The sequence below is a fragment of the Nicotiana tomentosiformis genome, chromosome 4 (assembly GCF_000390325.3).
Source record: "Nicotiana tomentosiformis chromosome 4, ASM39032v3, whole genome shotgun sequence".
Lineage (NCBI taxonomy): Eukaryota > Viridiplantae > Streptophyta > Magnoliopsida > Solanales > Solanaceae > Nicotiana > Nicotiana tomentosiformis.
Window position 1 is genome coordinate 122121751 of NC_090815.1, and position 72089 is coordinate 122193839.

Sequence of the window (72089 nt, forward strand, 5' to 3'; positions counted from 1 at the left end):
TCACAAAGTCTCGACCCCCTATCATCCTCAAGAAAGCAGGCAAGTGAAAGTCTCGACCCCCGTTTGTTTCGTTATTTTTTGTTACTATTGTTATGTGCTATTATAGAATTTATATATATAATATAACATAACATAAAAAATTGATTTCAAAATTTTTTTAGCTATTATAATGAAATATTATTATAAAGGATGTCTGTTAGTCTTTCACTATATCACATTTATTTCAAAACTTTGACCGCAAAGGTATTAGGGGAAAAGAAAAGGTCTTAAGTCAATAACGAGAATACAATGCCTAATATTAAATTTAAACGGTTATTAAGTGGGCGTTGGACATAAGAATTGAAATTTTGGGGAAAAAAAAACATTCAAGTGGAAATGGTAATTAAAAATTAGAGTTGTGTTTGGACATGAATATGATTTTGGATTGTTTTTGAATTTTTGTGAGTAATTTGAAGTGAAAATTTTGAAAAATAGTTTTTTTTTTAAAGTTTTTCAATTTTTTGAAAATTTCTAAAATTCACCTTCAAGTGAAAATCAAAAACTTAATGGCCAAACACTGATTTCGAAAAAATAAAAAGAAAAAAGGAATTTTATTTTTGGGCAAACGGACCCTAAGTAACATCGTTTTCTTTGAATATATAAGCAGTTACAGTTTTCCTAGGTGTCCATCATTCAAGTTAATGGATACACGAAATATTGCACTATCAAAGAAGGAAAATATTGAAGTAGTCACTTAATTAATTATCTAAATTTCGAAAACTCTAGATTCTTGACCCACGATTTTTCATTCAACAAGAAAACATTCGTCTTTTTCTTCTTTGCTATAACTACCATTAAAATAATCACTTCAAATAGCTCTAGGATCAGCTTTATTGACATTTTTTAAAGTAACTAAACCTCCAAGCGTGCAATTTTGCATCTGCGTCATCTTCTAATAAACAATAAGTGGTATTAATAATATTTTAAAATATTCTTTGCTTGCTTTGGTTATTACTATCTTTCTATACAAATAATCAGGGTACTACTTTTTTTATTTCTCTCTATTTACACTCAACTTTTCTTGGTCATCCTACTGAATTATAAAATTAAGAAAATACAAGTGATCTTGGTTGATTCCCTCTGAAGTATATTCAGATCCATCTCTTTCTTTTCCCCCTTATTTCACAAGTTTGAGCCATATTATATAGGCGTGTCAATATTTTTCTTTCTCCACAAATATAAAAAAGAAGAATTAACTTAAATATTCATTCATTCAATCGCTTACGCCATAAAAAGCTAGCAGATATATAATATTTATGTATAATATGCGTATAACCGTGTATAGTTAGCATATAATCTATATATACTAATTAGGAAAGGTAAATAATAAACTTAAATGTATTTTTTCAACATTAGTTGTGGACTATATCGCGCGCTATGGAGAGAGTTCTTTTTCAGTTTAATATCTTACAAACCAAAAATGAGAATAGACATTTGTTTTAGGTTTAATTATAGAGCTTTTAATTTTTGATAAGAAGATACATATAATTCAAATCTACTACTACTAGGATTATGAAAGCTACATCTGTTGAAAAAAACTTAAACGCGTACTAGACAGTGAACGGATTATATGGATACTTTTCTTCCTTTAAAAACTGAAGCCAAAGTTAAGCAAAGTTTCTCTTCAATTCAATGATTTTTGAAAATTAAAATGATAATGGGGGCACATTACAATCTACTTCCAATATTTTTGGCATTTGCTTGTTAATTCATAGAGAGATTGCTGTCATCTAATTTCCATGTAACGAACAAAATTAGAATGTACTTATTTTTTCAAGGTGAATTTAAATTATATATACGCCCCAACGACGTAAAGAACTTTAATTTTAAATTAACAATGTAATTTAACTTGACATTGTAACAAGTCACTTGTTTTATTCTTTGTTACTACTTACACTTATTATAAGCAATTATCTAAAGTTACCTATCATGCGAAATGATAATGTGAAAAAAAGTTGTCCTTACTTATAGAAGTTCAAATCTTGTATTATTTACATCATATCTTTATATCAGTGGTTGGTGATTATACCTCATTGGCTGTTCAAGTTCAAGTATCCATTGCCCTTTGACTTATCCACGGCTGCCCAAACAATTATAGGTACGGTAAAACCTCTATATAACAATCTCATTTGTTTTGATATTTTTTGGTTGATATAGTGAAATGTTGTTATAGAGAACATATTATAACATAATATGAAGAATAGTATATGTTCCAAAGAAAACTTAGCTACTATAGGTACAGCAAAACCTCTCTATAATAGTCTCATTTGTTCTGATATTTTTTTGTTGCTATAGTGAAATGGTATTATAGAGAAAATATTATAATATAATATGAAGAATAGTACTTGGCTACTATAGCGAATTATTATTATAGAGGATGGTTGTTAGGGCATCTCCAACTTTCACTCCAAATCTTTACTCCAAAATAGAGTAACTCCAAAATGGAATAAACTAACTCCAACCATTACTCCATTTTCTACTCCAAAAAAGAAGATTCCTTTTTTATATTTCTCTCCCTCTTCTATATTATATTATTATCTTTTATTTAAATGTTATTTCTTATTTCCATTAAACAAATCCCTTTTTTTCTTTTTTACATATTCATCCCATATAATTCATATTTCTTTCTTATATAACCATTTAAAATAAAATTATTTTATACCATAAATTTTTAAATAATATAATTTGTACGCAAATGTTATAGATTATACATATTAATGGATAATTTAAATAAAAGTAAAATTATTGAGATACAAGATAATTTAATACATATTACATATAGTTTAAAATTTGGTTTCAATACTACTTAGCAACATCTTGTATTTTATATTTGCACCTTTCATTTTTTGTAATAGTTATTTATTTTTTTATATAATTATAACTTATAATAAATTAATTTACAACTTTACATAAAAATAATATATGCATGAAAATTAATTTATCAAAATTACACGCGAAAATTAAGATGTAAAATTAATATTATGAAGATATTTCATAAACATAATTAGGTATATATAATATGATAAATTAAAAGGTCTAAATAATAATTAAAAAAATAGGGAATAGTGATGGAGTAGATGACTAATAGTGTCACTCCAAATATGTATATATAATATGGTATATATAATATGAGTAATTAAAGTTGCAGCCTCCAACTTATGGTAAACTCATAACCATTCTCAGCATCGATGGAGGTGGCATTAGGGGAATAATTCCTGCCACTATTCTTGAGTATCTTGAATCTCAACTCCAGGTGAATTAAGCTTCCATTGTAACCTTCTAGATTCTTAAAATGAAGAGGATTTTAATTGAATGTCCTCTATATATAATGCTTTTTGTTTGCAGAAATTAAGAGGTTACACTATTACACGCCCATTTTGTCGTATGTATAAGGATTTAACTTATGTATACGGACACAAAATGCGGTAGAACTTTACATTATTAGTATATTTTAACGTAGGATAGTAGGTTGTCTTCCTTATTTTTAAAGTTACTAATTTTACTTATTCCCTTCGTTTTAAAAATATTATCTTAGTTTGACTTTGCACAAACTATAATAAAAAAAGAAATATTTTTGAAATATTTGGTATAAATAAGTCATTGTATTTATATGGCTGTAAAACTTTCCTTCTGGTCTAAAATCTGCCATAATATGTGAGTGGCTATAAATACTTCTTATTAAGAAAAATATTAAAATGTTTCAATCATTTTTAAACACACCAATTAGAAAATAATATCAATCTTTTTGAAACACAGATAATATTATGGATGGCTAACTAAAAGTGGAGCCTGATATTTTTAAGAAAGGGATTTTAAAAAGTGCTAGAGTATCAGACTTAGGATTTGTACATGAAATCTAAAGCAAATTTTGAATCCCCTTTGATACTACAATAGAATCTTCTCTTCTACCAAGACTCAAAGGAATCCAAAATTCATTTATCAAAAAATTGTTTTTGTCCAATTTGTATAGTACAGTTTTTTGGCGAAGCAAATTTTATTGAACCCCATTACCTCCCTTTTGTTCCATTGTAGTTATGTTTTAAGTGACTAAAGAGTTCCAAATTTGGATGAATAGGAATTCGATGGTGAAGATGCAAGGCTTGCGGATTACTTCGATATAATTGCAGGAACAAGCACTGGTGGTCTAGTCACAGCCATGCTAACAGCTCCAGACAAAGACAAACGTCCTTTGTTTGCTGCTAAAGACATTAAACCCTTCTATCTTGAACATGGCCCTAAGATATTCCCACAGAAAAAGTAACTTTTTCTATTTCTACTACTACTTTATTTAAATTCTTGTTTCAAGTACAACATTATCTTAAATACTTGCTCTTCGTTACAGATCGATGGTATTGTTGTTTAGGTTTTTGTTATTTAAGATGAAATAATCTTAAAATGAGGGTGAATGAGAAATGAAGGGAAAATAAAAATTTTGAGTAAAATTTTAAGTTTCCTCCTCTTGACAATGAGACATTGTCCCATATTGGAAGAGGAAAAGATTTTTGGTGGGTATATATATAAATGCTCTTCTTGTAGCTCTTAAAGAGTTAAGAAGAAAGCAAGCCTCGCATCGTCGTTGTCGTCGCTCGGCTTTGGATTTAATTTTTTGGACCAAATTTATTTGTTAATAGTAAATATTAACGTAAGATTATCCGCATTTGTAACATATATGTTCCAATCCGTGTATTGACCACCAGTTGCAATAGCAGCCGCCTAATGCTCTTCCCACCATAGCCAAGTGCTTGCTCCACAAACAAGCTAGTGCATGCTCTGCCATGGAGGGTGGAGGGTCGTTCATCTTCAAAGCTGACTGCTATAAATATGTGCAGCAGCTGTTGAAGAAAGATATACAAACCAAACTGAAAACGCTCAACTTTGGCTATATATTGCACTCCTTCCTCTCAGCATTTCCATACGATTTTCTGAGTTTCTACTCCTTTGTTCTGCATTGTTTTAACTTCAAACAAAGTAACTATAAGTGTGATTTGCTACCGAACTTTGTGTTCGCTGAAACACTGGGGTTTGAAGTACCGCTACACCGGTGTGTGATTCGTTCTATCCTGTGAGGAAATAATCCATAACATTGGGTACTAGGAGGGGATTAAATTCTTAAAGAAATACTGTGAATTCAATGGGCTCGAATTAATTACTGTTTCATTATGATAACTTATATTTTTCAGAATTATTATTTACAAATACAGCAATATAGGCGGGATTAACAATTGTTTAGATCAGTATTGAAGACCTTGAAATCTCTAATGGGACCAAAGTATAATGGAAAGTATCTTCACCAAGTCATAGAGGAGAAACTAGGGGAGACTCTTTTGCATGAGACATTGACTAATGTGGTCATTCCTACTTTTGATATCAAGAATCTACAGCCAACCATTTTCTCCACTTTTGAGGTCCTTTTCTCTCCCTTTACCTCTGAATTTATGTGAAAATGTTTTTGTCTAGGTTTTGATTCAACTGATAGATATCTATATATAGGAAAAGACTAACATAATTTCGAAATGCCAACAGGCCAGAGTAAAACCATTAATGGATGCTCGGCTTTCAAATATATGTATCAGCACATCAGCTGCCCCAACGTATCTTCCTGCACATTATTTCCAGACCCAAGATAAAGATGGCAACTTTCATGAGTTCAATCTTGTCGATGGTGGAGTAGCAGCTAACAATCCAGTACGTACAATACTTTTTTATTTTATTTTTTAACTATAGTTTATGGCCAAAATGTTTACAAGAAAATAAGTGAAGTTTGGTTACTATGGAAAATTTTATGGAGAGAATATTCTCCATCAAATTAAAGAGGAAAAATGACTTTCCTCACTTTTGTGCGGAAGCCATTTCCCTTCCCAATTATCTCAATTCTTGATTTTTATCCCGCTCTTGAACATACTATTAATTTTTATAATTCAAAATTTCATCGAAACATCTCAGATTTGCTAATATTACTATCAACTTTAATACTCCTAAATATTTTTTTGAAAAATTAATTCACTCTCCAATCGAACACACCGTAAATTCTTTCTAAGAAACAGTTCATATCATTTTTGTTTTCTTCAGAAAATGACTTCTGCCGTACCAAACGCATTATGTATATCCTTCCTTCTCTTTTTTCTTTCCCCCCTTACATGTGAGGTTTGTATAGTTGGAAATCTATATAGGAGTATATGATTTGGCAATTGCTATTTCAGGCCCTTGTTGCTACAAGCCAAGTGACCCATCAAATAATGACTGGAAACCCAGATTTCTTCCCAATCAAACCCATTGATTATGGGAGGTTTTTGGTTGATATCTATAGGCACTGGATCAGCAAAAGTGGAACAGAAATATAATGCTAAAATTGCATCCAAATGGGGTATCTTGGGTTAGCTTCTTAATGGAGGTTCAACTCCAATTGTGGATGTTTTTACTCAAGCCAGTGGTGATATGGTTGATCTTCATATTTCTGTATATAAGCCTAAAAAAAAAAATTCTAAGAAGTACTGATTGGTATTAATAGATGGATCGCCCTTTTCGTCCTTAAGACCAAATGGTGGGAACTCCTTTCGGGAACTCCGATTAACTTATCTTATTGAGGTTCTCTTCGGATTGATTTTCTCTTTTGATCTTAAATCATTCGACAACTTGAGTGTCTTAACTATCTTATTCTTGGCAAGGGCAGATTTAGGGTACGGAAGGGGTACACTATACATATCAGGCAAATTTCGTTTTATGCTTCTATATATTATATTTTGTATCCCCTTAACGCAGTCCAAAAGCATAGCTCAGTGTTCAAGGGGGTTCAAAACCTTTGTAAGATTGCTCGTTTAATTCCCATTGGCCACGGGCTCTTTAAATTATTTAATTTTTTTAAACCTCTTTAGTGAAAATCCTGCCGCCACTGAATTTCTTTGCTGAGAAGTTGGGTAGAGAGATAATAAAATCTCCCCGGGGATGGTAGCTTCTATTCCTTGATTGCGGGTTGTCTTGGTTTGCTACATAAAAACAATTGATTGAATAAGCTTTTAATACATTTTAATATATTGTCTCTTTTCATCTTCTTAAGCCGAGGGTCTATCGGAAACAAGCTCTCTATCCTTTCGGGGTAGGGGGTAAGGTCTGCGTACACTCTACCCTCCCCAAACCTCACTAGTAAAATTTCACTGGGTCGTTGTTGCTGTTGATGTTGTTTAGTCGACATACAGTTGAAGCTGCTTTGTTTGGAGATCCACCTATTTTCAAATAGAATTTAATTATACTTTAATAGCGTAAAAGGTTGTTATACTATGTGTTGTATCATGTTACTCATCATGTTTTGCAAGTTATACCATTTCATGCTTGCAATAAAAAAATTAGTTGTAATTAGCATTTGAGCGACCTGATAATATAAAGTTTTTGTATACTAGTGTCGTATATATTAGTCAAACTCTTTCAAATATAATATTGGAAAAAAGAGAGGAAAGTTTTAGATCTTATGACTTTATCTTGACTAAGATAAGTTTTTGTGTTTGATGTAAAGTTTAATTCAATTTGTGTGTTATAAAAAGATGTAACTTAATGAAGTATAAAATTCTAGTTACCATGCATGCATTTTCGGAAGGTAGGTCCAAGGCTCCCTATCCAAAAACAATTCATTTTCAGAGCTCAAAGCCTAGACCTCTTTGGTTAAAGGATGGAAGGAGTCTCAAGTCTCAACCTTTCTACCACACTCCTAAGTGATAATCTTATTTATTGTCGTAACAAGTTGATGGCTGCTAGGAGTTTTTGCATATGTGAAGTTTAGGGAATGAATTGGATAAGTCTCAAAGGTGGAAGATAACAACCTAAGTCGTGATATTGTTTGTTGTGTCTGCTAAAAATCTGTTTTTGAAAAACGTTTATAAGGTTAAGAATTACATTGTTGGAAAATTAAGAAATCAAAATCATGTCATTATTTAAATATGGAACACGTTTATAAGGTTAAGAACTACGTTTCGCAAAATTCAGCAGCCAAAATCATCTCACTTAGGGTGTGTTTGGTATGACGGAAAATGTTTTCTCATATTTCATTGTGTGGTTGCACAAAATAATTTGGAAAATATTTTCAGAGATATCATATTTTTCTGAAATTAGAGTAAAATAACTTCCCTAGAAAACGTTAGGAAAATATTTTCCAAAAACTCCACCTACCCTCACATCTCACCCCAACCCCCTCCAACTTCAATTTTCTGTTTATTTTTTTCGTTTTTCTACGCCACCCACCCACAGCACCCCCAGACCCCCTCCCCCTCCCCGCGTCAAAAAAAATAACTTTTTTTTTTGTATTTTTAATTTTCTATTTTTTCGTTTTTCACTTTTTCTGCACCACCTCCCCCCAAATGTTTTTATTTATTTTTTATATTTTTAATTCTGGCTTTTTTATTTTTCAGTTTACAGGTTCGAAATTTTACGTGTTCCAAAGTTATGAGTTCGAAGGTTTATGTGTTTGGAAGTTTACGGGTTTAACAATTATAGAGTTTACGGGTTTGAAAGTTTAGCGGTTAAGAAGTTTATGAAATTTGTGGGTTCGAAAGTTTATGGCTTCATGTTTATCGTATCTAAATTGTAATTTATGAATACTCTTGAGAAGTTTCTTTTCGTGAATTTGAGTACCAAACACCGAAAAATAAGTAAGATTACTACTTATTTTCCAAGAAAATATCTTCCGTTATACCAAACACACCCTTAATGGCGAACTTTTGGCTCAAATGTGCTTTCTTTATTTTTTTTGTCAATTTTCGGAACTCGACATATATTTTTCAAAAATAACATAAAATAATTGGTGTTAGGATTGCTTCCTTAGATAAATTTGAAATATTGTTGTAACGACCCAACCGGTCGTTTTGACTGTTAGAACCCCGCTCCCCTAAATAAGTGTCACGACCCAAAACCCATTAAAGGTTGTGATGGCACCCAACACCATTGTCAGGGAAGCCAACCTTGACTAATTAATTTAATTACCCATTTTAGTATTTTTGAAATCAAAATTTCCTCAATTAAATAGTAAATATAGAATTCATAGAGTAAGTGATAAATAACTTAGCAACTAAATTACTAAACAACCCATAATCACTCCCAAAACTCGGTGTCACAAGTGCATGAGCATTTACTAGGAATATAAAATAAAATACAGCAATTTTCCGGAATACAAATTAGACAGAAAAAATATAAATAACTCTGAAGGAGACTCTACTACCTATGGATCGTAATATAGAATGCAACTCACCTAAGTCTCCGCATTAACCATACCTCTGCGCCCACAAGCCCGCTAGACATATACGTACCTACACAAAAAATGTGCAGCAAGTGTAGCATGAATACTCAAACAACATGTACCCAGTAAGTATCAATACTAATCTTGAAGAAGTAGTGACGGGAGGTCGACTTTAACACTCACTAAGGGTCAATAATATGAAAAATAGAAATATTAACTCCTTGTAGAAATATCCAAATGACTAACGGTTTAAAGCGTTAGAAACTAGACTCAAAAATATTTCATTTGATAGGTTGTCCACCATATAACTCCTTATATATATATAGGCATGCTCGTCCAAAGTTAGGTTTTGTGTGTACTCATTTGGAACTTTAGTCTATCATGTAATTTCCAACTTGACTTAGGGCTCTCCTTAGACCCCACATAACTTATAATATGACTCGTACACTTATTAACATATGAACCTGTTGGAACCTTCAAATCCCGATTCCGAGGTCATTTACTCAAAAATTCCAACCTTAGTCAATTCTTCCAACTTAAAGCTTTCGAAATGAGAATTTTCTTTCCATATCAACTCCGAACTTTACGAAATTAAATTCCGACCACGTGTACATGTCATAATACCTGAAGTGAAGCTGCTCAGGGTCTCAAACCACCGAACGGCGTGCTAGAGCTCAAAACGACTGGTCGGGTCATTACATTCTCTCCCACTTAAACATACGTTCGTCCTCGAACGAGCTAAGAACTGATGTGGAGTTGTTTGAAATCATTGTCTAACACATCGTGCACCTACCCGTGCTACCAAAAATAGTTGAGCTCACTAGCTCGAGCCAGTCTAAAGATTCCTTTTTTTGTCAAATAAGCCTTAGAGCCCAATTACAACATCCGAAATTCTCCGCCAGGCCTGTTTCCACCATTCGAATACCGTATCACTCACTACATGATGCACTAATACATGGTTGCATACCTTTGCTAAATCCACACCATGCACCGCATAATTCACATAACCATAATAACATCCTCTGATAGCAATAGCCGAAATTCCATAAATCTGATGCCCACAACTTACCTCATGACACATATAAGTCATGCTCCAACTCTTGAAATGCTGCCACGACGGAAGAGATGTGTAGAAATTCATAACCAACTACCGAATTAACAAATCATGAAGTCTCTCCTCCAGATAAAGACCATCACCTCATTCTGAACTGAATAGCGATATTTGTTCTTTAATATACCTTATATAAATTTGACTGCACTTATTTCAGGTCCAGTAGTCTCGTCTCACCCAGTATAAGCTACACATGCAATAAGCCACTTCAAACACTGACCAAGATCTCGTATGACACCAACAATGCGCCAACTGGCTACAAACTCGAATATGATACTTAAGGAAAAATGAACTCTGGAAAGAATAGGAGCAATCTCCAGTTTTTCAATTCAAATCAGAAGTAGCGCGAGTCGCCTGAAGAACAAGGTTGCAAGCTCAAGTCTACCACAAGTTCAAGTTTATTTCAATTTTCAAGTCATTGGCAGGCGACCACCTGAAGAACGAGGGAATTCATTTCAAATTTCAAGTCAGTTGCAGGCACCCACCTGAAGAACGAGGGAAGTCATTTCAGAATTCAATTCAAGTTAGAAGTACAGAGGCTCGCTTCAAGAATACAAGTCGACAGTCTGAGATGACCAAAAGAAGAAGTCTCAATCCAGAATAAAAGAAAAAAAGTGAATTCAAAATGTAGAAGCAGATGAAAAGATATGGGTTGCTCAAGACATGACCGAAGTCGCAAGCTTTGCATGTCCTATCTTGATCCGATGAAGCTGAAGAAATGAATCTGCACCTGCATCTAGCAAGCATCAAGGTTCAAATGAGAAGTCTACATGAAGAACCATTCAAGACTCAAGATCAAGCTGCAGAAGACTTATAGATAGAAATCTTGTAACTCATAGCTGACAGGCTTAGTTAGTCTTTTTCATTTTTGATTTTGATGTAATAACAGGATCGCGGACCGGAACCTCGACGGAACGGTATCTCACTCGACTCTCTCATTCTCTCCACACACTCCATCACTTCTGAACTGCACGTGGCCTGATTCCTTTATAGCCAAGGATATGTAGGCAGCTCAGATATCAGGGCTCGGTCACAATCTTTTATCCGTCTTTGTTTCGTTTTGAATAAGCGTCGGGTCATAAATAAATTACTGTTCTTTTCTCCGAAAATACTTCGTGTTTCCAAGTAAAGAGGGACAGCTGTAAGCACGTAATTTTTGACCCGCGCAACTTTTAGAAGTAGTATTTTAAAAAAAATAGTTATTTATTTTTTATTTTAATAGGATTTCAGTCAACTTTTAGTTTTAATTTTAAAACATAAGTTTAAAAACACAAAAATAGTTTTATGAAATTTTTTTTCTTATTATATATTTTTGTTAGCTTATTAGTATTTTATGATATTTATAATACTTAAAAAATACCAAAAATATATTCATTTTTAATCTATAGTTCACTTTAATAGTTTATTCTTATTAACTAAGATTAATTAGTATATTTTGGTAGTATTAGTATTTTTATTTTTATTTTTGTTCAATGGGAAAGAATTGAATTTGGGCCAATTGGGAGCCCATTTTCGGATTAAGGTCGCCCAGCAAGACAGGCTCATTATTCCTAATTAATTTTATCCCAAACCCTTTTCTCACCCTGTAAAACCCCCTTAATCATAGCAATTGATCTACTTTCATCCAATAGCTAGGATTAATTTCCCTACACCATATAAAATCCTAATAGAACCCCAATCTAAAAGAACCTAATTCCTACCCCCACCAAAAAAGGAACGCCCATGCTTCCTTCAAAAGAAAAATGACCCCATTAGGTTATCATCAGCTCTCATATACACATTCGAGAGAATCAGCGGCAGACAATCTCCTAAGCTAAAGGAAAAAGACACACACACTCAAAAAGAAAGAAAGAACAAGAACGATACAGTGAGAAAACGGACGAAATTGGACAGAATCTTTGAATAAGAACTAAGGTTTTGGTTCTGGGATTTCATTGTTCCTTCTCCTAAATTTTTGTTTTGATTTACTGCACCAAACAAGTTCCGGTTTGAGTTCGAGGTTCTGGTCTAAAGTCGATTTTCTTGTCTAGGATCTGTCATGAGTAGTCGTTGTATGAATTTTGTTGGAAGCTTTGTTCAATAGAAAATCGTTGCTTCAATTAAGGTTCATTCTCAATTTGTCTTTACTATGGATTAGTTGAGTATTATGTTTGTTTTCTTTTGCTAAATTATTTAATTGCTTTATTTTAGTTAAAAATCTTGATTGCTTGTTTGAATTGTTGATCGGTACTTTATGAGACATTTTTTTGTTGTTTCAAATAATTCCATGTATATATATTTCTAGTGAACTCAATCCTCATTGTTTTTGATTTTCTATGCTTGTGTCGGTCATGATCCTTTAAACTTCACTACATAGTTCCTGGATGATTATCGCACTATGAATGTTACATTGTGGTTCTGATTGTGAAAATAAAGTATGTTGTTGTTGATGGGAATCCGCAACTTAGATTAATTAGAGATAATCCCGAGGGCATCCATCTATTTGGAAATTTGAATTGTCTCTTTGGTCGAAAATTGAGCAAGAAAGTGTTCTGTTCGCATTTGTATTATTTTCTTAGATATATCAATGATCATGTTAACTCTCTTTTTAATTAAATTTTACACTTCATCCTCAATTGACTTCCATAACTCATGGCCTCATAATAATCTCAAGGTTTTGGAAGAATAATGAATATAGTAGCTTGCTTTAGGCGCGATTAATAGATAAATCATCGTGAATATAAGTACGGTTCCCGTGGCATAGTCATTATACATAATCCCCAATTCGAGTGTGTGTTTTATATGACTCGACCGTAACTTCGAATAATAATAAAATTAACATGTTGTAAATCGCGGGTACGTTTCACGTGGCGCGATTTGTAATGTGTACAAAAATAAACGAGTGCGTGACATCGCGACTTGTTCAAACAAATTCCATAATATTAAAAGCGGTTTAAAAGATTAAAATGCACAATAGGTTCTAAATATATAATTAATCAGATAATTAGGCCAATTATTAATTGTTAAGCGACCGTGCTAAAACCACGGAACTCAGGAGTGCCTCACACCTTATTCCGGGTTAATAAAATTTCTTACCCGGTGTTCTGGTTTCGCGAACTTTAAAACAAAGTCAAGTTTCCTCGATTACGAATTTTAAATAAACCCGTGACTTGGGATACCATAAATTATTCCAAGAGGTGACTCTGATTAATTAAATAATCCTATTTCGAATTATGTCACTTTAATTGAAAAAATCTCCTATCTCCTATCCCCCACGGGAAAAAGGAGGTGTGACAACTATGGCATAAACTTTTGCATTAGTAAACTTCTAGTTTACTGTGATACATGATGTATTACAAATTGAATAATAAGGCGGCTAACTTCTCATATACATATTATTTTACTTCCTATGATTGTGAAAATATGAAGATTTTTAATCTTCCAATCATTTGTGGTCTCAATATGATAGCCATTTGTATCAGTAAACTTTGGATTTACTACATCATATGTTTTGACCATAATCATATAATAAGAATGACATATTTGTGTATAAGCTTTCCGAGAGCCTTCGTTTATTATCCACAATCTAATATTTATCGGACACTACTGGTGTCATGTGTATTCCAGACAAACATCTAGCTCTTCAGGAGTTGTTGATATATTTTGTACTATCAAATATTGCTCAGAATCATAAGCAAAAATAAAACACTCACTAGACCTCCTGCCGATTTATCAGACACAAGTGAATATCTCCCATCCCGGGAGATTTCAGAGGGGGAATCTACACAACCTCGACAAGAGGCCCAATCACAACCCTTTCGCCTAATCGATGAAGCTACCTCCTCTTCTGGGTCATTTGATGGCTCAGAGGGAGGTAGTGTGGAATCAGAGACATCTTCCGCACCTGCTGCAACCCTAGATGAGGATGACGAGGTCCCAGATTACGGGAGAGGGGGTGATACCAAATTTTGTGGTCTTGCTAGATCAAGGAAACCTGAGATGTGGGAGGATAGATTCATGAGCGAGAAAGCATACCTCAAATTTCGGGAATGGTGGCCCCAAAGGTCGCTCATCCTTGAGCGATAGTTTCTCCTTCCTCACAATCCAAATGTCAAGAGACAGATTTAGGATAGATAAAGGATGGAAGTACTTCACCAGCAAGATTCCGGATGCAAATAAGTACCTTGTCAAAGAGTTCTACGCAAATGTTACCCACATAAAAAAGGGCACCACTGTGACAAAGGTACGACTTGAAGATACATTTGATGGCTCCACCTTGAACACATATGTCGGTTTTGAGGATGTGAAAGTTGTACAGTATTTGGAGAAGATGGCCGTAGATAAAGCAGCCTGGCCTTGGCTAGCAGAAGTAATAGCCATCCCAGGGACAACACCGGCCTAGCTCACAGCTGGAGTCCCAATCGCCAGAAATACCCTTAGCTTTGAAGCCAAAGGGTGGTGCACATTTGCATGCAGCTGGCTTGATCCTAGCCATCATGATAGTGACATCCCACTCTCCTGGGAGATGCTAATAGCTTACATCATGGTGGGGTATCCAATCAATATGGGGAACCTCATGTCCCACCACATCTCCAAATGTACCAGAAAAGAATAAAGGTCATACCCCTACCCCAACTCCATCACTATGTATCTCGAGGACCAAGGGGTAGAGGGGAGGCACTATGACACAAAGGTGAAGCCAAAGAAACCTTTTTCCTGGTATAGCCTTCAAGGACCGGACAACCCTAAAGCAAAGGGTAAAGTCACTACCTCCACTGGCCAGTCTGAAGAGCTAAGGGCAGTGGCCACTATCTCAGAGCCTTCATCAGCAGAGGGACCTTCAGCTGCCATGCCTCCTCCTTCATCCGGGCCATCCATCATTGTGCCACTATTTGTGCCCTCATCTTCTAATTACCCCCAAACTGCACTGCGGGTTTCTCAGACCTTATCGAGCATCAATAACTGGATGCAGGCAGCTACATCAAAGTTGTTTGTCTTATCCAGTGCATTAGTAGCACAGTCAGCCCCAGTACTGCTTCAGGTACCTCCATCAGTGGAGGATTCATTGATGGAGCTTCTGGCCAGTCAAAAGAAGCTCTTGGACAACCAAACGAAGATCTTGGAGAATTTGGATACTCATGGCAAGGTGATCAAGGATTTGGGAAAGCAGGTAAAGAAGATGAGAAAGACTCAGGCCTCAAAGGAGTCAGTGGAGAAGCTGAAGAATGAGATAGAGAAGTTCATTTCTGCTGGAGATATCCTACTTGACTTGCTTATGGAGGAGACTGCCCCAGCAGCACATGACGGAGAGCATGAGGCAGACAAAGCTCTAGTTAGAAGATTTGTGGTCCCCCTGTCAAAGGATTTTGAGATCTAGTTAGAGGACCCGGAGGGAGCTGATGATCCTATGCAGTCCGAGGACCCCACTCATGTGCCTGACCCCATGCAGCCAGAGACCACATAGGGAGTTTTCTTTACTCTCTAACACTTTCCTGATCTTATTTTGATATTAGAATTGAGGACAATGCTATCTTATTTTATTTGGGGGTGGTGGGGAGGAGGGGTGGGGGGTCCATTTTGATTTGGTTATGATTTGATGACATTGGTATGTAAGAATTATGATACTATTTTTCTTTACCTTTATTTATCGTTAGTTTCACTTTCGTTATTTTTCACTTTTGGTATGTATATAACTTTACCATTCGATGTATATATTCATCTCCATTTTGTATATATTCATTTCACTCCATTATCGTAACTATTCATTTTACTTTCCGTAGTTTATTTCATAACTTCTTTCGTATTTTTCATTAATAGCTTAGCTTTAATTTCCTTTAGTAACTTATTTTTGAGTTTTTAGCTTCTTTTTACATTCTGCATGATCAATAAGCCTTTGGTTTTCTTAATGCCACGGTTCTTTCCAAAGGTCGATGTTGTCTGAACCGGGTGGCTCTTCCCAACGATGGATGGCGTGACAACCTTCTTAAGGGATCGAGTCTGTTTTATTTTAATTTTGGTGTATATAGTAGTAGTAATTAATAAAAGTGTCTCAAGCAGGCTTCACTTGGTACTAACACATTTATCTTCGACCTCATGGTTAGAGACATGTTGATTGGCAGAGATTAGCTCTAGTTGTGACCTTTAGACTCTTGCGTTGGCTAAAACAATCATCGAGTGGTTTCCTTAAGCCACTTGTGATTTTCAATCTTAGCTAGGGTTGTTGTGGGCCCTCGACTCTGTTCTCTTTAACAATCCAACGGCTTGAGAGGTGAGGTATTGAATTGCAAGTCCAAGTCCCGTGCCAATAAGTCTAGAACTTTCCCTGAATGTTTGTCTAGGCGAAATTCTAAGTGTAGCTTGACTTGAGAAATGATTGTAGGCTCTCCTTGGTCCAAGTTGAACTTTGAAAGCTTTCGTATCCTACCAATATAATATCCCTAGTCAACTCCTTTGAGCCTAAGCCTCTTTCATTCAATAGCCACATTACAAGCCTTTCTCCGTTTTATAATGACCCTCTCTTGGCACCCAATCTTTCCTTAGCATTCACGATGAACAATTGGCAAAAGCATAAGTTTGGGGGATAGACGAGTAATTTGAAAGTGATAAAAAGTTCAAAGCAGAAAAAGAATTGTTGAAAAGGAAAGGCAAAGAAAAGGAAGAAAAGCCAAAAAGAAATACGTCAAAAAGAAAGAGAAGGTTGAAGGGATTCAAAGAACATAATGATGAAATGCAAGGAATGATGAGAAAAGGAGAAAAGTGATTGTCATGAGTAAGAAAGAGTGACAGTTTATCTCTCTAGTTCCCCTAAGGAAGAAGAAAAATGACTCAAAGAGTCAAGAAAGTATGAGCCGAAATGAGAAAATGGAGTGCTTAAAAACCATCATAGTTCGTTATGTCCTACCTTGATCCAAAAGCTTTCATTACATCCCTGCTAAAGCCCTATATGATTTCAAGTTGAGTGAGCTTATATTAGTGGTGATTTACATAAGGGGAAAGCTTATGGTACTTAGAGCCGGACTTGTGGCATTCTTTTGAGAGTGATGAGCACACTTCTTCACAATCCTCGTTTTGAGGGTTACATTCTAAAAAGAGAGATTTGCTCATGAAGAGTAGAGGAGGGGGAGGAGTTTGGGATCCACAATGACCGACGTGAGAGAGAGAGAGAGTTTCCTTAATGAATTAAGTTAACTCTTGATGCTCTAGTGTCACATTATAACTATGGAACTCAAAAGGGCATAACACGACGCTGTTGATAATTCATTTGTGTTGAGGGTAATTGTTAGTCCCAATTGATGCTTGATGAAGTCACCTTAGGCCAGCAGAAATATCCTTTTCTTTTTCTTGTGGAGGTGGGAATTACCTTATTTGCTTGAGGACAAGCAAAAGCTTAAGTTTGGGGGAGTTGATAAGTAAGGATTTTAGCCTATTAATTGCTCTCTTTTACTTGTGTTTTGGGACAAAAATGTGTGAAGGTATTCCCGGAAACTAACTTAATATGCTTGCTTGTAGGGATTGTTTAAAATAAGCCAAAGGAGCCACAATCAACTCATAAAGGAGTTAAAACTTGAACAAAAACCAAGACTGGGCCAAGAGGTGTTGAACGTGGACCATGACAAAAATACGCGGCCGCGAAAGTATCAACGCGGACGCGGCCATTATTTCGCGGTCCGCAATATGAAGAATAAGAGAGATGTTTTTTGGGCACAAACATGAACACGGACCGCGACAAGAAGATGCGGCCGCAAAAGTACCAGCGCGACCACGATGGGAATTTCGTGGACCGCGATTGCTAAGGTTCAGAGAGTGCATAATTCAAGCAAAAATGAGAAGGGCGGTCCGCGTCAAAAATACGAGACTGCAGAAGTCTCTCACGCGGACGTGGTAGAAATTATGCAGTCTACGAAACAAGGTTTAAACCAGGTCCAGATGTGAAGAAATGCGAACCACGAACAGAATTACGCGTCCGCAAAAGCAAGTGTGCGGCCGCGGTCAGAATTACGCGGCCGCAAAACTTCTGCAGGGGTATTTTTGTTCGAAATTTTAGCTTAGTATAAATAGATCTTTTTTTCAATTTTAGAGGATGTTATATTTTTGTTGAGTATGTGAGACAACAAGGTTTCTTTTTGGGCAATTTTGTACAGGATTTACTTTATAACATTAGCTTTTCATCTTTTAATTTAGTATTATGGGTTATATCTTCTCTTTATCTTTGATTTCTGCTATTATTATAAGTAGCTAGGCTTATAGATAGGGTTGTGACTCAACCCTAGTGTGGGTATTTAATGGGTCTTGAATTTTAGGACTTGAATGTTTATGGGTTAGTGATATTTAGCCTAGTTCTTGCTAGAATTGTAGAATTAGTGGTTGCAAACACTGATTCATGCCTTTATGACATGGTCCCTTCTTGAGAAAGAGGGATTAAGTCTGGGAAAACTAGGCTAACAAGGAATTGGGGTGAACTCAAGAAATTAATAGCCCCAATTAAAGGGTTAAACCTAGAGATAGTAATACCCGACTTGAGCTAGCATGAATACGCAATGGGACTTGAGAAAGCCACATTGGGAAAAATCACTCAAACTATCGAGAGATATAGAGTGCGTACTTGGGTATGATGGCTATATTACGATCCTAAATTAATCAAGCTTGCCCTGGATTCTTACTACCCGTTAGATGTACACCTAGGCGAAAGTCACTACCCTAGTTCTTTGATGAGTGGTGATTTTACCACTCATTCTAGTCTCTTTTCTTTGGTTTTTGCGTCCCTTAATGATAATATGAGGTTGTTTATGGTGTGTATTGCTAGATTTTCAGGTAAATGATGCCAAGAAGAGACTTGAATTTAAATGAAGTGGAATTGAGCAAAAAAGAGTACAAAAGTGCAAAATCCTTTAGTGATTCTGCATCTGCGGAACTCTGTCCGCATATGCAACCTCGCATCTGCGAGCTGGAAGGCCGCATCTGTAGAGTTAGGTTTCATTGGTACCGCATCTGCGGCAAAACTCCGCACCTGCGGAGTCGCTGGTGCGACTATTTTGTCTGTATCTACGGAGAATGGGAATTCTACATGGGCTCGCACCTGCGATGGCTTATCTGTATTTGTACCACAATGTCCGCATCTGCGAAGTAGGCAAAACCCCCTGAGTTAACGCATCTGCGATTGAAGGCCCGCATTTGCGGAGCAGCACCTGCGAGGATCTTTTCGCAGGTGCGGTCAACAGGTTTCTGACCTGGGCAGTATTGACATTTTATATTTTCTCAACTCCAAACCCACAAATACACGGGGAATCATATCTTGGAACATCTTTGGCTTAATTTCAGTCCATATGCTAGAGAGAACAAGTCTTGGAAGCTAGGGTTCTTTCACACACACTTGGGTCTTGAAGATTTGAAGATTTTGGTTGAGAATTTCTTACTCCTTTATGGTAATTTCTTCATTTGCTTGCTTTGTATTGTATATCTAAGTGTGCAGTATTTATTTCCAACACTCCAATCTTGTTTATGGAAATATTCATATTTAAAGTGTGGATTAAATACCTTGTTGTGCTTATGTATTGAATGATTTTTATTTATTATGAAGCGATTTGTTGTTTCTTTAATTATTCTTGTTCTTAAATGTTTCCAAAGGGATTAGCTAACCCTAGGACTCGCCCATTCACTTCGGATTAATTTTGGAAAAAGTAATTCGGGGTTGGGAAAGATTAATTATTAAGAACTTGAGGCGTTAACCCTCACTTTATAGATTCTACCTAGGGATAGGAATGAACTACTTGTAGCCATATTCGGGTGTGCTTAATCTCTTAATTGTTTTAGGGATAATTCAATTAGGAAGTCTTGTTAGTCTTCGAGAGAAGATAATATAGAATTATTATCCGAGGCTAATAAATAATAAACTCGTTCATATTTATAAAATTGCGAAATATATTGGATCGTTACTTGAGTGTAAATTCCGATGCACCCATGCTTGTAGCCATTGATCATTTTACTTGCTTTCTAGGTTAGTTTACGTTTTCGCATTTAGCTACAATATTTTCTCAACTACCATTCTAAGTGTTTGGCATTGCATAATAAGTGATAATTCTCTTACATTCCTAATCGCCTACATATTGTTCTCTATGGGATTCGACCCCAACTCATAGTTGGGTAAATTATATTGGATGCGACCGTATCCATTTACTTTTAAGTAGTGGATTTGGACGTCATCGTTCTTTTAAACACTTGAAAACCAACAGAAAAAATATTGTACTTAGCTTTAATCATTGCATACAGTAGAATAGAATTAGAAGTAGAATCAACACCATCATGTTTGGAAGTGCAATTAGGAACAACACACACATCTAGACTTAGATATAAACCTAATTCCAAATCGATTATCTCCCTGTGGAAATCGATCTAGACCTTGTTGGGTAAAACTGCATCGACCATCCTTGCTACTCAATAGTGGTATAGGTTGGGACCCGATCAGGCCGCACAATATTTGTGCAGTCCGCACTTCAGACCTCTTTGCCCATCTTTGGTTTTTGTTCAACTTTTGACACCTTTGTGAGTTGATTTTAATTTCTTTGGCTCATTTTGAACAATTCCTGCAAGCAAGCATATTTCATTAGTTTACGGGAATACATTAAAGTAGTTTTGGCCTAAAACACAAATAAAAGAGAGCAAATAATCGGTTAAAATCCCTACTTATCAGGCCTCGGTAACTTTAGTGAAGTTCTGAACACTCTCCCAAATTTCCTCACAGGACAAAATTGGAGGTGGCAAATCATGTTCAACTGTATTATTTTTTAATACGTTCTTCATCCTTCTGAACTCATGATCAACTGGAAAGAACTGACGATGACAATCAAACCATGACTGCTTTCGATCATGTCTTAAAGTGAACGCTTTACCATTTTCCATCAAGTATGGACATGTTAATTTTCCAGCAGTCATAAACCCAAACAATATTCCATATGCAGGAAATCATTAATGGTCCACATTAAGTTATCACACAAGTTGAAATTTTGCTTTGTTGATATATCATATGTCTCTACTCCATCATGCCACAATTGTTTAAGCTGATTAATCAGAGGTTGCAAATATACATCAATCAAACTCTTTGGATTGCAGAGACCGGGAATAATACAATTTAAAAAGATATATGGACTAGTCATACACATTTCAAGCGGAAGATTATACGGCGTAATAAAGATCGGCCATCATGAATATGGTGTTGCAGAAACAGAAAATGGCGTGAAACCTTCAGCAAACAGACCCAACCGAACATTCCTCGGTTCACTAGCATAATCCGGATACGTCCTATAAAAATGCTTCCTAGCTTCCCCATCTGAAGGAAAACACATAACACCGGGCGGCCTTCTATTTTCATGGTGCCATATCATATGAGGAATGGAACTCATCGATGCGTACAACCTATTTAATCTAGGAATAAGAGGTATGTAATGCATCGACTTCACAACATCCTTCTTCCCACTAGAAACCCACTTAAAACGAGGTTTTTCACAAAATTTACAACTTTCTAAATCTGTATCACCCTTATAATACAACATGCAACCATCTTCACAACAATCAATTCTCATAGACGAGAGTCCTAACTTAGAAACCAATCTTTTAGCCTTATAAAAATCATCAGGTATGTTGAAAGTTGGGTCAACTAGTTCACTCATAAGGCCAATGAAATAATCCATTCCCGCTTGAGAAATATTGGTATCTTATTTGATACTTAATAATCTAACCGCAATAGACAACTAAGAGTGCATACTCCCTTCACTTAGTGGACAACTAGTGGCCTCTAACTGTTCATAAAAATATTTTGCCTCTTCGTTAGGAGCTTGTTCAACGCTTTCATAGGGTTAAAACTCGAAGTGCATCCTAGAAGCACCCGCAACCATTTCATTGTATCTAGGATGTTGAACGTTATTCTCCACCGACCTACTACTTTCACCAACAATGTTATGAAATACACCATCACTACCATAAACCTCTCCATGACTAGTCCACACAAAATAATTATTCATAAACCCTTTTTTATAAAGATGAGTCTTAACATCCTCTGATCCAAAGAAATGCGAACACTTGCACTTCACACAAGGACACCTAATCATCCCCCCGATTTGAAATGGTTCAAGTGAGATTGCATGCCTAATAATGTCACGATCCAAATTCACCTATAGGTCGTGATGGTGCCCAACATCCCAGCTAGGCAAGCCAACTAATAATTTAAACATATACTCATTTCTTTAAAAATTATCCGAGTAATAAAACTCGAATTACTTGCAAAAATTAAGACAATGGGAGAAATAATATAAATTAAATCCCAAGTAAAATAATTAAATCCACAATTCTACTAGTGTGTGTGCCAAGACCTGGTGTCACAAGTGTATGAGCATCTAGTAGATTATACAAAATTTTAAATACTATCAGAAATAAAAATAGGCAGAGTTCGAAATACAAGAAGAGGCACTAGTTGCTACATAACAGCTCAGAAAGGCAGCTCACCACTAAGTCTCTGGATAACGTGGGTGCACTCCGGTGGCTCCAACTATAGCACCTGTCTCAAGTCCTGCACAAAAAGTGCAGCAAGTGTAGCATGAGTACGTAAACAACGTGTACCCAGTAAGTACCAAGACTAATCTCGAAGAGGTAGTGACGAGAGGTCGACTTTGACACCCACTATGGGTCAATAATATTACAATAAAAATATTTAATTAAATATGATTTTTAGGCTAACAATGATAATTTTCTTAACAAGCAGAAATATTAAATTCCTTAAATTTCAATAAATTTCCAATATATAAATTAACTTCACAAGCTGCAATAAAAATATTAAGGTATCGTGTAATTATTATTATTAGGCACGATTTCTGTCGAGATCGTACGGCCCGATCCAGAGTTTCGTGTACACTGCCGAGGGACGTGCGGCGTGATCCATAGATGCATCTATACTGCCGAGGCGTTCGGTCCTCTCCACAAGAAAGGAGGACATTTTCTTATGTACCTCCAGAATGAAAGAATATATATATAATTTTTAAGGTTAATACGAGAGGATGTACAAATTTCAATTTAGCAGTTAGAGATTTTTCACAAAAATTCAAGTACGTGAACTTTCAGTCTTTTACTATTTTCTCTAACAATTTTAGAATAAATCCCAGTAATTTAATTAAATAAAAGGAGAAACTATCACAGGTAATTCATGATTTGAGTCCTAAACTACCCGGACTTTAGCATAAATAGTAGCTACGCACGAACTCTCGTCACCTCGTGCGCACGTAGCCTCCACAATTAGCAAATTTATTAATTTAAATTACCTATGGGGTAATTTCCCCCTTACAAGGTTAGACAAGAGACTTACCTTTTCTCAACGTCCACTTCCTGATCACAAAGTCGCATTAAAGTCTCAATTCAATGCCGAAAATTCCGAAACTATCCAAATATTATGCAAAATAATTAATACATGTTCAATAATTCGAAGTTATACTATTAAATAAATTACCCTATCCAAAATGGTAAAATTTGTAAAGTTCACATCGGGCCCACATGCCCGGATTCCGAAAATTTTCGAAGAAAAACGTTACCCATAATCTCAAGAAGTCAAATATACAATTTCCATCCAATTCAATAGCCATTTTCGTAGTTAAAATCTCATTTTTATAAAATTTTTAGTTTTTCGTCTAAACCCTTGGTTTTCTAAATTTACAGGTTATAATCTACCCATAATCCATGTATTTAACTCAAAGTGTGTAGTACTAACTTATCTTAAAGTTGCTAGTTGAAATCCCCTCTCAAATAGCTCTAAAAAACCCCAAAAATAGAGAAAAACGAACTAAAATGACTGAGCCTCGCCTCTTTTTAACATTCTGCCCAACAGTCATTTTTGCACCTACGGAGGGCTAGTCGCGCCTGCGGCTCCGCACCTGCGGAAAAGCCTCGCAGGTGCGAGTTTCCCTCGACTGCCAAGCTTTGCATATGCGCGCCTTTCCTGGCACCTGCGCGTTCGCAGGTGCGCCCCAAATTCTACATCTGCGGTCGCAGGCATGTCCTCCTTTTTCCGCTTCTGTGAGAAAACGCCGCATCTGCGATGGTCGAACATGCGATTGTCTAAGCGCAGGTGCGATCGTACCAGAAGCGGAAAGCTTCAGCTATCTCCCAAGTCCAAAATTGGTCTGAGCCTCGTCCGGTTAACACTCGGTGCCCCCAGGGCCCCGTCCGAACATACCAACAAGATTCAAATCATAAAACGGACTTGATCGAACTCTCGAAACACGCAAATCATCAACAAAACTAAGAATCGCAACCCAAAACCGAAAGGGATCAAAATACGAACTTCAAGTTTCTAACTTCCTCCGAAATCGCCGACTCATACTTATACTAATCGGAATGACACCAAATTTTGCGTGCAAGTCTTAAATCACCATACAGAACTATTCCCATACTCGGAATTTCAAACGGACCTCGATTACTCCAAAATCTACTCCAAACCAAATTTAAAGAGCATTAAACTTTCAAATAGTTGATTTTCACTATTAAGCGTCGAAACGCTCCTGGGTTTTCCAAAACCTGATTTGAACATACGCCCAAGTCCAAAATCATCATACGAACCTATTGGACACAATTTCGGGGTCGTTTACTAAAAATGTTGACCAAAGTCAAACTTTGAATTTTAAGGCCAACTTAAGGAATCCAGTATTCCGATTTCAACCCGAACACTTCCAAATCCCGAACCATCCATCCCCGTAAGTCATAAATTAATAAAAGCACATGCAGGGAGTTTTATTTAGGGGAACAAGGTTCTAAAAGTCAAAATGACCGGTTGGGTCATTACAAATAAATTAATTAACCCCTTCTATAAATTCCTCCCTCAAAAATCGACGATTAGGATAATTCCTTTTATATATCCAACTACGATATTCCATCTACACGGAGAACAAATAAATTGCATGTTATATTAATTTAAATGTTCATATATATATATATATATATATATATATATATATATATATATATATATATATATATATCCATAAATGAATTCAATTAGCTTATATGATTCTGTCATTAATCATATAATTATACCTTAAATTAATTTATAATTCTATAATAATCTTATGAATTCAATTAGCATATGATTCTATAATAAGTTCATAATTTATACCTTAAATTAATTTATACATTAAATAATTTAATTGCATTAATTTGAATTCTATTAAGAACAATAAGTTCATAATTTAAGATAGTTCGTTATTTATACCTTAAGTTCATAATTTATAACTTAATTAATTTATACATTAAATAATTTAAATACATTAATTTGAATTCTATTAAGAACCATAAGTTCTATAATTTATAATTCTATAATAAGCTTATGAATTCAATTACCTTATGATTCTATAATAAGTTCATAATTTATATATTAAATTAATTTATACATTAAATAATTTAAATGAATTAATTTGAATTCTATTAAGAACCATAAATTCATAATTTAAGGTAGTTCGTTATTTATACCTTAAGTTCATAATTTATTTCCTTTTTAGAGACTGCCACTACGTTCGCTAACCAATCCGGGTATTTAACCTCCCGAATGGATCCTATTTTAAGGAGTTTAGATACATCGTCTTTGATGAAAGCATGTTTGACTTCGGATTGAGGCCTCCTCTTTTGCTTGACCGGATGGAACTTCGGATCCAGGCATAACTTATGAGTGGTTATCTCAGATGGGATCCCTGACATGTCAAGGTGGGACCTAACGAAACAATCTTCATTAGTCATAAGAAATTGAATGAGTTTTTTATGAGCTCGGGGCGTAACCCCGTACCCAGGTATACATTTCGATCGGGAAAGTGTTTACTCAATATGACTTGTTTCAGCTCCTCGATCTTTGATTTAGTGGCATCAGAATCATCAGGGGCTATAAAAGATCTGGGGACCCTGTAATCATCATCCTCATATACCCCTCGTTCCTACGATTCTGCCGAGGCTGGTATCAGTAATTGCTATTTGGACACGTTTTTGACCATCTGGTTCGGATATAACTCAGTTGAGATTGCAGATGCCCGTATCACTTCATCGACCGCAAACATTTCCTTGGCAGACGCTTGTTCCCCCTAGACTGTTTTGACTGCGCCAGGTGTTGGGAATTTCAGTACCTGGTGCAGTGTCGAGGGCACTGCTCTCATGTTGTGAATCCATGGTCTCCTGAACAAAGCGTTGTACCTCATGTCTCCTTCGATCACATAAAACTTTGCTTCATGGATGGTTCCGGCAGTGTTCAGCGGCAATGTTATTTCACTCTTAGTGGTTTCACATGCCATGTTGAATCCATTTGGAACTCGTACTATAGGCACAATTTTATCTTGTAGACCGAGCTTCTCCACGACCCTCGATCGGATGATATTGGCCGAGCTACCGGATCAATTAACACAGGTTTAAATCAAACTTTATTTACAAGTACAAATATTACCAGTGCATCATTATGGAGCTGTATGATCCCTTCCGCGTCCTCGTCATTGAAAGACAATGTCCCTTCTGGTATCTAATCTCGAGTCAGTTTTTCCCTCGTGATGGATACTTTGGTGCGCTTCATCATTGCCCCCCTGAGGGACATCGACCCCACCGATGATCATGTTAATGACGTGTTGAGGTTTCTCTTTTTCGATCTGTTTATTAGAATCTTATTCCTGAAATTATTTTTTGCTCGGCCGCTAAGGAATTATCGAAGATGCCTGTTGTTGAATAGTCGGGCTACTTCTTCTCTCAACTGCCGGTAATCCTCCATTCTGTCACCGTGAGTGTCGTGATATTTACACATCTGGTTAGGATCCCTTTGGGTTGGATCAGATTGTAAAGGTCGATGATATTTGGTATCTTTGATGCGTCCGATAGGTGATACAATGGCTGAAGCATCAACATTAATGTTATATTTTGATAACCTCGGTGCCTCTTTAGGACCGATGGTCCGGTCGAAGCCGTTCTTGCTCATGAGTCCCCATTGCTATGACATCGATCGAGTCCATTATATCGCTGATACCGATTCCTTTTTGGCCTTGGTTCACGATCGATATCTCTCTTGGATCTGTCGATGGATCTAACGGGATAAATGGACCCCGAAGGGGCCCTGAGTTGATCAACTTCCACTCTGATTTTTGATTGATACCGGTTATGCATGTCGGCCCAAGTAACAACTGGATATTCTATCAGGTTTTGTTTCAACTATTGTGAAGCGACCGAGCTTCGAACATTGAGACCTTGGGTGAAATCCTGAATGGCCCAATCATCAGCGACCGGTGGCAGGTCCATTCGTTCCATTTGAAATCCGGACACAAACTCTTTGAGCATCTCGTTATCCTTCTGCTTTACTTTGAAAAGATCTGATTTCCGGGTCTCGACCTTAATGGCCCCGGCGTGTGCTTGCACGAAAGAATCTGCATGCATAGCAAATGTGTCAATAGAATTAGGAGGCAAGTTGTGGTACCAAATCATAGCCCATTTTGATAGGGGCTCTCCGAACTTCTTCAACAGGACAGACTCGATCTCGTCATCCTCTAAGTCATTCTCTTTGATGGCACTTGTGTAAGAGGTTACATGCTCATTCGGGTAGGTCGTTCCTTTATACTTGGTAATCTCGGTCATGGGGAATTTCTTAGGGATCGACTTTGGATCCGCGCTTGGAGGAAAAGGTTTTTGCACGAACTTTTTGGAATCCATGCCTTTCAATATTGGCGGTGCTCCTGGGATTTGGTCTACTCTGGAATTGTAGGTTTCCACCTTTTTGTCATTAGCTTCGATTTTCTTCTCCCCCGATTCTATCCGTTTGGTCAGCTCTTCGAGCATCTTTATTGTCACGACCCAAAATCTATTATGGCCGTGATGGCGTCGTACACCGCTGTCAGGCAAGAAAACAATACATACTTAATTTGGTTCTCATTTTAATATTTTGAAATTATATTTTCCTTCAATTAAATAGTAAAAGATAGAATTTACAAAGTAAATAATAATATTTTTAACAATTTCAATAAAGGACAACCCATAATCACCCCAAAACCCGGTGTTACAAGTGCATGAGCATCAACTAGGAAGTAAAATAAAATACAACATCTATCCGGAATACAAATTTGGACAGGAGAAATATAAATACTCTGAAGGAGACTCTGCTAGCTGCGGATCGTAGTATAGAGTGTAATTCACCTAAATCCTCGTAATAACCGCGCCTCTAAGCCCACAAGGCCACTAGTCATATATGTACCTGCACAAAGCGTGCAGCAAGTGTAGTATGAGTACCTAAATCAACGTGTACCTAGTAAGTATCCCGCCTAACCTCGAAGAAGTAGTGACGAGGGGTCGACTCAGACACTTACTATGGGCTATAAATAAAATACCAATGATATAATTAAGCATGGATCAAGTAGAACGATTGTAAGCTCAATATCGTGAAATAAGTAAATAATTCTTTTTTAATAAGAAATTTTCCAAATTCATTTTCATGATTTAACAATTTATATCTCCAGCCAATAAAGTTGCATCAATTATTATTAGTTCCAAGGAGTTATCATGCGCAAGTCATGTCGAGGTCGTACGTCCCTATCCAACATATAAATGTAAATTGTGCACTGCCGAGGGTCGAACGTCGCGAACCAACATATAAATATGAATCTGTCGAGGTGAACGACCCACTCCCATGAGAGTAGTGGACATTTACCCCGCTCGCGGAATATATTTGTCGTGGTTGCACATAGATTTCTTAAGTTATTATAATATTTCTTAAATTATTTTTCAAAAAAAAAAAACGAAATTCAATTAAAATTTTCAAGTCTCGAAATCCTCAATTTCAACTCTTTTCAAGGCAAATAATTAACATAATCAAATAACGGTATCAACAAGGCATGATGTCAACCTAAAACTACTCTGACATAAGCATAATTAGTAGCTACCCACGGACTCTCGTCATCTCCTACGTACGTAACCCCCGCAAGTAGAAGCACATATTAAATCAATTCACCAATGGGATAATTTCCTTTTACAAGGTTAGAAAGGAGACTTACCTCGCTCCGTAATTCTAGAACCGGTTCCAAAGCCACTCCAACAACTCAAACCGATGCCCGTCGCTCCAAAACTAGTCAATAAATGTGAAAATCCATAAATATATACTCTAACACTCATTATAATTCAATCTATAACAATTCCAACCACTGCTCGAAAAAAATGGTTAAAATAACCCTCGGGCCCACGTGCCCGGATTCTGAAACTTTTCGAAGATAACCATTACCCATAACCTCACGATCCCAAATATATGATTTATTTCCAATTCCATGCCCAAATTCGTGGTCAAAATAAAGAAAATTACCAATTCTAGGTTTTCTATCAAAATCCCACAATTTCTACCAATTTCCATGCTTGAATCCATATAAAAACCATGTATTTAACTCAAAATAGGTGGGGATAATTTACCTTGCTATTGATGATAAAAACCTCCACTTGAACCTCTACGAGAATCTCCCAAACCAAGAGAAAATGAAAGAAAATGGGCTAAACCCCCGTTCTTAAAGAACCCTTCTGCTTAGCGACTCTCGCACATGCGGCCGCTTCAACGCATCTACGGTCCTACAGGTGCGGCCAAATCCTCGCACCTGCGCATGCCCTCTTCCTAGCACAACTTTGCACATGCGATGCCAAATGCACCCCTGCGGTCTCGCACATGCGGAGACCTTCCGTTTCTGTGACTCCAGCTGCCACCTCAAATTCCGCTTCTACGGAGATTTCTTCGCACATGCGCCTTCGCAGGTGCACCCAAATGTTCCGTACCTGCAGTTGCTGGCCAGCCTCCTCTCCTTCGCACCTGCGAGCTCGTACCTGCGACCCTTTTCACGCAAGTGCGATTGCACCAGATATCTGCTGCCGCATCATTTCTTCGAAGTCCAAACTTGATCCGTTATCCATCCGGAATCCACCTGAGGCCCTCGGGACCTCAACCAATTATACCAACACGTCCCAAAACACATTACGAACTTTGTTGAGCCTTTAAATCACATCCAACAACATCGAAACTACGAATCACCCTCCAATTCAAACTTAATAAAATTTAGAACTTCAAATTCCTACAATCGATGCCAAAACCTATCAAATCACGTTCGATTGACCTCAAATTTTGCACACGAGTCATAATTGACATTACGGACCTACTCTAACTTCCAGAATCGGAATCCGACCCTGATATCAAAAATTCCACTTCCGGTCAAACTCTCCACAAACTTTTAAATTTCTAACTTTCGCCAAATGACCCCAAAATAACCAACGAAACTGTAAATCCACTTCCGGAAGCGCTCCCAATATCGGAATCACTATAAAGAGCTATTCTCATGCTCGGAATCCCAAACGGACATCGAAAACATTGAAATGCACTTCAACTCAAATTTATGAAATTCTTCCAAAATGCCAACTTCCATAATAGGCGCCGAAACGCTCCCGGGTCATCCAAAATCTGATGCGGACATACGCTCAAGGCCAAAATAATCATGCAAACCTGTTGGAACCTTCAAATCCCGATTCCGAGGTCGTTTACTCAAAAATCACACTTTAGTCAATTCCACCAACTTAAGGCTTCCGAAATTAGAATTTTCTTTCCAAATCAAATCTGAACTTTCCAAAATTAAATTCCGACCATGCGTACAAGTCATAATACCTGAAGTGAAGTTGTTCAAGGCCTCAAACCGGCGAACGATGCGCTAAAGCTCAAAACGACTAGTCGGGGCATTACATTCTCTCCCACTTAAACATATGTTCATCCTCTAATATGCTAAGAACTACTCTAGAGTTATCCGAAATCACTGTTTAACAACTCGTGCACTTACCCGCGTTACCACAACCCAGCTGAGCACATTAGCTCGAGCAATTTTGAAGATCCTCCCCTTTTATTTAGGCAAATAAGCCTTAGATCCAAATTCCAACATCCGAAATTCCCTACTAGGCATGTTTCCAACATACGAACACCGTTTCAGTCACTACACGATGCACCAATACATGATTGCATACCTTTACTGAATTCATACCATGCATCTTGTAACTCAGACGACCATAATAACATCCTCTGACAATGATAGTCGAAATCCCACGAATCTGATGCCCACAACGCATCTCAGAAAGCATATAAGTCCAGTTTGCCGCTCTCGTAATACTGCCACAATAGAAGAAATGTGTAGAAACTCATAACCACCTGCCGAATCACAATTCATGGAGTCTCCCCCCTCCCCCCGGCAAGAACCACTACCTCATTCTAGACCGAATAACAATATTTACTCTTCAATATGCCTTATAAAAAATCTGATCGCACTGATCCTAGGTCCAATAACCTCGTCTCACCCCAGTACAAGCTGCTCAGGCAATAAGCCACCTCAGACACTGCAAAAGCCTCATATGATGCCACAATGTGCTAACAAGCTATAGATTCGAATGCGATACATAAGGAAAACGAACTCTGGAAAGAACTACTCAACCCACATAGCTAATTTAAACAACCTAAATGATGTTATGAACTATCCCCATAAAATGAGAAACAAAACACATACGGATAGATATGGGGAACTGTACTCAACATCACACTGTTGCGGCGTGCAACCCGATCCATACATGATACCCGTGGCGGCGTACCACTCGATCCAAACAACATATCAGTGGCAGCGTGCCACCCGATCCAACCATATACCTATGGCGGTGTGCCACTCGATCCACACATAATAATCTAAATAAAACACACATCTAGTTGTAACGCTTATACTCACGAAATGTCCGAATATCAACCATAAGCACGCCAAGTGCATAATACAAATCCTGGGGAGACGGGTAGCATCATATGCTATAAATCTCAAGCACAACTAAGGTGCGATATATGATCTGCATCTCGAGAGCCATCCTGCTCACATAATACCACAAACTATACCTGATCTCAATGCGAGTGCGAACAATCAAACTGTCTCACAACACACATGGCACACTAGAGTATTACAGGAAATAGCTGATGACAGAAATAACATCCAAGGCCCGAAGACCACTCCGAAAATAACGTTATGCTAAAATGAACACATCCGGCTTGATATAGAGCCGACATTCACACTTAGATCCATCCACGGACCTCAAGCCGATTCTGATCGTACCGCACTAGGCTAATAACCTTTCAAGGATCCACAATAACCCTTTTTTTTATGACACACAAGAACATCCGTCAATCCGGAACAAACTCACATGGTCCACAACCCAAGGAATAGAATGCCTCTCAGGCATAAACTCTCGCATTTCCGATATTACCATGACCTCCATATTCGGTCTCAATCTTTAACAATCAAGTGACTGACATGTCACACTCATACAAATCTCCCCGTGGGGCATGCTCCCACGACCATTCCGCTCAGGTAGCAAGGTCCGCATATCCATACCACTAACTGTTCTAATTCTGTAGGGTGAGTCAAATATCTGCAAGTCAATACACAAAGCCTCTTCCACATGACACTGATCTCAAGTGACACTAAAGACAATACCAGCTTACTCCAAACATCTGAATTCTTCCATGCTCATCCGAGCTCTTGACATTCTTGTCGACATCAACTGCAACCTTGATCCTCAACTTCCAATTCCTATACCGCTTACTACACCTAGCATACCAATACGTGAGGGTACAAAAATTCCCTCATAACTCCTGAACCACTAATAGGATAGACACTCCAGCATATAGAAACCTTTCAATTAACTCATTTCAGGAAAACCATTGCAACACGTGACTGAATTACCCACAATTGCAGAATAATACAAACCTCGAGTAGTGGTCTAAACAACTATAAAATCCGGGATCCATCTACACATAATAGGCCATAATACTCAAATGCCCCCAAATAGAGTCAATTACGGCGGCCGTCAAGTCTCGCACGTACCGCCACAAATTACATGTATAACTCAACACGCTGAAGAAACTGATCATTACCACCTTCATGCCAGTTCAACCATTGCGAACCGAACCGACTCCCCTTAATTTACTCGGGACTCGCCGTTGAAATAATAATAGCTCCATTCAAAACATCATGAACCCAATTCCGCACTCATCCTGAGTGACCTTATATCATGAGACCACGTTGTCTCCAAAACCCACGAACCATCACATACTCTCCTTGTGCGCATATTCGTATCTTCAACGGGTACACCCCTTCTGAAAATTCTTCCATGAATCCGAAGTTATTGTTCTCCCATTCCTCCAATGCCACACCACAGACTGAAGATAACGTAGAACACGCCAAGCCACTTTTCACAATCCACTACAAAAGCTTAATACTTAACCATACTACTAGGACTATTGTTGAGAGTCACCCACTCTGACTTGTCCTCGAATATAATCGAACTCCAAGGCCCTGTTAGCACATGAACACCCTCTCGAAGAAGCAACCGGCTGAATTTTCTTTCTTATACATCACATCCATATGAAGCATAGACTCTAAGTCTTCCCAAAACCTGAACACGAATTGATAAGGCCAAATATAGCACACATTCCTCAAATCCTTTGCTCGAACTACCACTGATGTTTTCTTTCCTTAGTCATGGCAACCCACCAATACACCGATAACCATAAACCACACTATTTGACAACTACACAATCCAATCATAGACGGTGGGGCTCTCTTACTTAGCCTGAAGTTACCATTGCATAACCCTGGAACCCACCAAGATTCCTTATCTCCTATTGACATGACCTTGAACAATTAACCCGCCAAATTTCCTCGAAATCCTTATGTTAAACATTATGAATCACTAGCCACATTCACATATTCGACCTCTTACTAGATAACTAGTAAAATTCTTCGTAGAAGCTTCATCAACACCACGCAACCACTAACCTGCTCATTGGAGATATCCCATCTCTGGAAATTCCATGCTGACATCCTCCAACAACGTTGCACCGAGTAGAATTACCACGAAGCCAATAAACTATCCTGAGCCCGTGCTCATTCACCAATTGTACAAGTCCGTTCACTCCTCATGGACATCAACTAAAGGTGCAACAATACATTCCAATTCAAAGTCATGTTGTATCCTGCTTCATATTAAGCAACTCCCTCATGTCACACCCAATCTTCCTCAATATAGCCGCTAATATTCGAAATTAAGCCCGTAGACCTAGTCACTGTCCACCATGAATCCCAAATCACTCTAACTTCATCCGAGGCGTGTGGCTCTCCTACCACATAACTCGTATGCTACTCTGTCACTCTCCCACTTTGGTCAAACCCTCTCTTTTAAGCAACTACAACAACTACTCGACTTCCATTTCCTTACACTTGGCCTTCTAGAAGTTTAACCACCGCAAGACACCTCCCACATGTCCTTTATCATCCTTCGCTGCCCAGTTGTTGCCTTAACACAAACTTCATCTTTGTAGCACCCGAACCAACAGATCGCCGCCAACTCTAAATCTCCCCGAAGATCATCCTCCTTGAGCCATCAATATTAGGATTACCGATTCGATTCTGAGCCACAACACACTGTGACATATGAAAGCCGCTTCTCCAGCACCATTCACAATGCTCTGCCCCAAAGGAGATTTGAAGAAGGCCATAACACCGGCGAACTTAACACATTCACTCAAGGACGATGACACCACATCTCGGATAAAGATTCTACCACACTCGAAAATACCAAGTCTCGTTACTCCTCAATCCAACCTGAACATTCTTAGTCTGATTGCCTTTTCTCCACTGGAAATAAAACACTGAACCCCTGAATCACGCATTGAGAAAAAAACATCCTTTCAATTCATTCACTGCCCCTATACGTAGACAAGTATCCTACCATTACTTTAATATTGTGCGATAACAACTACGAACATCATAGTTGGTGCATAGCCCCAAAACCATCAGAAATACAGCTACTGAGCTGAGATGACAGAACATCCTTCCACAAGGCGACAACATCAGCCCAATCAAATACATAGGGAGAAACATCCTGATGTACATCAGTATTGCCATTAAAATTTCTCGATTCCAAATTTATAACAAACGCTTCACGTCACATAAGATAGAATATGAAGGAAATGAAGGCATAAGCCTCAAAGGAATCAAATCGCACGATGAGGAATCAAGAAGGGAAGTGCTCCTAACAGCCATGTAGCCTTTCGAAGATAAGTACATACGTCTCCGTACCGATCTGCAAGACTTTACTAGACTCGTGAGACCTAAGTGAACCTAGTGCTCTGATACCATGTTGTCACGACCCAAAATCCATTAAGGTCGTGATGGCCCGGACACCACTGTCAGGCAAGCCAACAATACATACTTAATTTGGTTCTCATTTTAATATTTTGAAATCATATTTTCCTTCAATTAAATAGTAAAATATGGAATTTACAAAGTAAATAATAATAATTTTAACAATTTCAATATAGGACAACCCATAATCACCCCAAAACCCAGTGTCACAAGTGCATGAGCATCAACTAGGAAGTAAAATAAAATACAACATCTGTTCGGAATACAAATTTGGACAGGAGAAATATAAATACTCTGAAGGAGACTCTGTTGGCTGCAGATCGTAGTATAGAATGCAACTCACCTAAGTCCCCGTAATAACCGCGCCTCAAAGCCCACAAGGCCACTAGTAATATATGTACCTGCACAAAGCGTGCAACAAGTGCAGTATGAGTACCTAAATCAATGCGTACCTAGTAAGTATCCCGTCTAACCTCGAAGAAGTATTGACGAGGGGTCGACTCGGACACTTACTATGGGCTATAAATAAAATATCAATGATATAATTAAGCATGGATCACGTAGAACGGCTGTAAGCTCAATATCGTGAAATAAGTAAATAATTTTTTTGTTAATAAGAAATTTCCCAAATTCATTTTCATCATTTAACAATTTATATCTCCAGCCAATAAAGTTGTGTCAATTATTATTAGTTAAAAGGAGTTATCATGCGCAAGTCATGCCGAGGTTATACGGCCCGATCCAACATATAAATGTAAAATGTAAAATGTGCACTGTCGAGGGTCGAACGACGCGAACCAACATATAAATATAAACCTGCCGAGGTGAACGGCCCGCTCCAATGAGAGTAGTGAAAATTTACCACGCTCGCGGAATATATTTGCGATGCGGTTGCACATGAATTTCTTAAGTTATTATAATATTTCTTAAATTATTTTTCAAAACAAAAATACAAAATTCAATGAAAACTTTCAAGTCTCGAAATCCTCAATTTCAACTCTTTATAGGCAAATAATAAACATAATCAAATAACGGTATCAACAAGGTATGGTGTAAACCTAAAACTACCCGGACATAAGCATAATTAGTAGTTACGCACGGACTCTCGTCACCTCATGCGTACGTAACCTCTGCAAGTAGAATCACATATTTAATCAATTCACCTATGGGTTAATTCCCTCTTACAAGGTTAGAAATGAGACTCACCTCGCTACGCAATTCCATAACCGTCTCCAAAGCCGCTCCAACAACTCAAACCGATGCTCGTCGCTCCAAAACTAGTCAATAAATGTGCAAATCCATAAATATATACTCTAACACTCATTATAATTCAATCTACAACAATTTCCAACTCCGCTCAAAAAGTTGATAAAATCACCCTCGGGCCCACGTGCCCGGATTCCGAAAATATTCGAAGATAACCATTACCCATAACCTCACGAACCCAAATATATGATTTATTTCCAATTCTATGCCCAAATTCGTGGTCAAAATCCAAAATTACCAATGCTATATTTTCTATCAAAATTCCACAATTTCTACCAATTTTCATGCTTGAATCCATATAAAAATCATGTATTTAACTCAAATTTGGTGGGGATAACTTACCTTGCCATTGATGATAAAATCCTCCACTTGAACCTCTCCAAGAATCGCCCAAACCAAGAGAAAATGAAAGAAAATGGGCCAAACCCCCGTTCTTAAAGAACCCTTCTGCTTAGCGACTCCCGCACATGCGACCGCTTCACCGCATCTGCGGTCCCGCAGGTGCGGCCAAAACCTAGCACCTGCGCATGCCCTCTGCCTAGTACAACTTCGCACCTACACCTGCGATTCCACCTCAAATTCCGCTTCTACGGATATTTCTTCGCACATGCGCCCAATTGTTCCGCACCTACGGTTGCTGGACAGCCTCCTCTTCTTCGCCTGTGACTCATGGCTTACACCTGTGAGCTCGCACCTGCGGCCCTTTTCACGCAGGTGCGATTGCACTAGATATAAGCTGCCTCATCATTTCTTCCATGTCCAAACTCGATCCGTTAACAATCCGGAATCCACTCGAGGCCCTCGGGACCTCAACCAATTATACCAACACGTCCCAAAACATATTAAGAACTTAGTCGAGCCTTTAAATCATATCCAACAATATCGAAACTATGAATCACCCTCCAATTCAAACTTAATGAACTTTAGAACTTTAAATTCCTACAATCGATACCAAAACCTATCAAATCACGTCCGATTGATCTCAAATTTTGCACACAAGTCATAATTGACATTACGGACCTACTCCAACTTCCGGAATCGGAATCCGACCCCGATATCAAAAAGTCCATTCCCAGTCAAACTCTCCAAAAACCTTCAAATTTCTAATTTTCGCCAAATGACCCCGAATGACCTACGGACCTCCAAATTCACTTCCGGACGCACTCCCAATACCGGATCACCATACGGAGCTATTCTCAGGCTCGGAATCTCAAACGTACATCGAAAACACTGAAATGCACTTCAACTCAAATTTATGAAATTCTTCCAAAATGCCAACTTCCATAATAGATGCTGAAACGCTCCCGGGTCATCCAAAACCCGATCCGGACATACGCCTAAGTCTAAAATCATCATACGAACCTATTGGAATCTTCAAATCCCAATTTCGAGGTCATTTACTCAAAAATCACACTTTAGTCAATTCCTCCAACTTAAGGCTTCCGAAATTAGAATTTTCTTTTCAAATCAACTCGAAAATCCCCAAAATTAAATTTCGACCACGCGTACAAGTCATAATACCTGAAATGAAGCTGCTCAAGGCCTCAAACCGCCTAACAGCGTGCTAAAGCTCAAAACGACTGGTCAGGTCGTTACATTTATGATCTCGGGGTCAGCTGCCGATACATTTTCATTTGACCGTCTCGTGACCGGTTCATCCCTGTGGGGTAACTTCTCGGGGTGAATCGGGTTCAACTCTGCTCGGTGCATGGCTTTGGTTCTGTAACTGAGCTATCGCCGCCTGTTATGCCTGCAGTATTTCGAAGATCACCCGTAAATTGATCCCGTCTCCTCTAATGTTTATGTATTTTGAGTTGTCGACCTGGCTCCACCACTGATGCTATTCTCGGGGTCAGTAGGCAAATTTGCGTCAATAGCCACATGTGAATTAGCGTCGATTGGGTCCGCGACTGGAATTCCAACGGGATCTACGGGAGGTATCTCATCATCAAGCGCTATGTTGTTGTTTTCATCGTGATAACCGGACTCGTTATCAACATGTAAGGGCGCCAATTGAGAGTTCGACATTTCGAGTTTTAACCTGAAATTAGAGACACTTCAAAGAACAAGTGTAAAGTAGCGTGTGTTATGGAGATTCGTATCAAATAACCACTATTATCCTTAGCCTCACGGTGGGCACCAAACTGTTTACCCTCAAAATCGGATAACAATTGAATTTGTAAGTGGTTTTAAGGATACATGATCTAACTTGATACAAAACGATAAATCATATGACAATTAAAATCGGTAATAGAAAAGTAAATGCTAACCACACAAGTTGAACAGTTTTAGCCGTGGAGGGTTAGCAACCCTCGAGCCAAAAAATGCTTTGATTGATATTCGAACAGAACAACAAGAGAATAATAAAAACTTAAAGAGAATAATAATATATTGCTTAGGGATGCGTGTTACAATGTGTTATCACGCCCCTTTTTATAGTAGAGGAGCCCTACTCTATGTACATTTTTATAAAAGATAAAAATCTCTTGATTCGCTGATTGTCGGTTCCTTACTGATACGTTCCGGTATTTTTGCCGTAATATCCGATTGGTCACTGATATTTCGGTCTTCTGTTAGTTATCTCAATAATTTTTCTCCGAGCTCGTTCGAGGCCAAGGTCGACACGGTACTCACTGCTCCTCGAAGGCAGGCTTTCCGACCTCAAGTTCTAGCTCGGTAGGACTCGAGGTTGATCTTCGTCTTTGGTTGCCACGTTTCAAGCCTAAATTATCAAGTTGTAGGCGAGCTCGATTTCGACCGTATACATAAACTAAAGTGATTTTTATAGACCCGTCAAATAATTTTGTATAGCGTGTTAGAAGAAGAATCGTGAAGATACTTCTGTTTTTCAACCAATCGGATTAAAATCTGTGTGAACTATTTTATTATTTGATATTTATAAAAAGGAAATTGATTAGTTTTTAAGTCTTGTATATGGCTAATTGAAAGCACCATAAGTGGTTATTAAATTAAGGTTTTGAGAATGACATTAGAATCAGTGGCACGATAAAGTCTTTTGAATAATCAACTTTGAGAAAACGTTTATTTTAAGGCACGATAAAGTCTTTTGTATAACTTAAACGAATTAAATACTTCTATATGCGTGCATAGAATGATATATTTTTGTTTTTTTATTGAAGTTTACTTTTAGCAATTTAGATGATCTGAGCAATTCACATATAAATGTAGTATAAATTTACACGGTGCGATGCGCGAAAAGTTGCTTTTCTTGTTTTGACTATTACTATCTTTCTATACAAATAATCAGGGTACTACTTTTTGATTTCTCTTTATTTACACTCAACTTTTCTTTGTCATCCTACTGAATTATAAAATTAAGAAAATACAAGTGATCTTGGTTGATTCCTCTGAAGTATATTCAGATCCATCTCTTTCTTTCCCCCCTTTTTCACAAGTTTGAGCCATATTATATAGGCGTGTCAATATTTATCTTTCTGCATGTATACGGTCGAAATAGATTTCGGCCTTCCTACGTTCGGTTGAGTTCCAATGGTAAGCAACCGGAGTAGGGTTTCGGGATGAGTTCCGAAGACAGTACAAACTAGCCTCGAGTCCGAAGGCTGATCGAGTAGTCGACTCGATACTTTGATCGAGCCCGTGGCCAAATCGACCCGCAGGGCATTGCTTCGAGGTCGGAAATGCGCTACGCCCACCCCGAAGGTCGAACTCAAGCCAAAACCGAGGGCTCGACCCAATAACGAGTTCGAGCCAGTATCGAGCTCACAGAAAAGAGCCGTTACAACCGCACTAAGGGATAGAATCTTGGCGTAAATCGAGGAAGAGACAATTCATTCTGAGTCCTCCACTATATGCTTTATTTTATTATGAACAAAGAAGGATCCCTCTATTATAAACGGAGGAATCCTTGTAAGCAGGGGGCAGAATACACTATAGAAAAAAGATCACTTCTTATATTGAAAGATATCTCCTTATGCTTGTTTATTTTTTTTTACCTTATTCATTCTTTTGCTCATTATTCTCATTCTCATAGCCAAGAACACTCATATTTCTATTTCTCTATACGATTAGTATCAAATTGTATCGCATATCCTTAGAACCACACACAAATTTAACGTTATCTGATTTTTCGGGTAAACACTACACAAATATAAAAAAGAAGAATTAACCTAAATACCCGTTCATTCAATCACTTACGCCAAAAATAGCTAGCGGATATATGATATATGTATAATTTATGTATAATATGTGTATAACCATATACAGTTAGCATATAATCTATATATACCAATTAGAAAAAGTAAATAATAAACTAAAATGTATTTTTTCAATATTAGTTGTGGACTACTCTATAATTAAACCTAAAACAAATGTCTATTCTCATTTTTGATTTGTAAGATATTAAACTGAAAAAGAACTCCATCCATATATGCAATTATCTAAAGTTACCTATCATGCGAAATGATAATGTGAAAAAAAGTTGTCCTTAATTATAGAAGTTCAAATCTTGTATGATTTACATCATACCTTTATATTAGTGGTTGGTGATTATACCTCATTGGCTATTCAAGTTCAAGTATCCATTGCCCTTTGACTTGTCCACGGCTGCCCAAACAATTATAGGTACAGTAAAACCTCTATATAACAATCTCATTTGTTTTGATATTTTTTGATTGCTATAGTGAAATGTTGTTATAGAGAACATATTATAACACAATATGAAGAATAGTATACGTTCCAAAGAAAACTTAGCTACCATAGGTACATCAAAACTTCTCTATAATAGTCTCATTTGTTCTGATATTTTTTTGTTGCTATAGTGAAATGATATTATAGAGAAAATATTATAATATAATATGAAGAATAGTACTTGGCTACTATAGCGAATTATTATTATAGAGGATGGTTGTTCCAAAGAATAGTTATGTTTTAAGTGACTAAAAAATTCTTTTAGGTCGTATTCATGTACATGCTTAATACTTTGAATTTATATTTAAAGAGTTCCAAAATTCATTTATCAAAAAATCGTTTTTGTCCAATTTGTATAGTACAGTTTTTCGGCGGCAAATTTTATTGAACCCCGTTACCTCCCTTTAGTTCTGCTGTAATTATCTTTTAAGTGACTTAATAGCGTAAAAATTCTTTTACGTCGTCTTGGTTTAGAATTTAAGTAGTATGTGCCCTGGAAAACCGCGTTCATGTACATGCTTAGCACTTTAAATTTATATTTAAAGAGTTCTAAATTTGGATGAATAGAAATTGGATGGTGAAGATACAAGGCTTGCGGATTACTTCGATATAATTGCAGGAACAAGCACTGGTGGTCTAGTCACAGCCATGCTAACACCTCTAGACAAAGACAAACGTCCTTTGTTTGCTGCTAAAGACATTAAACCCTTCTATCTTGAACATGGCCCTAAGATATTCCCACAGAAAAAGTAACTTTTTCTATTTCTACTACTACTTTATTTAAATTCTTGTTTCAAGTACAATATTATCTTAAATACTTGCTCTTCATTACAGATCGATGGTATTGTTTGGATCATTATTGAAGACCTTGAAATCTCTAATGGGACCAAAGTATAATGGAAAGTATCTTCACCAAGTCATAGAGGAGAAACTAGGGGAGACTCTGTTGCATGAGACATTGACTACAATAGAATCTTCTCTTCTACCAAGATTCAAAAGAATCCAAAGTTCATTTATCAAAAAATCGTTTTTGTCCAATTTGTATAGTACAGTTTTTCGGGGGAAGCAATTTTTTTTGAAAACATAATTCACTCTCCAATCGAACACACCATAAATTCTTTCTAAGAAACAGTTCATATCATTTTTGTTTTCTTCAAAAAATGACTTCTGCCATACCAAACGCATTATGTATATCCTTCTTTCTTTCCCCCCTTACATGTGAGGTTTGTATAGTTGGAAATCTATATAGGAGTATATGATTTGGTAATTGCTATTTCAGGCCCTTGTTGCTACAAGCCAAGTAACCCATCAAATAATGACTGGAAACCCAGATTTCTTCCCAATCAAACCCATTGATTATGGGAGGTTTTTGGTGATATCTATAGGCACTGGATCAGCAAAAGTGGAACAGAAATATAATGCTAAAATTGCATCCAAATGGGGTATCTTGGGTTGGCTTCTTAATGGAGGTTCAACTCCAATTGTGGATGTTTTTACTCAAGCCAGTGGTGATATGGTTGATCTTCATATTTCTGTTGTTTTCCAATCTCTTCATTCTGAAGAAAATTACCTTCGTATTCAGGTACAATTCTATAATAAGCCTAAAAATAAAAATTCTAAGTACTGATTGGTATTAATAGATGGATCGCCCTTTTCGTCCTTAAAGTTGATCTTTGTTGCCTAAGACCAAATGGTGGGAACTCCGATTAATTTATCTTATTGAGGTTCTCTTCGGATTGATTTTTTCTTTTGATCCTAAATCATTCGACAACTTGAGTGTCTTAACTATCTTATTCTTGGCAAGGGCAGATTTAGGGTACGGAAGGGGTACACTATACATATCAGGCAAATTTCATTTTATGCCTTTATGTATTATATTTTGTATTTCATTAACGCAGTCCAAAAGCATAGCTCAGTGATCAAGGGGGTTCAAAACCTTTGCTCGTTTAATTCCCATTGGCCATAGTCTGTTTAAATTATATAATTTTTTTAAACCACTTTAGTGAAAATCCTGCCTCCGCCACTGAATTTCTTTATTGTTAGATGAGAAGTTGGGGAGAGATATAATAGAATTTCCCTGGGGATGGTAGCTTCTATTCCTTGAATGCGGGTTGTCTTGGTTTGCTACATAAAAACAATTGATTGAATAACCTTTTAATACATTTTAATATATTGCCTCTTTTCGTCGTCTTTTCGTTTTCTTGAGCCGAGAGTCTATCGGAAACAGTCTCTCTATCCTTTCGGGGTAGGGGTAAGGTCTGCATATACTCTACCCTCCCCAAACCTCACTAGTAAAATTTCACTGGGTCGTTGTTGATGTTGATGTTGATGTTGTTTAGTCGACATACAGTTGAAGCTGCTTTGTTTAGAGATCCACCTATTTTCAAATAGAATTTAATTATACTTTAATACCGTAAAGGTTGTTATACTATCTCTTGTATCATCTTACTTATCATGTTTTGCAAGTTATACCATTTCATGCTTGCAATAAAAAAAATAGTTGTAATTAGCTTTTGAGCGACCAGATAATATAAAGTTTTTGTATACTAGTGCCGTATATATTAGTCAAACTCTTTCAAATATAATATTGGAAAAAAGAGAGGAAAGTTTTAGATCTTATGACTTTATCTTGACTAAGATAATTATATTGTTCATCAATTGTAGGATGACACATTAACTGGAACAGACTCCTCTGTTGACATAGCAACCAAAGAGAACATGGACAAATTGGTTGAAATAGGGAAAACTTTATTGAAGAAACCTGTTTCAAGGGTAAATTTGCAAACAGGCCTATCTGAACAATGCAAAAATGGTGGCACAAATGAAGAAACTTTGAAAAGGTAATTCAACTCTCTTCTGAACATTACCATCTTATATAGTTGTATATAGTAATACTAATACCAAGAAAAGTTTTTCGTGTTAATTAATTAATTGATTTATATTATATTTGACAGGTTTGCGAAGGTACTTTCAGAAGAAAAAAGACTCAGGGAAAGAAGTAGTCACGAGAGGTCGACTTTAACACTCACTAAGGGTCAATAATATGAGAAATAGAAATATTAAATCAACATGATTTATAGGATTAACAATAATTTCCTTAACAAGTAGAGATAATTAATTCTTTCAATTCCAATACTTTCCAATTTATCAATTAGCTTCACAAGGTGCAATATAATATCAAAGTATCGTGTAATTATTATTATTATTAGGAACGTTTTCTGTCGAGGTCGTACAACCCGATTCACAGTGTCGTGTACACTGCTGAGGGACGTGCGGCGTGATCCATAGAGCATCTATACTGTCGAGGCGTTAGGCCCGCTCCACAAGAAAGGATGACATTTTCTTATGTACCTCTAGAATAAGAATATATTTATTTTTATTAAGATTTACACACCATGATGTATAGTTTATAGCAACAATTAAATAATTTGTGCAAAAATTCCAATATTCAATTAACTGAAATATGCAATTATCACAAGTAATTCATGATTTGAGTCCTAAACTATCCGGACTTAGTAATATTAGTAGCTACGCACGGACTCTCGTCACCTCGTGCGTACGTAGCCCTCATAATTAGCAATAATTATTAATTTAAATCGCCTAGGGGTAAATTTCCTCTTACAAGGTTAGACAAGAGACTTACCTTGCTCCGAAGTTCCATAGCCGGCTCCCAAGCCTTTCAAATAACTCGATTGTCGCCCAACGCTCCAAATCTCGCTTTCGCCTTATTAACATTTACAACCTTTTAATCTTCCTCTGACATCGTAACATTGATTAAAATGCTCATACGCCATCAACAATTTGATATCTATAATTACAATCCCAATTACAATCAAAATATGACTCAAAAATATTTATCAATATCCATTTATGGTTCACAAGTTGGCTACAAGCCTCCAGATCAAATCGTCTAATTGGTTCACTTACTAGCACATTCAACTCCATTCTTATCATTTAATACCCATTTGAAGTCATCACTGATACTATATTAATTCTCCAACACCGCCAAATTACTATTCATCGTCTTCCTTAACCAATATTTCCAAAACATTCAATTTGGTGATTACTTATTTTAACACTTCCAACTAAGTTAGAAAATGATTTCATAGGTTCATTGCATCCTTTAATATCGGTTTTAAGAACACTATTTATCTTAACCTCGTTTTCTCAATAACATTATTTATGCCATGAACTAGGGTTTATGAAATCAATTATCCAACCATAACAACTTGAAATAAATATTAGAATTATTCTCACCGACTCATAAGAAATGATCTTGAAGCATTAGTATTACCTTCTTGAAGTTTTTCCTTAAAATTCCAATGTTTGGGAAATTTGGTGTTCTTGAACAACTTGAAAGATTTCTAGATATTTCAAAGATTGAAGGATGTTAATACTAGTGTTAATAGGATGTTATTAACTTAAAATATCCAAAAGAAACTCACCTTGTATTCTTAAGTAGTCCCCAAGGTCGAATCCACCATGAAAGAACCAATCCCTAGCTCAAGAAAGTCCCCAAAAATGGCTGATGCCCGTGACGGCCTTATATAGGCACAGGTGCTTCAGCGAGTTGTACCTTGCGTTGTGCAGGTTGCACCCCGTATTACAAGTTTTCCCCTGCTGGACACCTTTTATTAAAACGTCCATAACTCCTTGTAGAAATATTCAAATGACTAACGGTTTAAAGAGTTAGAAACTAGATTCAAAAATCTTTCATTTGATAGGTTGTCCACCATAAAACTCCTTATATATATATATATATATATATATATATATATATATAGGCATGCTCGTCCAAAGTTGGGTTTTGTGTGTACTCATTTGGAACTTTAGTCTATCATGTAATTTCCTACTTGACTTAGGGCTCTCCTTAGACCCCACATAACTTATAATATGACTCGTACACTTATTAACATACGAACCTGTTGGAACCTTCAAATTCCGATTCCGAGGTCGTTTACTCAAAAATTCCAACCTTAGTCAATTCTTCCAACTTAAAGCTTTCGAAATGAGAATTTTCTTTCCAAATTAACTCCGAACTTTATGAAATTAAATTCCGACCATGTGTACAAGTCATAATACCTGAAGTGAAGCTGCTCAGGGTCTCAAACCACCGAACAGTGTGCTAGAGCTCAAAACGACCGGTCGGGTCATTACATTCTCTCCCACTTAAACATACGTTCGTCCTCGAACGTGCTAAGAACTGATGTGGATTTGTCTGAAATTATTGTTTAACACATCGTGCACCTACCCGTGCTACCAAAAATAGTTGAGCTCACTAGCTCGAGCTAGTCTAAAGATTCTTTTTTTTTTCAAATAATCCTTAGAGCCCAATTACAATATCTGAAATTCTCCGCCAGGCCTGTTTCCATCATTCGAATACCGTATCAATCACTATATGATGCACTAATACATGGTTGCATACCTTTGCTAAATCCACACCATGCACCGCATAATTCACCTAACCATAATAACATCCTCTGATAGCAATAGCCGAAATTCCACAAATCTGATGCCCACAACTTACCTCATGACACATATAAGTCATCTTCGGGGGTGAACGACATGAGGATCCCCAGGACTTCATTGATCGGTGCAGGGGCAGACTACACAACATGAGGATATTGGAGTCCCATGGAGTGGATTTCACTACCTTCCAGCTGGAGGGGAGGGCCTATAGATGGTGGTAGTCTTATCCTCTTGGCAGACCAGCGGGTTCTCCTCCCATGACTTGGGACCAGTTTACAAAGCTTTTCTTGGACAGGTATATTCCACCCTCTTAGAGGGAAGAGTTGCGAGGTCAGTTCGAGCAACTCGAGCAGGGTTAGATGTCAATGACCGATTATAAGGCGAGATTCTCTGAGTTATCTCGTCACACACTCATGATACTTCCTACCGACACAGAGAGAGTGCAGAGATTTGTTGCGGGGTTACACCCCAATATTCGGTCTAGTATGGCCCTGGAGGTGGAGATAGGTACTGATTATCAGCTAGTAGTGGAGATTTCTCGGAGGATTGAGGGCTACCGCCAGAGGGGTAGAGAGTAGATGCATCAGAACAAGAGGACCCGTTTCTCTGGAGAGTTTAGAGGTGCCCCGTCTAGGGGTAGAGGTCGTCTTGGGAGGGGTCAGCCTAGCAGGCCCACATATCTAGCACCACAACCTCCTCGGGGTGCTCCAGCACGACCCTATTTTAGGGCTATGCCAGAGAGTTCTTTTTGCCCACCAGCTCATCAGGGTTCTTCCAGTGCCTATTTCAATGCCATGCTAGAGAGTTCATACCGCCTACCAGCCATCCAGGGTCCTTCTAGTGGGTATTCATGCCATCAGGGTCAGAATTCGGGGCAACAGTCTATGGTGTCGAGAGATTGTTACGAGTGTGGAGATCCAGGTCACATAAAGAGATGTTGTCCTAGACTTCGGGGCAAGGCAGTACAGTAGGGTCATCAGTCCATGATTGCAACACCAGCTGTCCGAGCGCCCAGAGGTGGGGGACAGGTGGGTAGGGGTCATCCTAGAGGTGGAGGCCAGGTAAGGGGAGGTCAGCCAGCTATTGTTCAATAAGGTAGAGGCCAGCCAACCGACGCTCCAGCTATATTTTATGATTTTCTAGCTCGGGTTTTGGTCTAATTTTGAAGCCTTTCTTATGGAATTCATTTCATTAGCGTATATTGATGGTATTGTACTAATTGTGAATAGATTTGAAGTATTTGGAAGCCGAGTCCAGAGGCAAGAACATTGCGGGGTATATATTTGACCGGTTTGAGGTAAGTAACAATTGTAAATCTAGTCCTGAGAGTATGAAACCCCAGATTTTGTATCATTCTACTATTTTTAGTGACGCACATGCTAGGTGACAGGCGTGTGGGCGTGCACTGTTGGGGATTTGTGACTTGGTCCATCCCGTAGCAACTGTAAAGTTGCATACTTTGTTGAAACCATATGATACTTATATGTTTAAGAAAGAATTTCTGTAAATTGAGCGAAATGCCATGTTTGGGCCTTGCGCCAATGCTGTTTGGACCCTTAGGGGCTGTTTCTTACCATCCTCTCATTGTTTTCGATTAAAAATATATACTCAGTCATGTTTATACTTGTTTACTGCATAATTCAGTTTTATGACTCTATTTTGATGCATATAAATGTTTTGGGTCGAAAGCCCTGTTTTACTGAAATGCCCGAGTGGCTTGAGAGGTTTATGACAGAGTGAGGTCGAGGGACTGATTTGTGAGGATGAGTGTGGATCGGGGCTGCCCGCTTGTAGCATAGTTTATTATTATGGCACGTGAGTTGTCCGTGCAACACGTGAGTTGTCCGTGCAGATTATAGCGCTTGGGCTGAAGGAGCCCCTCCGGAGTTTGTACACACCCCAAGTGAGCGCAAGTACCTACTGAGTGCAAGTTCCGAGTACCGAGTGCTGAGTGACTGGGAGGCATGAGTGATTGTGAGGTATGCCCGAGTGGCAAGAGTGATTGTGAGGTATGCCCGAGTGGCACGAGTGACTATGAGGTTTGCCTGAGGGGTTGTTTATGAGTGATGTTTTGCCCGAGGGCTGTTTATGATTTCATCATTTTTGCTCACCTTTGCATTTTTCCTCTGTCTGAAAACTGTTGAAAAATATCTTTACCCGATATGAATGTTATATATTTTATTGCTAGTCACTACTGCTCAGTATTTATTTATTATTGTTACTTACTAACTAGGCGTACTCACGTTACTCCCTGCACCTTGTGTGCAGATTCAGGTGTAGCTGGTCACGGTAGCGGTTATTGAGTGTTCTCATTGCAAATTTTCTTAGAGATAGAAAGATAGCAGTTTGGCGATCGCAACCCCTGCTCTTCTCCCTCTTATCTTCCTCTAGTTGTATTTAGCTATTTTCCAAGCTGAGTTAGCCTTGATATTGTTAGACAGATTGTAGTAGATGCTCATGACTAGTGACACCCCGTTGTCGGGCTTTTCCTTCCGCACTTTTATTTTGATTGGAACTCCTTTACAAAGGTTTTTATGTTAAATAACCTTGAAATTATCTTTAAAATGAAAATATAGGTTTGTTTTGGAAATGAGTCAGCTTGCCTAGTTCCACGATAGGCGCCATCACGATAGGGGTTAGTTTTGGGTCGTGACAGATTGGTATCAGAGCCTAGGTTACATAGGTCTCACGAGTCGTGAGCGGATTTAGTAGAGTCTTGCGGATCGGTACGGAGACGTCTGTACTTATCTTCAGCAGGCTACAGAACCTTTACGAAACTCCACATTCTTGAATTCTTTTCGTGCGGATCTGTTGATTCTAGTAACTAAACATCAGTTGTTTCATTCTATCATAGATGGTGAGGACTCGTACTATCGGTCAGGAGGGCCAGCCACTAGTACCACCAGCCAGGGCCGCAAGAGGACGAGGCCGCGGTAGAGGCCGAGGCCATGGTAGGGGCAGAGGTGCAGCCTGTACAGCAGCTGGGGCAGTACCTGCAGATCCATTGGTTGTCCCAGATCAGGACCAGGTTCCAGTTATTGATGCACGAGCTCAGGCACCAATTGTGCCTATTGTGATTCCAGACCTTCAGGAGGCCCTAGCTTAGATTCTAACAGCGTGTACTGGACTTGCTTAGGCGGTCTCTATTTTGACGGCCGCAACCACTTCTCAGGCCAGGGGAGGCACTCATACTCCCATCGCTTGCACACCCGAGAAGGTTATTGAGGGACTTCAGACACCGTAGGCACCACCAGCCCAGCCGGTTATTGTTGCTCAGGATTATGTGGTTCCTGCTATGCCTGAGGATGATCAGCGTAGGTTGTAGGGGTTTGGGAGACTCCAGCCACCACCTTTCAGTGGCACAGAGAGAGAGGATGCTCAAGACTTTTTGGACTGGTGTTAGAGGATACTCCGTACTGCTGGTATTCTGGTAGGATGACACATTAACTGGAACAGACTCCTCTGTTGACATAGCAACCAAAGAGAACATGGACAAATTGGTTGAAATAGGGAAAACTTTATTGAAGAAACCTGTTTCAAGGGTAAATTTGCAAACAGGCCTATCTGAACAATGCAAAAATGGTGGCACAAATGAAGAAACTTTGAAAAGGTAATTCAACTCTCTTCTGAACATTACCATCTTACATAGTTGTATATAGTAATACTAATACCAAGAAAAGTATTTGGTGTTAATTAATGAATTGATATATATTATATTTGACAGGTTTGCAAAGGCACTTTCAGAAGAAAAAAGACTCAGGAATTCCAAGTCACCTCATACAAACAAAACCTCAGAGTAGCACATCATTTGTTTGGAGCACACAAGAAATCATTGTCTTTACTTAGCTTTGTATTTACTTTAAAGCTTTAATTTGTTATAGATGACGGGTAAAAATCAATTTGTGTTTGATGTAAAGTGTAATTCAATTTGTGTGTTATAAAAAGATGTAACTTATTGAAGTATAAAATTCTTGTTACCATGCATGCATTTTCGTAAGGTAGGTATCCAAAAAAAAATTCATTTTCAGAACTCAAAGCCTAGACCACACTCCTAAGTGATAATCTTATTTATAGTCCTAACAAGTTGATGGCTTCTAGGAGTTTTGGCATATGTGAAGTTTAGGGAATGAATTGGATAAGTCTCAAAGGTGCAAGATAGCAATTTTCTATTTTATAACAAAAGTTGACTTTTAAAAACAACCTAATATTAACAGCCACGAACAGCAAGTCATGATATTGTTTGTTGTGTCTGCTAAAAATCTGTTTTTGAAACACGTTTATAAGGTTAAGAATTACATTTTTGGAAAATTAGGCAATCAAAATCATGTCATTATTTGAATATGGAACACGTTTATAAGGTTAAGAACTACGTTTCCCAAAATTCAGCAGTCAAAATCATGTCACTTAGGGTGTGTTTGGTATGACTGTTTGGTTGCGGAAAATAATTTGGAAAATGTTTTCCTAGATATCACATATTTCTGAAATTAGAGTAAAATGACTTCCCTAGAAAAAGTTAAGAAAATATTTTTTAAAAACTCCACCTAACCTCACATATAACCCCAAACCCCTCCAACTTCAATTTTCTGTTTATTTTATCATTTTTCTACGCCACCCACCCATCCCAACCCCCCCCCACACACACACAAAATTATTATTATTATTATTATTTTGTATTTTTTTCGTTTTTCTAAACCACCCCATCCCCCCCCCCCCCAATTTTTTTTTATTTTATATTTTTAGGTCTGACCTTTTTATTTTTCAGTTTACAGGTTCGAAATTGTACGTATTCCAAATTTATGAGTTAAGAGGTTTATGTGTTTGGAAGTTTACGGGTTTAGCAATTATAGAGTTTACGGGTTTGAAAGTTTAGCGGTTAGAAGTTTATGAAATTTGTGGGTTCGGGAGGTTGTTGGTTCGAAAGTTTATGGCTTCATGTTTATTGTATCTAAATTATAATTTATGAATATTCTTGAGAAGTTTATTTTCCTTAATTTGGGTACCAAACATCAGAAAATGAGTAAGATTACTACTTGTTTTCTAAGAAAATATTTTCCGTTATACCAAACACACCCTTAATGGCAAACTTTTGGTTAAAATGTGCTTTCTTTATTTTTTTTGTCAATTTTCGGAACTCGACATATATTTTTCAAAAATAACGTAAAATAATCGGTGTTAGGATTGCTTCCTTAGATAAATTTGAAATATTGTTGTAACGACCCAACCGGTCGTTTTGACTGTTAGAACCCCGCTCCCCTAAATAAGTGTCACGACCCAAAACCCATTAAAGGTTGTGATGGCACCCAATACCATTGTCAGGGAAGCCAACCTTGACTAATTAATTTAATTACCCATTTTAGTATTTTTAAAATCAAAATTTCCTCAATTAAATAGTAAATATAGAATTCATAGAGTAAGTGATAAATAACTTAGCAACTAAATTACTAAACAACCCATAATCACTCCCAAAACTCGGTGTCACAAGTGCATGAGCATTTACTAGGAATATAAAATAAAATACAGCAATTTTCCGGAATACAAATTAGACAGGAAAAATATAAATAACTCTGAAGGAGACTCTACTACCTATGGATCGTAATATAGAATGCAACTCACCTAAGTCTCCGCATTAACCATACCTCTGCGCCCACAAGCCCGCTAGACATATACGTACCTGCACAAAAAATGTGCAGCAAGTGTAGCATGAATACTCAAACAACATGTATCCAGTAAGTATCAATACTAATTTTGAAGAAGTAGTGACGGGATGTCGACTTTAACACTTACTAAGGGTCAATAATATGAAAAATAGAAATATTAAATCAACATGATTTATAGGATTATAAATAATTTCCTTAACAAGTAGAGATAATTAATTCTTCCAATTCCAATACTTTCCAATTTATCAATTAGCTTCACAAGCTGCAATATAATATCAAAGTATCGTGTAATTATTATTATTAGGAACGACTTCTGTCGAGGTCGTATAACCCGATCCAGAGTGTCGTGTACACTGTTGATGGACGTGTGGCGTGATCCATAGATGCATCTATACTGCCGATGCGTTCAGCCCGCTCCACAAGAAAGGATGACATTTTCTTATGTACCTCCGGAATGAGAATATATTTATTTTTATTAAGATTTATACACCACGATGTACAATTTATAGCAACAGTTAAATAATTTGAAAAAAAATTCAAATATGTGAAATTTCAGTCTCTTATTATTTCCTCTAACAATTTACAACAAAAATTCCAATATTCAATTAACTGAAAGATGCAATTATCGCAAGTAATTCATGATTTGAGTCCTAAACTATCCGGACTTAGCAATATTAGTAGCTACACACGGACTCTCGTCACCTCGTGCGTACGTAGCCCCCATAATTAGCAACAAATATTAATTTAAATCACCTAGGGGTAAATTCCCTCTTACAAGGTTAGGCAAGAGACTTACCTCGCTCTGAAGTTCCATAGCCGGCTCCCAAGCCTTTCAAATAACTCGACCGACTCCCAACGCTCCAAAACTCGCTTTCGCTTTATTAACATTTACAAGATTTTAATCCTCCTCCGACATCGTAACATTGATTAAAATGCTCATACGCGACCAAAAATTTGATATCTACAATTACAATCCCAATTACAATCAAAATATGACTCAAAAATATTAATCAATATCCATTTATGGCTCACAAGTTGGCTACAAGCCTCCAGCTCAAACTTCCCAAACTTTACCCAAGGCGTGTAGCTATCCTACCATAAAACCTATATGTTACTCGGCCGCTCTCCCACTTTGGTCAAACCCTCTCCTTTAAGTAACTACTCGACTTCTGTTTCTCACACTTGGCCTTCTAGGAACTTAACTACCATAAGACACCTCCCACATGTCCTTCCTCATCATCCGCTACCCAGTCGTTGACTTAACTCAAAATCCGTCTCTGTATCACTTGAACCAATAGATCGCTACCAACTTTAAACCTCTCAGAAGATCATCCTTCTTGAGCCATCAACACTAGGAGCACCGATTTGATCCTGAACCACTGCACACCATGATTTCTGACAACTGCTTCTACGACACCAATTCCTAACACCCCGCCGTAAAGGCGAGTTGAAGAAAATCATAACACTAGCGAACCTTAACGCATTTAACAAGGCGATGACACCACATCACACTTGAGAACACTACCACGCTCAAAAATATCAAGCCACATTACTCCATCAATCCCAAACCTGGACATTTATAGTATGATTACCTTTCCTTTGCTGGGATTAAATGCCGAACCTCTACATCATGTACTGAGAAAAACCTTCTTTCAAGTCGTTCACTGCATCGGCATATAAACGAACAAACTGCCATTACCTCAATTTCGCAAGATAATAACTCATGAACATCATAGAAACCTGTGCATAGCCTCAAAACCATCTGAAATATAGCTACTGAGCTGGAATGATAGAACAACGTTCTCCAAGGCGACGACAATAGATCAATCAATTACGTAGGGAGAAACATCATGCACCACGTCTGTACTGCCATCACAATTCCTCAATTCCCGATTTATAACAAGCATTTCACGTCGCACAAGATTTAATAGGAAAGAAACAAAGGCATAAGCCCCAAAGGTATAAAATCGCACGATGAGGAATCAAGAAGGGAAGTGCTCCTAACAGTCATGTAGCCTCTCGAAGATAGGTATAGATGTCTCCGTACCGATCCGAAAGACTCTACTAGACTTGCTCATGACTCGTGAGACCTAAGTGAACCTAGTACTCTGATACCATGTTGTCACGACCCTAACACCATTTCCAGGCAAGACAACCTTGACTAATTAATTTAATTACCCATTTTAGTAATTTTTAAATCAAAATTTCCTCAATTAAATAGTAAATATAGAACTCATAGAGTAAGTGATAAATAATTTAGCAACTAAATTATTAAACAACCCATAACCACTCCCAAAAGTCGGTGTCACAAGTGCCTGGGCATTTACTAGGAATATAAAATAAAATACAACAATTGTCCGGAATACAAATTAGACAGAAAAAATATAAATAACTCTGAAAGAGACTCTACTGGTTGCGGATAGTAATATAGAATGCAGCTCACCTAAGTCTCTGTATTAACCACACCTCTGCGCCCACAAGGCCACTAGACATATACTTACTTGCACAACAAATGTGCAGCAAGTGTAGCATCAGTACGTAAACAACGTGTACCCATTAAATATCAAGACTAATCTCGAAGAAGTAGTGACGAGAGGTCGACTTTAACACTCACTAAGGGTCAATAATATTAAAATTAGAAATATTAAATCAACATGATTTATAGGATTAACAATAATTTCCTTCACAAGTAGAGATAATTAATTCTTTCAATTCCAATAATTTCTAATTTATCAATTAGCTTCACAAGCTGCAATTAAAATATCAAGGTATCGTGTAATCATTATTATTAGGCACGATTTCTGCCGAGGTCGTACGACCCGATCCAGAGTGTCGTGTACACTGCCGTGGGACGTGCGGCTTGTAAAGCTAATTGATAAATTGGAAATTATTGAAATTTAAGGAATTAATTATTTTTGTTTGTTAAGAAAATTATTATGGTTCACTTAAAAAAATAATGTTTAATTAAATATTTCTATTGTAATATTATTGACCCATAGTGAGTGTCAAAGTCGACCTCTCATCACTACTTCTTAGAGATTAGGCTGGATACTTACTGAGTACACATTGTTTACGTACTCATGTTACACTTGCTGCACTCTTTATGTGCAGGACCTGAGATCGGTGCTATAGTTGGACCTACCGGAGCGCATCCATGATATCCCGAGACCTAGTGATGAGCTGCCTTTCTGAGTTATCCTGCAACAACTAGTGCCTCTCCTTGTATTTTTATTCTGTCTATATATTTCAGACAATTCTTAGAAATTTTGTATAATCTACTAGATGATCATACATTTGTGACACCAGATTTTGGCACCCACTAGTAGAAGTTTTTAGATTTAATTATTTTTCTTGGTTATTTTAATTTACCAGATCTTTTCATATTGTCTTAATTCTTACAAGTAAGAGGAGTTTAATTACTCGGTTAATTTTTAAAGAATTGAATATGTGTTTAAATCACTAGTTGGCTTGCCTAACTGTAGTGTTGGATGTCATCACGACTTATAGGTGAAATTGGATCGTGACAATTGTGACGCGGGCCAAACCATTCCACCACACTCCTAAGTGATAATCTTATTTATAGTCGTAACAAGTTGATGGCTGCTAGGAGTTTTTGCATATGTAAAGTTTAGGGAATGAATTGGATAAGTCTCAAAGGTGCAAGATAACAATTTTCTATTTTATAACAAAACTTGTTGACTTTTAAAAACAACCTACTATTAACAGCCACGAACATCAAGTCATAATATTGTTTGTTGTGTCTGTTAAAAAACTGTTTTTGAAACACGTTTATAAGGTTAAGAATTACATTTTTTTTTTGTAACACGCATTCCAAGGCAATACATTATTGTTATTTCACTTAAAGTTCTTATTCTTATGTGTCTTGATACCTATTGGAATGCATTTGACTCGAGACTGCTACCCTTCCAAGGCACAAATTGTCCAATACGTGTGGTTTGCATTTACTTTATTACTATTTATTTCAATTGTAATCTAATTTATCGTTTTGTTCAAGTTAATCCACGTATCTTTAAAACTATTTACAAATTTAATTGTTATCCGATTTTGAGAGTAGACAATGTTACTTTATATATTTTGTTTGCTAGATAACAATAGTCGTTCCATCTTAATTATATTACCAATCAAAATTTTCTAGTGTCGACAAACTAAAATGATATTGATAAACTATTCGTATAAAATTATAAATGAGCGTTGTGGGGAAGTTTCTTTAATCATACTTTGAGAGGGCTATAAATAGATGATTCGACCTTTTGTAGAAGATCAATATGTTTAAGCATTGTTGTGTTATTAATTACTTGCTTAAAAAAAATCCAACAATAATATTCGATCGTAACCCTTAAATTCATCAAATTACCAAGTTAGGAAATATGAAGAAGGCAATTTCATCATCTGGCTCTTTAAAGTTGCAGCCTCCAACTTATAATTATGGTAAACTCATAACCATTCTCAGCATCGATGGAGGTGGCATTAGGGGAATAATTCCTGCCACTATTCTTGAGTATCTTGAATCTCAACTCCAGGTGAATTAAGCTTCCATTGTAACCTTCTAGATTCTTAAAATGAAGAGGATTTTAATTGAATGTCCTCTATATATAATGCTTTTTGTTTGCAGAAATTAAGAGGTTACACTATTACACGCTTATTTTGTCGTATGTATAAGGATTTTGACACAAAATGCAGTAGAACTTTACATTATTAGTATGTTTTAAAGTAGGATAGTAAGTTGTCTGGCTTATTTTTAAAGTTATCAATATCACTTACTCTATTTGTTTCAAAAACATTATCTTAGTTTGACCTTGCACAAACTATAATAAAGAAGGGAAGACTTTTGGGATATATGGTCTTAAATAAACCATAGTATTTGTAAGGGTGTAAAACTTTCTTCTGGTTTCAAACCTGTCATAGTATGAGAGTGGCTATAAATACTAAGAAATATTAAAATGTGTCAATCATTTTTAAACACACCAATTAGGAAATAATATCAATCTCTTTTGAAACATATAATGGATGACTAACTAATGGTGGAGCATGATATTTTAAAAAAAGGGATTCAAAAAAGTGCTAGAGTATCAGACTTAGGATTTGTACATGAAATCTAAAGCGAATTTTGAATCCCCTTTGATACTACAATAGAATCTTCTCTTCTACCAAGATTCAAAAGAATCCAAAGTTCATTTATCAAAAAATCGTTTTTGTCCAATTTGTATAGTACAGTTTTTCGGGGGAAGCAATTTTTATTGAAACCCATTAGTTTAAAAATTCTTTTACGTCGTCTTGGTTTAGAATTTTAGTAGTACATGTACATGCTCAGTACTTTGAATTTATATTTAAAGAGTTTCAAATTTGGATGAATAGGAATTGGATGGTGAAGATGCAAGGCTTGCGGATTACTTCGATATAATTGCAGGAACAAGCACAGGTGGTCTAGTCACAGCCATGCTAACAGCTCCAGACAAAGACAAACGTCCTTTGTTTGCTGCTAAAGACATTAAACCCTTCTATCTTGAACATGGCCCTAAGATATTCCCACAGAAAAAGTAACTTTTTCTATTTCTACTACTTTGTTTGCTGCTAAAGACATTGTTGCTCAGGATTATGTGGTTCCTGCTATGCCTGAGGATGATCAGCATAGGTTGTAGGGGTTTGGGAGACTCCAGCCACCACCTTTCAGTGGCACAGAGAGAGAGGATGCTCAAGACTTTTTGGACTGGTGTTAGAGGATACTCCGTACTGCTGGTATTCTGGTAGGATGACACATTAACTGGAACAGACTCCTCTGTTGACATAGCAACCAAAGAGAACATGGACAAATTGGTTGAAATAGGGAAAACTTTATTGAAGAAACCAGTTTCAAGGGTAAATTTGCAAACAGGCCTATCTGAACAATGCAAAAATGGTGGCACAAATGAAGAAACTTTGAAAAGGTAATTCAACTCTCTTCTGAACATTACCATCTTACATAGTTGTATATAGTAATACTAATACCAAGAAAAGTATTTGGTGTTAATTAATGAATTGATTTATATTATATTTGACAGGTTTGCAAAGGCACTTTCAGAAGAAAAAAGACTCAGGAATTCCAAGTCACCTCATACAAACAAAACCTCAGAGTAGCACATCATTTGTTTGGAGCACACAAGAAATCATTGTTTTTACTTAGCTTTGTATTTACTTTAAAGCTTTAATTTGTTATAGATGACGGGTAAAAATCAATTTGTGTTTGATGTAAAGTGTAATTCAATTTGTGTGTTATAAAAAGATGTAACTTATTGAAGTATAAAATTCTTGTTACCATGCATGCATTTTCGTAAGGTAGGTATCCAAAAAAAAATTCATTTTCAGAACTCAAAGCCTAGACCACACTCCTAAGTGATAATCTTATTTATAGTCCTAACAAGTTGATGGCTTCTAGGAGTTTTGGCATATGTGAAGTTTAGGGAATGAATTGGATAAGTCTCAAAGGTGCAAGATAGCAATTTTCTATTTTATAACAAAAGTTGACTTTTAAAAACAACCTAATATGGAAATAATTTGGAAAATGTTTTTCTAGATATCACATATTTCTGAAATTAGAGTAAAATGACTTCCCTAGAAAAAGTTAAGAAAATATTTTTCAAAAACTCCACCAAACCTCACATATAACCCCAAACCCCTCCAACTTCAATTTTCTGTTTATTTTATCGTTTTTCTACGCCACCCACCCATCCCCCCCCCCCCCCCCAACACACACACACACAAAATTATTATTATTATTATTATTTTGTATTTTTTTCGTTTTTCTAAACCACCCCATCCCCCCCCCCCCCCCAATTTTTTTTTATTTTATATTTTTAGGTCTGGCCTTTTTATTTTTCAGTTTACAGGTTCGAAATTGTACGTATTCCAAATTTATGAGTTCCGAGGTTTATGTGTTTGGAAGTTTACGGGTTTAGCAATTATAGAGTTTACGGGTTCGAAAGTTTAGCGGTTAGAAGTTTATGAAATTTGTGGGTTCGGGAGGTTGTTGGTTCGAAAGTTTATGGCTTCATGTTTATCGTATCTAAATTATAATTTATGAATATTCTTGAGAAGTTTATTTTCCTTAATTTGGGTACCAAACATCAGAAAATGAGTAAGATTACTACTTGTTTTCTAAGAAAATATTTTTCGTTATACCAAACACACCCTTAATGGCAAACTTTTGGTTAAAATGTGCTTTCTTTATTTTTTTGTCAATTTTCGGAACTCGACATATATTTTTCAAAAATAACGTAAAATAATCGGTGTTAGGATTGCTTCCTTAGATAAATTTGAAATATTGTTGTAACGACCCAACCAGTCGTTTTGACTGTTAGAACCCCGCTCCCCTAAATAAGTGTCACGACCCAAAACCCATTAAAGGTTATGATGACACCCAACACCATTGTCAGGGAAGCCAACCTTGACTAATTAATTTAATTACCCATTTTAGTATTTTTGAAATCAAAATTTTCTCAATTAAATAGTAAATATAGAATTCATAGAGTAAGTGATAAATAACTTAGCAACTAAATTACTAAACAACCCATAATCACTCCCAAAACTCGGTGTCACAAGTGCATGAGCATTTACTAGGAATATAAAATAAAATACAGCAATTTTTCGGAATACAAATTAGACAGAAAAAATATATCCCACCTGTGGAAAATTCTTCGTAGAAGCTTCATCAATACCCCTCAAACCACTAATCTGCTTACGGGAGATATCCCACCTGTGGAAAATTCCATGCCGACATCCTCCAACAATGCTGCATCGAGTACTATTACCATGAAACCAATAACTATCATGAGTTCGTGCTCGTTAACCAGCTATACAAGTCCGTTCACTCCCCGTTGACATTAACTAATGGTGCGAAAATACATTCCAATCGAAAATCATGTTGTATCTTGCTTCCTATTAAGAAACTCCCTCCTGTCGTACCCAATCTTCCTCAATATAGTAGCCAATATTCCAAATAAAGCCCGTAAACCTAGTCACTGTCCACCATGAATACCAAATTACTCCAAACTTTACCCAAGGCGTGTAGCTATCCTACCATAAAACCTATATGTTACTCGGCCGCTCTCCCACTTTGGTCAAACCCTCTCCTTTAAGCAACTACTCGACTTCTGTTTCTCACACTTGGCCTTCTAGGAACTTAACTACCATAAGACACCTCCCACATGTCCTTCCTTATCATCCGCTACCCAGTCGTTGACTTAACTCAAAATCCGTCTCTGTATCACTTGAACCAATAGATCGCTACCAACTTTAAACCTCTCCGAAGATCATCCTTCTTGAGCCATCAACACTAGGAACACCGATTTGATCCTGAACCACTGCACACCATGATTTCTGACAACTGCTTCCACGACACCAATTCCTAACACCCCGCCGTAAAGGCGAGTTGAAGAAAATCATAATACTAGCGAACCTTAACGCATTTAACAAGGCGATGACACCACATCACAATTGAGAACACTACCACGCTCAAAAATATCAAGCCACATTACTCCATCAATCCTAAACCTGGACATTTATAGTACGATTACCTTTCCTTTGCTGGGATTAAATGCCGAACCTCTACATCATGTACTGAGAAAAACCTTCTTTCAAGTCGTTCACTGCATCGGCATATAAACGAACAAACTGCCATTACCTCAATTTCGCAAGATAATAACTCATGAACATCATAGAAACCTGTGCATAGCCTCAAAACCATCTGAAATATAGCTACTGAGCTGGAATGATAGAACAATATTCTCCAAGGCGACGACAATAGATCAATCAATTACGTAGGGAGAAACATCATGCACCACGTCTGTACTGCCATCACAATTCCTCAATTCCCGATTTATAACAAGCATTTCACGTCGCACAAGATTTTATAGGAAAGAAACAAAGGCATAAGCCCCAAAGGTATAAAATCGCATGATGAGGAATCAAGAAGGGAAGTGCTCCTAACAGTCATGTAGCCTCTCGAAGATAGGTATAGATGTCTCCGTACCGATCCGAAAGACTCTACTAGACTTGCTCATGACTCGTGAGACCTAAGTGAACCTAGTACTCTGATACCATGTTGTCACGACCCTAACACCATTTCCAGGCAAGACAACCTTGACTAATTAATTTAATTACCCATTTTAGTAATTTTTAAATCAAAATTTCCTCAATTAAATAGTAAATATAGAACTCATAGAGTAAGTGATAAATAATTTAGCAACTAAATTATTAAACAACCCATAACCACTCCCAAAAGTCGGTGTCACAAGTGCCTGGGCATTTACTAGGAATATAAAATAAAATACAGCAATTGTCCAGAATACAAATTAGACAGAAAAAATATAAATAACTCTGAAAGAGACTCTACTGGTTGCGGATCGTAATATAGAATGCAGCTCACCTAAGTCTCTGCATTAACCACACCTCTGCGCCCACAAGGCCACTAGACATATACTTACCTGCACAACAAATGTGCAGCAAGTGTAGCATCAGTACGTAAACAACGTGTACCCATTAAATATCAAGACTAATCTCGAAGAAGTAGTGACGAGAGGTCGACTTTAACACTCACTAAGGGTCAATAATATTAAAATTAGAAATATTAAATCAACATGATTTATAGGATTAACAATAATTTCCTTCACAAGTAGAGATAATTAATTCTTTCAATTCCAATAATTTCTAATTTATCAATTAGCTTCACAAGCTGTAATTAAAATATCAAGGTATCGTGTAATCATTATTATTAGGCACGATTTCTGCTGAGGTCGTACGACCTGATCCAGAGTGTCGTGTACACTGCCGTGGGACGTGCGGCTTGTAAAGCTAATTGATAAATTGGAAATTATTGAAATTTAAGGAATTAATTATTTTTGTTTGTTAAGAAAATTATTATGGTTCACTTAAAAAAATAATGTTTAATTAAATATTTCTATTGTAATATTATTGACCCATAGTGAGTGTCAAAGTCGACCTCTCATCACTACTTCTTAGAGATTAGGCTGGATACTTACTGAGTACACATTGTTTACGTACTCATGTTACACTTGCTGCACTCTTTATGTGCAGGACCTGAGATCGGTGCTATAGTTGGACCTACCGGAGCGCATCCATGATACCCCGAGACCTAGTGATGAGCTGCCTTTCTGAGTTATCCTGCAACAACTAGTGCCTCTCCTTGTATTTTTATTCTGTCTATATATTTCAGACAATTCTTAGAAATTTTGTATAATCTACTAGATGATCATACATTTGTGACACCAGATTTTGGCACCCACTAGTAGAAGTTTTTAGATTTAATTATTTTTCTTGGTTATTTTAATTTACCAGATCTTTTCATATTATCTTAATTCTTGCAAGTAAGAGGAGTTTAATTACTCGGTTAATTTTTAAAGAATTGAATATGTGTTTAAATCACTAGTTGGCTTGCCTAGCTGTAGTGTTGGATGTCATCACGACTTATAGGTGAAATTGGATCGTGACAATTGTGACGCGGGCCAAACCATTCCACCACACTCCTAAGTGATAATCTTATTTATAGTCGTAACAAGTTGATGGCTGCTAGGAGTTTTTGCATATGTAAAGTTTAGGGAATGAATTGGATAAGTCTCAAAGGTGCAAGATAACAATTTTCTATTTTATAACAAAACTTGTTGACTTTTAAAAACAACCTACTATTAACAGCCACGAACATCAAGTCATAATATTGTTTGTTGTGTCTGTTAAAAAACTGTTTTTGAAACACGTTTATAAGGTTAAGAATTACATTTTTTTTTTGTAACACGCATTCCAAGGCAATACATTATTGTTATTTCACTTAAAGTTCTTATTCTTATGTGTCTTGATACCTATTGGAATGCATTTGACTCGAGACTGCTACCCTTCCAAGGCACAAATTGTCCAATACGTGTGGTTTGCATTTACTTTATTACTATTTATTTCAATTGTAATCTAATTTATCGTTTTGTTCAAGTTAATCCACGTATCTTTAAAACTATTTACAAATTTAATTGTTATCCGATTTTGAGAGTAGACAATGTTACTTTATATATTTTGTTTGCTAGATAACAATAGTCGTTCCATCTTAATTATATTACCAATCAAAATTTTCTAGTGTCGACAAACTAAAATGATATTGATAAACTATTCGTATAAAATTATAAATGAGCGTTGTGGGGAAGTTTCTTTAATCATACTTTGAGAGGGCTATAAATAGATGATTCGACCTTTTGTAGAAGATCAATATGTTTAAGCATTGTTGTGTTATTAATTACTTGCTTAAAAAAAATCCAACAATAATATTCGATCGTAACCCTTAAATTCATCAAATTACCAAGTTAGGAAATATGAAGAAGGCAATTTCATCATCTGGCTCTTTAAAGTTGCAGCCTCCAACTTATAATTATGGTAAACTCATAACCATTCTCAGCATCGATGGAGGTGGCATTAGGGGAATAATTCCTGCCACTATTCTTGAGTATCTTGAATCTCAACTCCAGGTGAATTAAGCTTCCATTGTAACCTTCTAGATTCTTAAAATGAAGAGGATTTTAATTGAATGTCCTCTATATATAATGCTTTTTGTTTGCAGAAATTAAGAGGTTACACTATTACACGCTTATTTTGTCGTATGTATAAGGATTTTGACACAAAATGCAGTAGAACTTTACATTATTAGTATGTTTTAAAGTAGGATAGTAAGTTGTCTGGCTTATTTTTAAAGTTATCAATATCACTTACTCTATTTGTTTCAAAAACATTATCTTAGTTTGACCTTGCACAAACTATAATAAAGAAGGGAAGACTTTTGGGATATATGGTCTTAAATAAACCATAGTATTTGTAAGGGTGTAAAACTTTCTTCTGGTTTCAAACCTGTCATAGTATGAGAGTGGCTATAAATACTAAGAAATATTAAAATGTGTCAATCATTTTTAAACACACCAATTAGGAAATAATATCAATCTCTTTTGAAACATATAATGGATGACTAATTAATGGTGGAGCATGATATTTTAAAAAAAGGGATTCAAAAAAGTGCTAGAGTATCAGACTTAGGATTTGTACATGAAATCTAAAGCGAATTTTGAATCCCCTTTGATACTACAATAGAATCTTCTCTTCTACCAAGATTCAAAAGAATCCAAAGTTCATTTATCAAAAAATCGTTTTTGTCCAATTTGTATAGTACAGTTTTTCGGGGGAAGCAATTTTTTTTGAAAACATAATTCACTCTCCAATCGAACACACCATAAATTCTTTCTAAGAAACAGTTCATATCATTTTTGTTTTCTTCAAAAAATGACTTCTGCCATACCAAACGCATTATGTATATCCTTCTTTCTTTCCCCCCTTACATGTGAGGTTTGTATAGTTGGAAATCTATATAGGAGTATATGATTTGGTAATTGCTATTTCAGGCCCTTGTTGCTACAAGCCAAGTAACCCATCAAATAATGACTGGAAACCCAGATTTCTTCCCAATCAAACCCATTGATTATGGGAGGTTTTTGGTGATATCTATAGGCACTGGATCAGCAAAAGTGGAACAGAAATATAATGCTAAAATTGCATCCAAATGGGGTATCTTGGGTTGGCTTCTTAATGGAGGTTCAACTCCAATTGTGGATGTTTTTACTCAAGCCAGTGGTGATATGGTTGATCTTCATATTTCTGTTGTTTTCCAATCTCTTCATTCTGAAGAAAATTACCTTCGTATTCAGGTACAATTCTATAATAAGCCTAAAAATAAAAATTCTAAGTACTGATTGGTATTAATAGATGGATCGCCCTTTTCGTCCTTAAAGTTGATCTTTGTTGCCCAAGACCAACAAAGGTTCTAAGGGTCAAGTAATTAAATGGTGGGAACTCCTTTTGGGGAACTCCGATTAACTTATCTTATTGAGATTGTCTCTTCGGATTGATTTTCTCATTTGATCTTAAATCATTCGATAACTTGAGTGTCTTAACTATCTCATTCTTGGCAGGGGCAGATTTAGGTACGGAAGGGGTACACTATATATATCAGTCAAAATCCGTTTTATGCCTCTATATATTATATTTTGTATCTCCTTGACGTGATCCAAAAGCATAGTTCAGTGATCAAGGGGGTTCAAAACCTTTGTGAGGTTGCTCGTTTTATTCCCACTTGCCACAGTCTCTTTAAATTATTTAGATTTTTTTTAATCCCTTTACTGAAAATCTTGCCTCCGCCATTGAATTTCTTTGCTGTTAGATGAGAAGTTGGGTAGAGAGATAATAGAATCACCGCGGGGATGGTAGCTTATATTCCTTGATTGCGGGTTGTCTTGGTTTGCTACATAAAAACAATTGATTGAATAACCTTTTAATATATTTTAATATATTACCTCTTTTCGTCGTCTTTTCGTCTTCTTGAGCCGAGAGTCTATCGGAAACAACATCTCTATCCTCTCGGGTAGGGATAAGGTCTCCGTACACTCTACCCTCCCCAAACCTCACTAGTGGAATTTCACTGGGTCGTTGTTGCTGTTGATGTTGTTTAATTGACATATAGTTGAAGCTGCTTTGTTTGGAGATCCACCTATTTTCAAATAGAATTTAATTATACTTTAATAACGTAAAAGGTTGTTATACTATCTGTTGTATCATGTTACTTATCATGTTTTGCAAGTTATACCATTTTATGCTTGCAATAAAAAAATTAGTTGTAATTAGCTTTTGAGCGACCTGATAATATAAAGTTTTTGTGCACTGGTGTCGTGTATATTAGTCAAACTCTTTCAAATATAATATTGACAAAAAGAGAGGAAAGTTTTAGATCTTATGACTTTATCTTGACTAAGATAATTATATTGTTCATCAATTGTAGGATGACACATTAACTGGAACAGACTCTTCTGTTGACATAGCAACCAAAGAGAACATGGAACAATTGGTTGAAATAGGGAAAACTTTATTGAAGAAACCAGTTTCAAGGGTAAATTTGCAAACAGGCCTATCTGAACAATGCAAAAATGGTGGCACAAATGAAGAAACTTTGAAAAGGTAATTCAACTCTCTTCTGAACATTACCATCTTACATAGTTGTATATAGTAAAACTAATACCAAGAAAAGTATTTGGTGTTAATTAATGAATTGATATATATTATATTTGACAGGTTTGCAAAGGCACTTTCAGAAGAAAAAAGACTCAGGAATTCCAAGTCACCTCATACAAACAAAACCTCAGAGTAGCACATCATTTGTTTGGAGCACACAAGAAATCATTGTCTTTACTTAGCTTTGTATTTACTTTAAAGCTTTAATTTGTTATAGATGACGGGTAAAAATCAATTTGTGTTTGATGTAAAGTGTAATTCAATTTGTGTGTTATAAAAAGATGTAACTTATTGAAGTATAAAATTCTTGTTACCATGCATGCATTTTCGTAAGGTAGGTCCAAGGCTCCCTATCCAAAAAAAAATTCATTTTCAGAGCTCAAAGCCTAGACCACACTCCTAAGTGATAATCTTATTTATAGTCCTAACAAGTTGATGGCTTCTAGGAGTTTTGGCATATGTGAAGTTTAGGGAATGAATTGGATAAGTCTCAAATGTGCAAGATAACAATCAAAATCATGTCATTATTTGAATATGGAACACGTTTATAGGGTTAAGAACTACGTTTCCCAAAATTCAGCAGTCAAAATCATGTCACTTAGGGTGTGTTTGGTATGACTGTTTGATTGCAGGAAATAATTTGGAAAATAGTTTCTTAGATATCACATATTTCTGAAATTAGAGTAAAATGACTTCCCTAGAAAAAGTTAAGAAAATATTTTTCAAAAACTCCACCTACCCTCACATATAACCCCAAACCCCTCCAACTTCAATTTTCTGTTTATTTTGTCGTTTTTCTACGCCACCCACCCATCCCAACCCCCCCCCCCCCAAACACACACACAAAATTATTATTATTATTATTATTTTGTATTTTTTTCGTTTTTCTAAACCACCCCTCCCCCCCCCCCCAATTATTTTTTATTTTATATTTTTAGGTCTGGCCTTTTTATTTTTCAGTTTACAGGTTCAAAATTGTACGTATTCCAAATTTATGAGTTCAGAGGTTTATGTGTTTGGAAGTTTACGGGTTTAGTAATTATAGAGTTTACGGGTTCGAAAGTTTAGCGGTTAGAAGTTTATGAAATTTTTGGGTTCGGGAGGTTGTTGGTTCGAAAGTGCATGGCTTCATGTTTATCGTATCTAAATTATAATTTATGAATATTCTTGAGAAGTTTATTTTCTTTAATTTGGGTACCAAACATCAGAAAATGAGTAAGATTACTACTTGTTTTCTAAGAAAATATTTTTCGTTATACCAAACACACCCTTAATGGCAAACTTTTGGTTAAAATGTGCTTTCTTTATTTTTTTGTCAATTTTCGGAACTCGACATATATTTTTAAAAAATAACGTAAAATAATCGGTGTTAGGATTGCTTCTTTAGATAAATTTGAAATATCGTTGTAACGACCCAACCGGTCGTTTTGACTGTTAGAACCCCTCTCCCCTAAATAAGTGTCACGACCCAAAACCTATTAAAGGTTGAAATCAAAATTTCCTCAATTAAATAGTAAAGATAGAACTCATAGAGTAAGTGATAAATAACTTAGCAACTAAATTACTAAACAACCCATAATCACTCCTAAAACTCTGTGTCACAAGTGCATGAGCATTTACTAGGAATATAAAATAAAATACAGCAATTGTCCGGAATACAAATTAGACAGAAAAAATATAAATAACTCTGAAGGAGACTCTACTACCTATGGATCGTAATATAGAATGCAACTCACCTAAGTCTCCGCATTAACCATACCTCTGCGCCCACAAGCCCGCTAGACATATACGTACCTGCACAAAAAATATGCAGCAAGTGTAGCATGAGTACGCAAACAACGTGTACCCAATAAGTATCAATACTAATCTCGAAGAAGTAGTGACGGGAGGTCGACTTTAACAGTCACTAAGGGTCAATAATATAAAAAATAGAAATATTAAATCAACATGATTTATAGGATTATAAATAATTTCCTTAACAAGTAGAGATAATTAATTCTTCCAATTCTAATACTTTTTAATTTATCAATTAGCTTCACAAGCTGCAATATAATATCAAAGTATCGTGTAATTATTATTATTAGGAACGATTTCTGTCGAGGTCGTACAACCCGATCCAGAGTGTCGTGTACACTGCTGATGGACGTGTCGCGTGATCCATAGATGCATCTATACTGCCGAAGCGTTCACCCCGCTCCACAAGAAAGGATGACATTTTCTTATGTATCTCCGGAATGAGAATATATTTATTTTTATTAAGATTTATACATCACGATGTACAATTTATAGCAACAGTTAAATAATTTGAAAAAAAATTCAAATATGTGAAATTTCAGTCTCTTATTATTTCCTCTAACAATTTACAACTAAAATTCCATTATTCAATTAACTGAAAGATGCAATTATCGTAAGTAATTCATGATTTGAGTCCTAAACTATCCGGACTTAGCAATATTAGTAGCTACACACGGACTCTCGTCACCTCGTGCGTACGTAGCCCCCATAATTAGCAATAATTATTAATTTAAATCACCTAGGGATAAATTTTCTCTTACAAGGTTAGACAAGAGACTTACCTCGCTCTGAGGTTCCATAGCCGGCTCCCAAGACTTTCAAATAACTCGACCGACTCCCAATGCTCCAAAACTTGCTTTCGCTTTATTAACATTTACAAGATTTTAATCCTCCTCCGACATCGTAACATTGATTAAAATGCTCATACGCAACCAACAATTTGATATCTACAATTACAATCCCAATTACAATCAAAATATAACTCAAAAATATTAATCAATATCCATTTATGGCTCACAAGTTGGCTACAAGCCTCCAGCTCAAACCGTCTAATTGGTTCACTTACTAGCACATTAAACTCCATTCTCATCATTTAATACCCATTTAAAGTCATCAATGATACTACATTAATTCTCCAACACCGCCAAATTACTATTCATCGTCTTCCTTAACCAACATTTCCAAAATATTCAATTTGGTGATTACTTAGTTGAACACTTCCAACTAAGCTAGAAAATAATTTTAAAGGTTAATTGCATCCTTTAATATCGTTTCTAAGAACACTATTTATCTTTCCCCCAATTTCTCAAGAACATTATTAATGCCATGAACCAAGGTTTATGAAATCAATTATCCAACCATAACAACTTGTAATAAATATTAGAATTACTCTCACCGACTCATAAGAAATGATCTTGAAGCATTAGTATTACCTTCTTGAAGTTTTTCCTTAAAATTCCAATGTTTGAAAAATTTGGTGTTCTTGAACAACTTGAAAGATTTTTAGGGATTTCAAAGATTGAAGGATGTTATTACTAGTATTAATTGGATGTTATTAACTTAAAATATCCAAACAAACTCACCATCTATTCTTAAGTAGTCCCCAGGGTCGAATCCACCATGAAAGAACCAATCCCTAGCTCAAGAAAATCCCCAAAAATGGTTGCTGCCCGTGACGGCCTTATATAGGCACATGTGCTTCAGCGAGTTGTACCTTTGCGCTGTGCAGGTTGTACCTCGTATTACAAGTTTTCCCCTACTGGACACCTTTTACTCCAACGTCCATAACTCCTTGTAGATAAATCCAAATGCCTAATGGTTTAAAGCGTTAGAAACTAGACTCAAAGATCTTTCATTTGATAGGTTGTCCACCATATAACTCTTTATATATATATATATATATATATATATATATATATATATATATATATATATATATATATATATATAGGCATGCTCGTCCAAAATTAGGTTTTGTGTGTACTCATTAGGAACTTTAGTCTATCATGTAATTTCCAACGTGACTTAGAGGGATCTCCTTAGACCCCACGTCATTTCTTATATGACTCGTACACTTATTAACATATGAACCTGCTGGAACCTTCAAATCTCGATTCTGAGGTCGTTTACTCAAAAATTCCAACCTTAGTCAATTCTTCCAACTTAATGCATTCGAAATGAGAATTTTCTTTCCAAATCCTCTCCGAACTTTATGACATTAAATTCCGACCACGCGTACAAGTCATAATACCTGAAGTGAAGCTGCTCAGGGTCTCAAACCGCCGAACGACGCGCTAGAGCTCAAAATAACCGATCGGGTCGTTACATTCTCTCCCACTTAAACATACGTTCGTCCTCGAACGTGCTAAGAACTGCTCTGGAGTTATCTGAAATCATTGTTTAACACATCGTACACCTACCCGTGCTACCAAAATTAGTTGAGCTCACAAGCTCGAGCCAGTCTAAATAAACCTTAGAGCCTAATTCCAATATCCTGATTTCTCCGCCAGGCCTGTTTCAATCATCCGAACACCATATCAATTAGTACACGATGCATCAATACATGCTTGCATACCTTTGCTAAATCCACATTATGCACCGCATAATTCACATAACCATAATAATATCCTCTGATAGCAATAGCCGAAATTCCACAAATCTGATGCCCACAACCTACCTCATGACACATATGAGTCATGCTCCAACTCTTGAAATGCTGCCACGACGGAAGAGATGTGTAGAAATTCATAACAAACTGCCGAATTAACAAATCATGGAGTCTCTCCTCCAGACAAGGACCATTACCTCATTCTGAACTGAATAGCGATATTTGTTCTTTAATATACCTTATATAAATCTGATTGCACTTATTTTAGGTCCAGGAGTCATGTCTCACCCAGTATAAGCTACACATGCAATAAGCCACTTCAAAACACTGACCAAGATCTCGTATGACACCAACAATGCGCTAACTGGCTACAAACTCGAATATGATACAAAAGGAAAAATGAACTCTGGAAAGAGCTACTCAACTCGCGTAACTAATTTAACAACTAAATACATGTCATGAATCTTTCTTAGAAAATGCAGACAAAACACACAGGAATAAATATAAGGAATTGTGCTCAATATCACGCTATTTCGGCGTGCAATCCAATTCACATATGATACCCGTGGCGGCGTGCCACCCGATCCACACTTAATAATCTAAGTAAAACACACTTCGAACCGTAATGCTTATACTCACGAATGCCTGAATATCAACCATAAGCACACCAAGTGCATAATAAGAATCCTGGGGGGACGGGTAGCGTTATACGCTATAAAACTCAAACACAACTAAGGTGCGATATATGATCTGCATCTCGAGAGCCACCCTGCTTACATAATACCACCTTTGTGCGGGACCTCAGCACATTGTGCAAATAATCAAGCCACCCCACAACCCACACGACACTATAAAGTACCACATGAAATAGTTGGCAACAAAATTAGCATCCCACGCCCGAATATTCTTCCATAATGAATGTTATGCTGCATGAACACACCCAGGC

The 72089-nt window shown here is 36.8% G+C and overlaps 1 protein-coding gene and 2 pseudogenes across 1 annotated transcript; all 3 read left to right on the forward strand.

The window, feature by feature from the left end:
* LOC104109234 (patatin-like protein 2) overlaps nucleotides 1-6534 on the forward strand; it is an 8489-nt pseudogene extending 1955 nt beyond the window's left edge.
* A 35966-nt stretch (nucleotides 6535-42500) lies between these two features.
* LOC104117937 (patatin-like protein 2) lies at nucleotides 42501-44557 on the forward strand. The gene is made up of 3 exons (XM_070201718.1): nucleotides 42501-43097; nucleotides 44180-44355; nucleotides 44470-44557. The coding sequence occupies exons 1-3, from the start codon at nucleotides 42831-42833 to the stop codon at nucleotides 44555-44557; spliced, it is 531 nt and encodes a 176-aa protein (XP_070057819.1). The 5' UTR covers nucleotides 42501-42830.
* Nucleotides 44558-56902: 12345 nt separating this feature from the next.
* Nucleotides 56903-67045, forward strand: LOC138910476 (patatin-like protein 2; annotated as a pseudogene).
* The last annotated feature ends 5044 nt before the right edge of the window (nucleotides 67046-72089 follow it).

Coding starts and splice junctions, on each gene's coding strand:
- LOC104117937 (XM_070201718.1), top strand. CDS start 42,831: ATGACTGGAAACCCAGATTTCTTCCCAATCAAACCCATTGATTATGGG. Junction 43,098..44,179: donor AAAATTACCTTCGTATTCAG/GTACAATTCTAT, acceptor CATCAATTGTAG/GATGACACATTAACTGGAAC. Junction 44,356..44,469: donor AATGAAGAAACTTTGAAAAG/GTAATTCAACTC, acceptor TATATTTGACAG/GTTTGCGAAGGTACTTTCAG.